Below are 72,089 nucleotides of genomic sequence, written 5' to 3' on the forward strand. Positions count from 1 at the left end.
CCTTGGTAAAAGTGCTTCTCACAATCATAGGCTTATTTAATATAATTTGATGCTTAATTTTTGTGAGAATAAGCCATTGGTGATGTTTGTTCATATATCCTTTTAACAACTCGTTATCTCGGAGAGGATATCGATCTAGGAGAGAAAACATGTCTTTAACGGTCTTATAAGGAGAATGGAAGCAATCAGGAATATTGTGTTCAAAACATATATGACAACCCATTTTAACAATATGATTCATGGTAAATAGGATCTATGCCTGTTTTGTTCATACCATAATCAGTCCACCAATCACGCATCCAATCACTTTGTTGGTTCCATTGCACGATTCCTGTGGTCCCAAACTTTATCTTGGTGTAGCGAGTTTCTTCTTTGTTGTCTTTATTTAATATGTCCCATCACAATCTTTTATAGATGCCGAAATCATAGATTGTGTCTGGAAAGATGAGGCTCGGGTCCTTTCCGGGCCATAGTGCTACATTATGTGTTGGAAAAGGCCAAGAAGTGTTCCTCATTTGATTTATTGAAAAATATATTTCATAGACCCCACTTCTGCTTCCCCCATGTGACCATATCATAGTCACATCATGAAAGTCATGTAGAAGAGCATCTTGTGCCTGGCTAGCAGCATTTATGCTATCGGAATAGACCATATCGTGGATCCATCTGCTCCCTTTTGGGTACACTCTTCTTTTAGGTACTAGATGTAATATATCAGTGTGTTCTTGGAGATTAGCATATAATACTTTTGTATTTCTTAATTGCCAAGTGGGCTTCCAACTTCCTTTGTATTATGACCAACTGAGATTATTTGGAATTTTTCTAAGCACTTCTTTTTGTTAGCCTTGATACCATTCTATTACTATTATCATTACATGTTTAGCTGGCTAAACAAATTCTATACTGAGAAAATCTGGCAGATAATTTTCTTTCCCTTTAATATGCTCCACTTCGAAATCAAACTTGGCGAACAAATCCTGCCACCGAGAAAACTTGGCTTCTCTCATGTTTTTAATGTCTTTGGTTAAGACCTTTTTCATAGCCAAGGCATCAGACCTTAGCAGGAATTTTTTATTTACAAGATTTACCTCAAATTTATTCATACAATTCCAGGCAGCTTTAACTTCCTTCTGTATAGTAGAATAATTTTGTTCTACTGGATTCCAAGTTCCTGAAGCAAACTGTACAATTTTTTCTGCACCTTCCTTTTTCTGTTTGAGAATGCCTCCCCAACCAATATTGCTTACATATGATTCTATGATGTTGAAAGCATTGTCATCAGCTACATAAAGGCTAGGCAGCGTCTTGACTTTACCTTTGATTCGTTGAACAAATTTGGTATGGGCCTCAGTCCATGGAGGTGGATTTTTCTTGAGCCTTTGATTTAACAAACTTCTATCCTTTTCATAATCTTGATAGAAGTTACTCACATAATTTAGACATCCTAGAAATCTCTGAAGCTGGGTTTTATTAATAATGATGTCACGGAACTTTTCAGAGAATTCTAGTGCATGTTTCTGCAAGGATATTTGGCCATAGAATATGGTATGGCCAAGAAACTTTACAGAGGTTTGGAATATCTCTATTTTCTTTTTTCTTAAAACCAAAACATTTATTTTTACCAATTGTACAAATGTTTGTACATGCTTCAAATGATCTCAAATATTTTTCAAGAAAATTAAGATGTCATCAATATAGACCAGCAACCAATCAAAGTAAGGTTTGAAGATGGAATCCATTACCTTCTAGAACTTAGAGGGAGCATGATTCGATCCAAAAGGCATTACATTCCATTCATAATATCCTGCAGGCATTCTCAAGGCTGTTTTGAACTTATCTTTTATAGAAATGGCGACCTGCCAAAAGCCTGACTTTAAATCAAATTATGAAAATATTTTTGCTCCAGCTATCCTCCCTATCAAATCAACTTTGTGGGGGATAGGATATGTATTATCTACAAGAACAAAATTCAAAGGTTTTTAATTGATTACAAGCCTTGGATGCCTCTAACTTGTTCTGATCTTTTATTTACATAGAATCTGTAACAGTTCCAAGGAGTATCAAATTCCCTGATGAGTCTACTATTCAAGAGTTGCTTTATATCTTTTTCACACAGGTCCCTGAACTCTTTTTTCATTGGGATTTCTCTGCTTTTGCATGGCTTCCCACCATACTCTGTTTTGTATTGTAATTCAACTGTGTGCCGTTTCCGATGCCAAAAGGCATTTGGTTCTTCTGAACATCATTCATCCTCTATTGTCTTATTGAGCTGAGCAATTTTCTTTTTATTTAGAGGACTTTTCAATTGTTATTAAATTTGTATTGAAGACTTCAGATCTTTTAGATCTGTTAACTTTGCTTCAGCTTTGTCTAAGTCCCTGATTGTCTGGACCATGGTTGAAATCCTTGGGCTTGTCATGTAAGGCATTTCAATCCTTTTTGACTTTCCATCTGAAGTTGGGACTGTAATGAAGTAGCCAACTTTATTATTCTTTAATCGTATTGAACCATGGGGTTCAACTATGGTTAAACATATGTAAATTAAAAAAAAAACATGTAGCCACCATTTTACCATAGAGATTATTAACTTATAAATAGGCTTTGTTACAATACTATGGTCCAACACCATGGCTTATTAATACCACATTTATAAAAAAACTAAAATAATGCTCATATGATAATTTTTTTAATTTATCAGTTTAATTAAAAGAGTAGAAATTGGTCTACATAGTCTATTGGTACTTGTGTTGCTTCTTGGTCTCAACTTTTACAAGCGTGTTGAACTCTAACAATTACTAGTGATATTCGACCACCTCCATTCTAGGATGGAATCAAGGTGGGGTCAGGTAACCGTAAACGCTATGTTTTTCTTCGTATTAATAGGAACTTCAATTGATATCCGCCATTCTAGTGGGGTTGTTTCCCTGATCATAGATCTAGACTTTAAGGAATGAACTAAAAATTCTCCAGTTATGGGGCATGAAGGGTCATTTTATATTGCATATGATGGGTGAAATGGGAACTTCCATGAGATATTGAGAGGGGAAGTTTCATCCAGCTGTGGAGAACTGACCAAACTGGTAACTGAAAGAATGTGGGGTTCTTCCTTGCCTTATTACGGGTTCCTCTGCCAATATTATTCCCCCCTCCCTTTTATCTTCTCACTTCCCCCTCATGGTACTTGTTCACATAAGTTATTGCCCTTTCCTTCAGAGTATAAATAAGCACTTTATCTTTCTTATTATGCAATGCATTTTGTATGCATGATGAATTCAAGAAATGGACACATAAATTGACTAATAATGAAATATTGATTCATTTCGATGAATATTTACGATTGATTCAATAGGTAAATATGCATATATCTCTATATACTTAGCAATCTGGTTTATTTGGATGTTCGTAACGCATAGTGGAAAGCTGACTAACTAGACCCAAGGCCCAGGTAGCTTTCTCCAACTATGGAATAAAGAGATCAGAGTGCACAATCTGATGTTGAAATGTGTTCATAGAGACATGATAAGTTGAATCTATGGATTTGATTTCCACTGTAGGGAATTTCCGATCTAATCCTCTAATTGATGTAGCTTTACTGTACAATTTTTCCTTACAAGGAAATCCTATGCCCTCTAATGAAACATTTACATAGTATCATCAAAGTTAGCCTTCATTTTATCTCTTTCTATTGAAATATCTTCGAATTTTCGTTGCAAATGTTGAACAAATTTCACAACTTCCTGTCACTGGTCTGACACTGCATGTTTCCACGACAGATAACTTCCATGAAAATAAAACCCTACATAGTATTGTTGACATCTCTAATGAAGAAAACTCTTGTGCTCGGTCAAATAAATACATATGTGAAGATTTTCAACTGGGAGCAAAGATTTGAGAATCGAAATGAGAGAATTCATGTCTCTATGTCGCTGTCTTTCAGTCATTTTGTGCTTCCTCTTGTTAGATAGGACCAAACCTCGAAACTAACCATCATTTGGATGAATAGAACTGTAGAATGTGGCCTTTAAAATTGGATTCAAAAAACCAGAATGACCAGCTCTGGTTGCAAAGTTGCAACCATCAACAAAACTACATATGGAAGGGTGATGGCTATCCATGATGCCAAGTTTCCTGTTGGCTTGCTACCAATGGCAAGTAAACGTCCGTTGTGAGCCTTATATTGCTAGAACTTTTTAACTTGCTGCTACCCCTCTTGATTCGATCGAAGGCTCATAGAAGTTGCTGCAGGTAGAGCTAGTGGAAACTCGACTCTAAACTATTCATGATCTCTGATCCCAACATACAATCCTAGATTCTCCCCAAAAAATTCTATTTTTTTAAATAGATTCAAATTAAACTGGAATTTGATGATGGCCCAGATGATTATGGTAGATGATGGCTTGCATGTGAAAATTCATAATTGATTAATACCGATCTTCAATCCTATGGTAGAGAACATTTGAATCATCTAACACCAAAATTAATGGTGCACCAAAGACAGAGGTGGCATGGAAGAGAGTTCTTTTCAAAGGGGAACGCCTTATAGGGTAAATATAAAAACATATAGGTCCTAAATTTTTTAAAATTTAAAATTTATATTTAATGTATTTTGCTATTTTTCTTTTTAACGCCTATTTACAATCAATAATATAAATAAATTTTAATAAAAACACGTAATAATAAAGAAAAATAATATGGAAGCATATACTCATATAAGTTATTTATTTATTTATTAAGTTTTGTTTAATATTTAATTTTTTCTTATAATATTTATTTATCACTATGTTTAATATGTGATTAACAAGTTAAACATTATTTTCATTTCTCAATTATATTTATAATATATATTTCTCAAGTCTAGAGGGGAAGCAATGTTCTGGGAAACATTAGTCCTCAAGGGAGCCTAACTGCAACCTCAAAATTCCCTAAGTTACTAAATATGAGAGAATATGATCTCAAATTCAAAATTTAAGGTTTTATGTAAAGTTTTTTAAGCTAGTTTATGTCTTACGGGAAATGAAACATGATTGAAATAGCTTACAAACAAAGTTAATTTTTTCATATTTTAATAGTTAAAAATGGACATAAACAACATCATAACACAACAAATTTGATGACGAAGTTCACCCTTCCTCGGCTAAGTCTCCAAGTCTAGCTTCCATTGGTGGCCCTTTAAATTACATGCTCAAATGTAGAATTACATCAATATAGAAATGCTTAAATTGCAAAAATAACACTGCCATTGTGTCTAGAACACCAAAAAAACCCTTGTGTAGGCTTCTTCTAGGCTCAAAAACACTGAAAAATGACCAAGTTAAGCCTCCTTCACCATTTTCCTCCTAGTTATCATGAAAATTCCTGGCCCTATCAAAATTGGAAACAAATCACTCTTTGGCGGACTAGTAAGGGGAAATTTTAGCCATCGCACGTCGTAGGTTCAACCCACGATTTCTGCTACATATAGTATGATTTGTAGAATCATTAACTGAATTTTTAAATCAATATTGGGTCAAACCCTTGTTTCACCTTCGCGATCTCGACCTCGTAGGCCATATGGCTTGGGGGTGAGTGCGAGCGGGGTGCCACATACCCATAACCCCTGACCTCTCGTCGGTGGTCACGCTTATGTAACATGACATGGGATGACATTGAACTACCACCCCTTTTCTTGGTCCTTCTCAATACTACCAATACGATTAATGTTAAATATAAATCTGTCACATAGTTATAACAAGAACCAACGTGGTGTATTGGTAGAGTAGTGAATTTGTAACATGGAGGTCATGGGGTTGAACCCCGTAGAGGCTCACCCAACGCATAAACAAAATTTGGGCCTCATTTGGAGTATCATGTGGCACCCTGTGATCTGGCCACGTGTCACTCCATGATTGGCCTGAAATAAATCATCTCCAATCAATAAAAACATGTCATTTTACTCTATATAACAGGGCCACGTGTCATCTCCTTATTGGCTCCAGATTTCACATTCATCCTGTTGACGTCAACATCATGCCAACGTTCATAATGCCACGTGAAATCCTTACACTTCCCAATCAACCCATTCAAGTTGACTTTTTTACTATTTGCCAGAATGTTTAGAACACATTAACTTCCTCATACAATGTCAGATTGAGGTGATTGAAGAATCATTGAAATGAGAACGAAAAAGCATACAACTTCATGCAGGTTTTGCGAAAATGTGGACACTTTTATTTTTGAGCATATTTTTGATCCCTTGGATCATTCCTCCCCACTGGAAGATTTTGGACCACCAACAATTTGTTTTTACTCAACAAGTGAGGGTATAAATCCCTCACTTTCCTGATCTCGATCCACCTTGATTTTCTTGGATTGGTACCTTTGAGCCCCACTCAAAGATACTCCACATTGTCTCTACGTGAAGTCCTTATCCTCTTGTCAAGAATTGATTCTTCCTGCAACTCGTTTAAATATTCAAGAGAAAAATATTATTTAGATGGAATCTGAACATTCTCTTCTTGATCACATTTATTGGAGACTCATACATTCTCAAGCTTTCCAAATTCACAATAGAATAAATTTGCATGTAAGGTGAAAAATCTAATCGGAAAGCATTGTTACCAATATTCTCCAAGATTTTGAGAGGACCATATATGATTGACTTGAGCTTTTTATCTTCACCTTATAGTATTTCCTTGGTGATGTACAACAAAACTTGATCTCCCGCAAGGAAATCTTGATTAATCTGTTGCTTATCATGTCTTCATTTGTATTTGGCTTTGCTTTTCTCTAGTAGTTCTTATACCCTTTGATGCACTAGTTGAATTTTTTCAATGAAATACTTGGTTTTGTCCACATCATTATGTCCATCAACTGCAATATCTTTACCAAGAATGAAATCCAAAGGAGACTTTGGCAAGTAACCCAAGCAAGCTTCAGATGGACATACTTGTGTAGATGAATGCTTGACATGATTGTAGGCATGTTGGATGTAATGAAAATTCTCATCCAAAATTTTAGGATGTTTACCACAATATCCTCAAAGGAGATGCACTAATTTTATGTTCACTACCTCTGCTTGGTTGTCAGTTTGTGGATGAAATGCAGTGCTCTTATTCAACTTTGTGTCCATGAGTTCCCATAAACTTGACCAAAAGTTCCCGACAAATCAAGAAGACCAATAAAAAATAATAGAAGTGGGTAACCCAAAGTGAACTGATTCATTTTGGAAGAACATATTTGTAGTCTATTCAGTTGTAACCTTTTTATTACATGGCATTAACTCAAACATTTTGCTGAAAATATCTATAACAAAATATAGATAATCATGACATATCCTAGACATTAGTAGTCCCCTAATAAAATCCATAAAAATACTTTCCCAAGGATGATAATGAATATGAAGTGGAGTGTATAGACCCAATTTCCTATTACTTGGCCTATTAGAAGCACACATGGAACATCCTTTCACATATCTTGAAACAATTTCATTCATGCGAGGCTAATAACAATACCTTTGAATTTGAGCAATTGTTTTGCCTACACTAAAGTGGCCAACAATAAGAGAAGTGCGGGCTTACCTTATGAAATTGACTCTTTCACCCTGTGGAACACATAACTTGCCAAGATTATACAACAACTTGTTATGAACATGACAATCCAACTCTTCAACATGATTTCCTTGACTCAATGTTGCATAAACATCTTAAAAATCTCCATATCGAGGATATTGTTCAATATAACTTTCATGTATGATTGACTTATGCTTAATAATAATAGATGCATTAAAAATAGGCCTTGATAACATATCTGCAACTTTTTTGTATATACATTTATTATACCTGATTACCAAATGAAATTGTTGTAGGAATCCCCTCCATCTGAAATGTCTAGCTTGTTGTAGCTTGGTTTGCAATTGTAAATATTGCAAAGGTTGATGGTTAGTTTGAATAATCATTTCTTTACCCATTTCCATTTCTTCACACTTTGTACCAAAGCATACAACTCTTTACCATAAGTTGAAAAGTTAATTACTCAATTGGTAAAGGTTTCAAAACGATAACATACTGGCTTACCATGTTGCATAAAAAATTACTCATGCACTGCCAAAGCTTATGAATGATTGATTTAGTGACCTTTGCAAGGGTAAACCAGTAGAAAGGTAAGCCTTCTAGGACCAATTTTATTAAATTCATTCTTCCCTCTATAGAGAGCCATCTATAACACCAATTATTAACTTTACTTTCATCCCTCTTTATCAACTAGCTCCAATCACCCTGTAATTGTTTGGCTTGAGGAAGAAGCCCAAGTAAGGGAAACCATGATCAGTTGGAGCTAGTTTGAAAGGGAACCACACTTCAATAAAATTAAATGTCTATTCAGAAATATTGTTATAGTAGAGGAAAAATTTATGCTCACTGATTAGCATACCCGAGGTATAAAAGAAAGTAAATAAGATGTCCCTATAGGTGCTCTATTATGATGTTGATCCAACTCCTTGAATGGGTATATCGTCAACAAAGAGAAGATGGGTCAGTTGTATAAGGTTTGATACTTTTACTCCTTTAACCTTGCCATCACACTGGGATGCAATTATCATTCTTCTCATGCCTTTTATAACCAATAAGAATAACAACAGAGGGAGGCGCTCCCTTACGCCTGTCGAGGGGCTGAAAAAGGCAGTTGGAGAACCATTAATAAGCATAAAAAAGTTTGCAGATGTGATACACACAATGACTATGAATGACCTAACACAAAATCCAAATCAAGGTGCCCACAAAAAAAACATAACTATAGTGTCCTTTACAATCCATGTCTAACACGATTCATTGCCTCATCCAAGGAATCAATGAATCAATTAGGGTTTCCATTATTTGTACCCATTCTATGATAAACAAATCCTTGCTCATTGTTTTTGTTATCATCAAGTGGCATTTTTTGATTAAACAACTTCTCTAGACCCATACATACACTCGTAGATTTTCTGTTAGGGTTTCCATTATTTATACCAATTCTATGATAAACAAAACCTTGCACATTGTTTCTCTTATCATCATGTGGTATCTTTTGATTAAACAACTTCTTCAGGCCCATACCCGGTAATGGATACACTCGTAGATTTTTTGTCATCAGTCATAGAGGAATTTGATATGATCCCAGATATAACTACTCTCTTGCCAAATTGCATAGTCAGAAACACGTGGCATAAATTGCTCCACCAGGCGGTTGTTTCGATCTTCTCGATTATCATGATGAAATGGGTGTATCGGCTTTGGCTTAAGCGTGTGGGGAGACAACCCTTGTGCAACTACCTTCTGATTGTTTCCATGGTTTCCATTTGCCATCTCTTCTATAGAATAATCATGACTCATCTCCTTTAGATTTAATACTAGTAATGTTGAATACTCTTTGCTTCATTTCACAACAAACAAACAAACAAACAAATAAATATATATATATATATATATATATATATATATATATATATATATATATATATATATATAAAATTATTTTTTTGGGAAAAAAAATATTGTATATGCGTTGGGGACACATGTGACGTGAACTAGTTTTGGTTCCTTCTATAAATAAGGCAATGTTTTTAAAACTTTGAAACCAAAATTAAGAAAAACCTAAAGAAATTACAAAATAATAAAAACGAGGCTATTGTGAGAATAGTGACATCTATTTCTTATAAAGTTATTTCTTTTAAATTGTTTTATTTATTATTTTTCCATCTATATATATTTCTTATTTAAAGTAAGAAGTGAAATTTTGTTTTTTTTGTTTTTTTTAATATAATGAAGTGAAATGTGTTTTATTTCTTTTATTTTTGATAATTGAGAATATGTGGATAGTCTTTTTTGGTAGAGTAGAGAACCGACGTGTTTTTAGTGAGATTTTTTGGAAAAATTCCCGGTCTAATTTCTCTCGCAGAAATTAATTGAAACGACAAGATTGATGGGTAATCCATGCAGAATCAAAGTTCTCTACGTGATTTTCATGAGGTTAAATCCATACATATAGTCAGAAAACCACTTTAAAATAACACAAATCAAGATTTCACCTCAAATTTTTCATTGGGGATTCACTCAATGATGACGTTAAATCCATACATACAGTAAAAAAAACCACATTAAATAACAAAAGTCAAGATTTCACCTCACATTGTTCATATTAAATAACACAAATCAAGATTTCACCTCACAATGTTCATATTAAATAACACAAATCAAGATTTCACCTCACATTGTTCATTGGGGATTCACTCAATGAACCTATGACGTATCACGTGCATTCGTGGCACATTAAACGATTCCCTTAATTTGAATACATATTGGAAAATACCTCTAAACATCAAATTATTTAACCCATACCAATACAATCCCATTACACTTTCTCATTTTAAATACCCGCTAGATATTGTAGGTATCCATTTCTTCATTAAAATTTTGTATACCCCTTTATATTTTTTCATTTTGTATAGCTCTTTATATTTTTGGGAATTCCAAAAAGTCGCACTATAGACAACTTCGTAGAGAACAATAAAGATGGTTGTATGGTTGTTGGATTACTTGATAATTGTGCTTAAAGGTTTTCTCTAACCCAATATGACAACTGTGTGTAATTTCAAAATAATCATTTTCACTTTGTTAGAAACAAAATAAAATTAAAAAAAGAAACAGAGGTCAAATCTCTAACTCTGAAATTTTAAAGTTAAGTTAAACAATAAAATTAAAGTGGTTTACAAACCCATTATGTTGCATGATTCACGGGATTTATTATGATGAAACCTATTTAAAGGCGCGAGGAAATCCATTATGAAAGGCAGAGTACCAATTTAGATCCATCTTAACCTTGAACTTGATCCCTCTCATTGCTGGATCCTTATTTCACTAAGAGGTTCTCTATTGTAATTAATGTTTCCTTGATAATTAAAAATAAATTTGGAGAGGTCATGTCACTCAAGAGATTTGATAGATTTAAGATTAAGATGGATAGTGGAAACTACAGAAAATATTCTAGTATTTAAAACCAAATAATGAATAATTGATATAGTTAGAAAATAGAATATGATTATTTCTCCGCATAAAGATAAAAATATTTTTACGATTATTTTTTTTTTTTAGTTAAATATAATAGAAAAATTTCATAAAATATATTTTATGACTTTAACTAATAGTGAATTGATTATCTTTATGAAAACAAATTCAAAAAAATAGTCTTTGGGTTATGGTAAGAATAATGAAAATAACAAAAAATGGATCCTTGATTATTTTCATGGAATTATGATGTAAAGTCGGTTTCTACATGGGTAATGTATAATATAATATTATACTTTTCGAAAAATTACTTTTTGACCAATTATTTTATAATAGAACAATGTAATAAATAAAACAAAGGTGGTTGTTAAGCAATAAGCCCCTGCCAACAAGATGTGTATGTCACCTTTGCATGAGAATCAATAGTGAGCAACAACAATAACAAAGGTGGATAGCACAGTGGTTTCCTCCTGGATGTATACTAGCCTTGTAGTAAACACAGTCTATGGATTTTGCACTTTTTCTTCTCTATGGGCAGGGACTTGTTGCTTAGATCAACCAAAAAGGTCAAAGCAAACTAAAACACACAAAAAATGGTGTATGCTTGTAGCATGTGGTTTGCACATTATTTAACATAGGAAAGGAATATTAGTGATCTCATTATGCTAGTAATTAACCAAGCAACCCAAAAGAAAATCCTATACAATCTTTATAGTGTTGTAACCATGTTTACAAAGCACGCAGTGTGCTCAAAACACAGTTTTGTGACAAAATAAGGTATTATGATACCAATCTATTTTGAAATGAATAAGAGTTCATTTCCCAACAAATATTCAACATAAGGATAATAGATTGATATAAATTTTGGACAAATAATATAAATAACAAATGTATATGAGATAGATTATGATTGGTATATAATAAATGTATATGAGATCAATTATGATTGATATAGTGAAATGTGATGGTGTACTTATACGCAATGACTAGTCAGATTCGTTGATAAGTCATAACATGGCTAGATTCATAGAGAAGGACAAGAGAATTTTTTTTCCAAATATGCATATGAAAAAACTACTAGAAATGCATATTCCTAAAAAATAAACTAGTTACACAAAGCTTGTAATATTGGAATATTGAAAGACATTACCTTGGTTATATCAATTTTGATTATTAATTTCCATCCAATCCATGAGGAAGAAAGGTTGTCTAGCTTCTTCTACATGCTTTTATCATCTCATTGACATGGAACAAAGGCTAACAATGAACTAGTAGTTCTTGCTCTATTGCTTAAGACTAAGGAACGTAAGAAAGTATATACTCCTCGAAAGGTATATCAACATAAATAACATGTTGTGTTATCTCCATCTTGGTGGGATGTTTTGGTGGATATTACTTCTAGTATCGTAGGATTGGCTTATGGCTTCTGTCTAATGGCTTACAAAGATGAGAGGCTTATGGATCATGGTGTCTTTTTGAATGATTCTGTTGAAAGTTGAAAGTTTTGGCTATAGGGGCCTTTCCTCAGTGCTTCTCTCATCAAGTAAAATGGAAATCCTTATAAGTATATAAATAGGTATACAAAGAACGTTCAATTTAAAGGAAACGAAAATTTCTTTGGCTCTATTGTAGGTAAAAAAAAATGAATGACTTGCTGTTGGCATAACACTGAGGCATTATTTTTCCTTAGTATTTTAAATGAAAATTTCCTTGACCATTATATGGAGAAAAAGATATAAAAAAACTTGATTTAATAAGTTCCATAAGTCAAGGAAAGCGACTATATACTAGATTTGTGTGCCTATTAGATGTTGTGATCACTGCTACTAGTAGAAGTGGTAGGTCAATGTCTTTTTGCAATGGAAAGCTAAGACAAATATCTATCTATCACAGTAAATTTGCAAGAGTTTTAGTGAAGGCTTTCTAGCTTTTAGGAGGAAGGAAAATCATGTTATTTTTCATTGTAGAATATCTACCCTGAATGGACAAAAGAATGAATGTGAAGGAGGAGCTATTTGAAGGTATAATTTGCTAATCATGTAGTGACTTGAAAACTTTCTAGCATGAAGTCAAAATCCAAGAGAAGGGAATCACACCTTTGTTTCAGATTGGGACACAAACATGTCATAGCCCAAGATTCAAACCAAGGTATTGAGGAAGAAAAAGACCATCCCCACCACAAACCCTGATTCTCTTACTCTAAACACTAACAATGGAATAAGATTTCTCTTACCTCGTGCACTAATAGTGGAGGAAGTGGAGTAATAAATGAAAGTGTTGGAAATGACGGAAAATCTATAGAGTTTGATCTGTTGAAAAATATTAGTAGTCTAAGGAATTCACATTTTTCAAAGGAATCTACCAAAAAAATTAAAATAGAAAAACCATCACAAGATGATAATTTCGAGCCAATGATACAAACGCTTGGTTTGTGCTAGAAGAGAAATGCATATACGTGAATCCTCGCAAATCCATTCTCCACCACCCAGCCTATTCGAAAGAGATAGGAAATCACAAAAATGACAATAGGTATGGCATCATATATTGTCTCAAATGTTGTTATCAGGTTACGAATATACAATAAACAAATGTATGGACATGAAGAACCTAGATAACAATAATGAATGAATGAGGAGAAATGTGGAACTATAGCTTTGACCAAAATGTATGGACACAAACAACCTAGATAGCAATAATGAATGAATGAGGAGCAATTTAGAACTATAGCTTTGACGAGAGTAGAGCAAGGAAGGAAATATTAAGCATCTCTTTTGTTTAATAGAGAAGAAGACATTAAGATGTTAGGAGAATGACTCAAGTGTTTCTCCAACTTATGGAAATCCTATGGATCTTGGAGACAATCGTATACCTATGACAAATAACGCATGATGCCATAGTGTTACGAGCATATAATATAGTCCAACAACTATCAAGGATACTAGTATAAGTAACATCATTGTATGAGTATCCATGCCATGCAATAGATGCTGGCCAATTTAGTTGTAGAGTCCTTCATTCAACAACCTCTCAGTATTATTATTTTTGTTTCAAAAGTATATGGGAATAGTGATCAAGAAATATTGTGAGAGTGGGACATCTCCATAATTAAAATAACTTTAGAGAATAGAAAACTTACAGTAAAACAACCCACTAAAAATAATAGTGAATGAAGAATAATAACAATTGACAAAGCATCTAAACAAGAGTTGGAAATGAAACTGAGATGCTAAGTTCTAGATAAAAAAATGTTTCTTCTTCCTCCCTATCCCACGAATCTTTGTGTGTAGAAGGAGGCTTGCCTTTTGGGTTCTTATGAGTTCACATACTTAAATGATGGTGTACAATGCCTTTCATGGATTGAAGAAGGAGATGAAGGCCATAGTTTTATGATTGAATGAGTTGTTAGAGTTGTGTCCTTCACTTAATGGATATTGACAATGAAGGATCATTTTTACCTTTTAAAATGTGGAGGATAAGTTCTTACTAGCCCTAAGAGCTTATGATTAGGATAAATATTGATAAGAACATGATAAATGTTTTCTTAAGTATGGGAGATGACCATATTTTATGTCACATGGATACCTCTGAATGTAAGAACAATTGTTTGAGAAGACATTTGGTGAAAAGTTTTTTCTCTCCATCTTACTTTCTAAAGCCCAGATGCCCAGTCAACTATCATATCCTGAAATTTGACTATGCATACACAATACTCCTAAACTAATTTTCTTTACTTTGATATACAAGCAACAAAAGGATTACTTTTTTAGGCCGATTGTAGTGTGCAGTCTGCAGTGGAGATGTTAAATCAAATACAAAGTGAATGACAAAAAAAATATACTATGTTGTTTTGAATGAATGTGTGGTCACAACACTTGAACTATTTTTGTTTACCACATTTGGTCTCATTGCACTTTTTGTGCTATGCCATCACACAATAAATCAATGTAGTTTATGTCTTATGCCATCACAAAACAAATCAACAAAGGGAAGTGCAAAATTTAGTTCAAGGAATAGAATTCCTATTAATTAAACTCAAGAATTACAATAGTGATAGGCTATGGGGCGCTTGATTGGACATTCACCACATCCACCAACAAATTAGTCAAATTCGAAAGGAATAGGGGTAAAATTGGACAAGGCATTGTCAATGCCCATTATTCTACCTATTCATTGAGCCCTACAGGGTCAATCCAATGACATGGGCTTGAAGCATATGGTTGTAGGTGATATTACCAAGAATGCCTTCTATTTTAATAACTTAGATTAACCAAAAATATCAGAGAAAACTAAAACGCACAATAAAATTTTATATGATTGTAGCATGTGGTTTGTACATTATTTAATAGAGGAAAGGAATATTGATGATCTCATCAAGCTAGTAATTACCCAAAGAACCCAAAAGGAAATCCTATACAATCTTCATAGTGCTATAACCATGTTTACAAAGCATAGAGTGTGTTCAAAACATAGTTTCCTGACAGAATATGGTATTATGATGCCAATCTATTTTGCAATTAGAGTTCATTTCTTGAAAAATACCATACAATATTCATGGTGTTGTAACCATGTTTACAAAGCACATAGTGTGTTCAAAACATAGTTTCCTCATAGAATAAGGTATTGTGATGCCAATCTATTTTGCAATGAATACGAGTTCATTTCCTAACAAATATTCAACATTAGGACAATAGATTGATATAGATTTTGGACAAATAATATAAATAATAAATGTATATGAGATAGATTATACGTAATAAATAATAAATGTATATGAGATGGTGTACTTATACATAGTGACTAGTCACAAATGTTGATAAGTCATGGCAGGACCAATTGCATGGAGAAGGGTAAGAGGAAAAAACTCCCAAATATGCATATGAAAAGACTACCAAAAATACATATTCCTAAAAAATAAAATAGTTATGCAAAGCCTCAAATTTTGGAATATTGAAAGCCAAACCTTGGTTATATCAGGTAAGGTTAGGTATGCTGGCCTCCCTCTCACAAGCTAGCAACCTCTCCGCACCATCATTCGGTTGCAGAGAATGAATCAAATCCAGTAATGTCACAAAGAAGCTCTCCAAATTATTTGAACATTTTCTACAAGATAATATGCAAGCTTGAGAGTTTTTCAAGAAGGATTTATTATTGTTGTATCAAGGATCGACAGATGTGTGAAGAATACTTACATCCCACAGGAGTTAGGTAAGTACATGCTGCACATATGAAACATTGTTCTTTAAATGAATAAGATAACTCTTTTCCTACCAATAAGTGAGGAATTTAGGTAAACCTTCTCTTTATACTCGTGGTAGATATCTCAACATTAACATCGACATTTATCTAATCAACAAAGATACCAGGTTCAAAGCCTAAGTAGTTGAGCAGTGTGATGAAATGAACTTTGAAACATTAATGCTTGCAAGATGTAGCATCAATATAACAATAAAGGTTGTATGATTGATGACTTAATTTTTTGACAAAGCAAAACAAAATATTAACAACTCCTTGAACCTAGCCTATGTTATACCATAAGAATTTTTATAGATCGTGAAAGTTCGTGGAAATAATGTTTTCCATAAAAAAAACCAACAAACTCTATTTGAAAAAGATATAAAATCAAGTTTGTCATGCACCTCTAGTTCCATGTAACCAAGAGGTAGGATCACTATGACTACTCATTATATTGAAATATAATTATGATTTTTATAAATTTAAACACTTAAAATAACATGATTTACAATACTACTGTAAGTGTATTATATAGAAGATTTAAAATTAATGGGCATTTAAACACGAAAATGATATTCATTACTTTTTATGTCTAGTGTGTGGTGATTGTCCCATGTGTTGGCCATTCATAAAAATGACAACTGCATCCTAGGCTTCTCGAAACAATGTGTTGGCCATTAATCAAAATGATAACTACATCCTAGGCTTTTCAAAACAACCAGATAGGCATTTTTTGATAACAAAACACCATAAGTTGGAAACAATGGGAATATGTGGGGATGCATTTTGATAGATCTTTCTTTTTTAAATTCTTATTAATTGGTGCATTCTTGAACAGTTATGGAGAGTAGGTTCTCTCATGGTTAGGGTTTTACAGATAATTATATGAAAAAATAGTGAAAATATGTATTGGATTCAGTCCCAAATATGACACAGAAGTTTACCAAGTTTTATCAGTACCTCATGATTCACTCCTTCCACATTGAAAGCTTGACCCAACATCCTCACTCATTTAACAACCAAAATCTATTGATCGAAAACTAGTAATACATGTAGCACCCTGCTTCACCATGAAATACAGAGATGAGTGTAGCACCATTTTGTTTACCAAGCTAAGTTACGTGTGTAATTAATCCATCATTTGTAATAGAAATAAATGCATCAAGGCATATATTAGACAATTATAAAACCATTTTCTCTTTCTTCATCACTTTGAAGCCTCTGGACTTAGCTTTCTTCGAGACGACTCGCATATGAAAAAGAGATTCATAACCCTTCTTTTGAAGCACATCATGCATTGAAAGCTTGGTGGACGCTGAATTGTGAGCAAATAAAATCTAGGTTTCATCCAATATGACCATTCCCTAGGGCTAGCAAGCTTGATGGGAGTTGAATTGTAAATAGTATCTTAAGAGTATCACTAGCGTGTAAGAGATTGAGGGAGCCATTGGAGGAATAAGGGATCACACAACAAGGCAGGGAGTTGGTAGCTCTTCTCTTCTTGCCAAATGAATCCAAGAAAGAATGTGAGTGACGTAGGTATGAGTAACACATGAAGTTATGGGATGTGAGCATCATTAAGAAGAGCATTGAGATAAGGTGACACCGAACGATCAAGGGGAATTCACCGAGTAAGTAAAATAACCCTCCCATTTGACTCCTTATATTTGTTATCTTCTGTATTTACAGCCTTTGATGAGGAAATGAATGTGTTTTGGAAGCTCACGAAACCCCTGCTATCAAAGGGAAATAATAACTTTGTTCGTGATGGGAAGAGAATCACAAAGAGACTAGAGCTATTTAGGAAAATAAATTAAAATTATTGTTGGCATACTTACCATATTGCAGGTGAGGGAATCTACAACACCGAGAGGCCTCCAAGGCTCCATTGCAACTCGCTTGAGGAATAAGTGCATCTACAACACCAAAAGCCCTCAAGGGGCCATTGCAACTTGCTTGAGGAATACGTGTGTACAACCATGAGGAATAGGTGTGCGACATTGCTATGCTATGCTCTTGACATCTCAAGAGCTAAGAACAAGATGTATGCGACACCTAATGAAGGTGCTCTTGACAACTCAAGAGCCAAAAGCAAGGAAAAGGAAGCGTATTATAAGTTATGGATTATTAGTATTAAATGGTCAAGGATTAATTGTAGGATTAATTCATTTGAGTATAAAATACTATCAATTTGCTCAAATTTATGCTAAGTATTGCTTCTATATGAAGCCAAATAAGATGTCGATTTTTTATATTGGACAAGAGAGCAAAACTGAAACAAAACTTTGGTTAATTTTTTTTATTTTTTTTACATTGGAGAAGAGAGAAAAACTGAAACAAAACTTTGGTTAAAACAATAGATTTTTTACATTGAACAAGAGAGCAAAAATGAAATAAAACTTTGGTTAAAACAAAGAAGTTTTCATTGGTATTTGTGTGCAACTAATAGTCAAACTAAAAATGATTACCCTAGCCGGATGGGCAGAGACTAATAAATTAAAAATGCTAATAAATTAAAAATTTCAAAATAACAAAATGTATCTAAAATAATAGTAGCTAGAAACTTTTGATTTTTTGTAAAGGCTATTTTTTATTTTAACTTCTTTTAAATTCTGTTTCGTAAAAGGCTGGTAACGCTTCCAATATGATTTCTACCCAAAATATTTCAAATATTCAAATTTTATTTTTTTTAAACGAAAAAACACTACTCCACGTCTCTCCCCAACACAGTACAATCTTTCTTTGTATTCTATATATATCTCATATCAATAACACGACATAGTGTGATTCAGTTGATCCCAAAGCTAGCGTGATGGAAGGGTATTCAACGGTACTTTTAGTGTCACTGTTTTTGAATTTTAAGGATTTATTGGTAAACTTTATCATGGAGGTGGGTCACTATTATTTGGAGTTGTCTACCAAGGTGGAAGAATTGTGGGGGTGAACAAAAAGTTGTGGGGACGAATAAAAAGTGGTCGAAATTCAGGCAAAAAAATTTAAGAAAAATTTGTAGAAGCAGTGTTTGAATAGTGTTTTTGAAGTTTATCAACTATAACTTGGATTTAAGAAAATCTTAGCAAGATTTTCTCTCAATATAATCTGAATTTCCATAACTTTTCAACCAATTCCTCCGATTAAATAAACTACCGCCTATTATTTTGGAGAGTTGATGGCAAATGGAAGCCATGGTTCCAATCGGATGTTGTGTCAGATAGACATCTTGGTTAAGGCTGAGATGTTGTGTCAGACATGATATATGTCGCAGCGATGGTATGTAGTCGAGTTGGAGGGACCAACCTTCCACGATGGGGTAACATGTGGAGATTGTGATGAATGTGGATTAATGATCATATATTGAGGAGACTTCCTATTCATGGAGGCGTGAGCCTTGATGTTTTATGCGATGAAAAAGAAGAGGTAGGCAACATGGAAATTTTGGAGACGTTGGAGCTAGCGACACTTTGCGACGATGTATGATGGTGTTTTTGAGCATGACAACCGTTTAAAGTGGCAGAGTATGTCAAGACCATGAGCTGAGGTGTAATTTTCTTTAGACATTGGTCATTTTTTGTGTTTTATTTCTTGTATCCTAACTTTCATTCCTTGAATTTTAGTCATGAATGTTGTCATTCTTCCTTTTAACTTGTAGCTATTGTTAAAGATTTTGGATAATTCAATTTTGTGTTTCATAAGCATTGTTGATAATCTTGTTTACATTGTGTTTCTCTTTCTTCTCTTCACTTTTCTAAATATTCAATGTCTTGATAGACAACCTTAAAAGTAATTTTTCTTGGTCTCCCTATGATAGAGTTAGGCTTAGAAATATGGGAAGAAGTACTCATAATTGTAACACATAAAATATTGCAGGGAGAAGAGAATAGGTAGAGGAGCTAATGCATATAAATAGATAAATATTAGGTAGAGGAGCTAATGCATATAAATAGATAAATATTTGATTTATAACCTATTTTAAAAAAAATTGTTATTACTATTTTTAAAATATTGCATATCAAACTCCATATTAAGAATGAAATACATTGCACATCCCTCTCACAATAAAAAGTAAAAATGTAAGAAAAAGCTTGATTTAAATTACTTTATTCTTCTCAATGTAAAAGTTATCTTATTTAGTATGAATATTGAAAAAAATTGTTTATGCCCAACAATAAGATATTTTTGTAAATATTACATCTTCACTAAACATAGAAGGAATTACACAAGTGATATAATCAATATTAATTTTGCATGCTGTGTAGACTCTATATTAAATAGCTAGGAAATTCTATATAGCCCTCCTAAAAAATAAATTAATTGCTTTTAACTTTCAATTATTCTATCTCTTAATAAATTTGATGTAAAATTAAAATATACATTAAATAACTTTATTTCCAATATTTTTTCATCACTATTATTTTTAATTTATTATGGTAAATATATTCCAATATTTTTTATCATTACTATTTTTAATTTTGTATTGTAAATATAATGCTATTATTAAAATATAAATTTTTTTATTGTAAATATAATGTTATTATTAAAATATATATTGAATAATTTTATTTCTAATAATTTTTCATCATTGTTATTTTTAATTTATTATGGTAAATATATTCCAATATTTTTTTATTATTACTATTTTTAATTTGTTAGTGTAAATATAATGTTATTATTATTAAATGTAACATTATTGAACGTTCCAATTTTATCACTGTGTCTCCATAGCTTCTTCAGTTTAATTAACATTGTTACTGCGCAACTATAGATTAACATCCATCGAGAAGGGTAGTTGCCATTGTGAGAACATATGGATCACTACATCTTCTTGCTATTGTAAATTATGAGATGATTCAAGGAGATGAATGTTGAATCTGCATTCAGAAGAAGTGTTTACGTTAATTATGAGAATCACTCGACCGCAACCCACCACACCCTAGATATTCACACTAGTGAAACCAACGAGGTTCCTAACAAATAGGCATCATTTTGTATATAAATTATTTAAATAAATTATCATGAGTTTATATTAAACTGTGAAAACAACATTTGAAAAACAATGCAATGTTTAAATTTTAAGGAATTACAAGGACCCGCAGATTCATTTATGGCCTGTTTGTGGACAGGATGGAATGCCAGAAAGCACAATGGCAATGGGAACTCATACAATTTGAGGCTTGATTCGACATGTTTGACAAATTTGAATAGTCGATGCATTACTACCATCCTCTAATAACCACACCCTAAGTGAGGATTAGGTTATCTCATCATCATCAACTGGCATTCTTTATCGATTAAACAACTTCGGGCCCATACCTGGAAATGGGTATGCTGCAGATTTTCTGTTGACACAGATGCAGGAATTTCATGTGATCCCAGATAATTACGCTGTTGCCCAATTGAATGTTCAGAATTCAACCTCAATTGGTCCACTGATCGGGGTTTGTTCGCATCTTTGTGATTACCATTATCGGGAGGGTTTACTGGGGTTGGATTAAGCATGAGCTTAGGGCCCATTCCTGGAAATTGTTGGAATAATAATTTCAACCTGCTGGAAGCTGACAGTTGAACAACGACCCAGCTTATTCAGAAAACAACCATTGGAGTTTCCCTACGATGTGATCTGGTCGCATATCACATTTTTCCCTTGTTTCATTTTTTGTTACCTTTTGTTTTCTGCGATCGCGATCTTGCGATGCGATCAAATTGCAGTTCACAGATCGCAAATCTTAAACTTTTGTGCGTTAAGCCCTTTGCTCCTTATCCGCCGATGCGATGGTGCGATGTTGTGACAAGCCATGCATTAAATTCCTATAAGATATTTTCAGCCGTGTAATTGATGATATTTACTACGGTTGGTAAATGTAGGTGAAATTTTTAATTTTATTGTTTTCTATTTTACGGAAGTATGGGCACAAGCAACACGTATTGTAAGATATTTTTGCGTTGTTCATTATATAAAAAAAAAATGCAAGAGCATGCATTGCAGTGTAGAATTAGAGAAAGAGTTGTTTTTTTTTCTCTTCTGCAACGCACAACAGTGCTGAACTTTTAGTTTTCTGAGATAATGAAATTGGTTTCTGGAACTGGAGCGTTCCTGATGTAATCCCTCAGAAGAGGAAGACAATTTTGTAACCATTTTTTTTTTGTATTTAATAAAGATCCTGTATTTGAAACAGAGCATTGTTCTCTGTGCTATTTCTTTTGTGTTTGAAATAAACAGAAATTTCCCAAAATGGTATCAGAGCCAGTCTAGGCACTCAGTGAGTCAAAAACAGAGTTTGTTTTTCACTGTAGGAGCTGTAAGAAGCTTATCAAGCAGAGAAAGTTTTTCTTTGCTTTTTATTATACACACAGTATCTCTTCCTTACAAATACAGGTTAAGATGGCAGATACTGGAACATGTTTAACAAATTCCCAACTGCCATAGTTTAATGGGAAAAATCATAGTTATTGGTCCATAACAATGAAAGCATTGTTTGCTTCTCAAGGACTATGGGAGCTGGTTGAAACTGGCTATGTTGAACCCGCAGATGCAACAACACTGGCTGCTTTTACAGTAGCAGAAAGAGACCAGTTGAAGGGCGACATAAAGAAGGATGCCAAAGCCCTCTTTCCCTCTTCCAATCAGTACATTAATGTGTTTTTCCAGAGATTGCAGCAACAACAAAATCTAAGGAGGCATGGGATATTCTCAAAACTGCCTATCAAGGCATGGAGAAGGTGAAGACTGCAAAGTTGCAGATGTTGAGGAGAGACTTTGAAAATCTCAGCATGAAGGAATCTGATACAATAGATTCATTCTTCACTCAGGTTATTGGCTTGATAACCCAGATAAGATCTCATGGTGAGATTCTTGAAGAAAGAATGATTGTAGAGAAAATCTTGAGATGTTTACCCTCAAGGTTTGAATCTATTTTGGTAGCAATAGAAGAAACAAAAGATCTCTCACAGTTCACAGTAGATGAGCTGAGTGCTTCACTTTTGTCTCATGAACACAAACTGAGTAGAGGAACATATTCATCATTTGAGCAAGCATTCAAGACTCAGATGTCTTTTGGCCAAAGAAGAGGTCAGAGCAAATAACAGAGGTCCTGGAAGAAGCCAAAACAAAGGCAGAAATTATCCTGCTAGCACAAGCGGAAGGAGATGCAATCAAAACCAAGCTGAAGGTTCAAGAAAACAACAAGCTCATGGACAAAGGTATGACAAATCCCAAGTCCAATGTCATTATTGTAAGAAATATGGGCACTATGCCAATGAATGTAGGAAAAAGCAAAGTGACATGAATAATAGGCAGAATGCTAATTTTGCAAATGAAGAAGATAAGAACCGAAAGATCGTGCTGTTAACATGTAACATAGCACAAGACAAACAAGAAGATTTTTGGTTCTTAGAATCAGGTTGTAGTAATCACATGACCGGAAATATTGCAATGTTTGCCAATCTGGATGAAAATGTGAAATCTGAGGTAACAACAGGGACTGATGATAAGATATCTATCAAGGGTAAGGGTAGAGTCAGTATTCGAGCAAAAAATGTAGAACAAATGATTGTGCCAGAGGTATACTATGTACCTGATCTGAAATGTAATATTTTGAGCATTGGACATCTCATAGACAAAGGTTACAACGTGTTCTTCAAAGATGATACGTGTACAATCAAAGACATAACTCCAAGTAAGAAGATCATTGCATAGGTGCAGATGACCAGCAATAGAATGTTTCCTCTCAAACTCAGGGCAGATTTGAAGGACGGAAGAACTATTGCGGCTGTAACACAAGAAGTCTTTCAGGAACAAGTGAAAGATGTGAATTGGTTGTGGCATTTGAGATTTGGACATCTCAATTTTGGAGGCTTGAATCTGTTGCACAGAAAGGGAATGGTAAAGGGATTGCCGTTGATTGAGAAACCGGACAGCCTTTGTGAAGGCTACATCTTGGGCAAGCAACACAAAGAAAGCTTTCCAGCAGGGAAGAGTATAAGGGCAAAAGCACCCTTGGAAATTGTTCACTCTGATGTGTGTGGACCGATGCAAATACCATCATTTTCCGTAAATAAATATGTTTTAACTTTCATGGATGATTACACCAGAAAGACATGGGTGTATATGCTAAAACAGAAGAGTGAAGTGTTTGAGAAATTCCGCCACTTCAAAACTCTTGTTGAGAAGCAGTGTGGGCATTATATCAAAGTGCTAAGAACAGATAGAGGAGGAGATTACATCTCCAAAGACTTTCTGCGTTTTTGCAGAGAGAATGGCATACAAAAGCAGATCACCACCAGGTATACACCTCCGCAAAACGGTGTTTCCGAAAGGAAGAATAGGACCATTCTTGACATGGTGAGAAGTATGCTAAAGGCAAAACACTTGCCACATGATTATTGGGCAGAAGCTATCACTTGCGCAGTTTACATCTTGAATAGATGCCCAACCAAAGCTATCATGAACAAAATACCAGAAGAAGCATGGAGTGGTCAAAAGAAAACTGTCACTCACATGAGAGTATTCGGTTGTGTGGCATATGCACATGTACCGGATCAGCTAAGAAAGAAGTTTGACAGTAAGGGGGAGAAGTGTGTCTTTATTGGCTATTGTGATGAGTCAAAAGCATACAAACTCTATAATCCATCCACCAAGAAATTGATAGTAAGCAGAGATGTGCAGTTCATTGAAGATGAAGCTTGGGATGGAAGCTTAGAGAAGACAGTGAATGTGAAGACAATTGTGTCTCACGAAGAAGAAGAGGAAGGGACAACAACAAATAATTCTTCATTGGTGGCTCCTCCTCCACCACAACAAGTACAACAAACCACACCACAAGCTGGAATTTGAACAGCCTTGAGAAGTCAAGGAAGTGCTTCTCCAAGCACATCACAGGGATCAGATATACCCTCAAGTTCGGATGGAACTCCTAGCACACCAAGAAGACCAAGATTTAGAGATCTGAATGAGATTTATGAACAAGGAGAGGTAAGTAACAATACCGGTTTGAATTCATTATTCGCTTTGTATTGTCATGTTGATGATCGAGTTCATTTTGAAGATGTTGTAAATGAAGATAAATGGATTAAAGCAATGGATGAAGAAATTTGTGCAATTGAGAAGAGTAAAACATGGGAGTTAGTGGATCTCCCTGAAGGCAAAGATGCCATTGGAGTTAAGTGGGTCTATAAGACCAAAAGCAATGCTGAAGGCAAGATTGACAAGCATAAAGCAAGACTTGTTGTGAAAGGCTACAAGCAGCAATAAGGCAAAGACTATGATGAAACCTTTGCACCAGTAGCACGGATGGAAACAGTCATAACAATGTTGTCTATTGCAGCACAACACAAATGGAATATTTATCAGATGGATGTTAAATCTGCATTCCTAAATGGAGTATTAAAAGAAGAGGTTTATGTTGATCAACCTCCAGACTATGAAGTTGAAGGCCAAGAGCATAAAGTTTGTAAACTGAAGAAGGCTCTTTATGGGCTGAAGCAAGATCCAAGAGCATGGTACAGCAGAATAGATCCTTATCTGATTGAGAATGGGTTTGATAAGTGTGATGGTGAACCCACACTCTACATAAAACAAAATGACGGTAAGATTATTATTGATGTTTTATATGTAGATGATCTGATTTTTACTAGCAATGATGCTTCTCTCATTGTTGTTTTTAAAGCAGTCATGAAATGTGAATTTGAAATGACTCACTTGGGCTTTTTAAGATATTTTCTTGGAATTTAAGTAGACCAAAGTGAAAATGGTGTTTTCATTTCTCAAGATAAATATGTAGAAGCAGTGTTGAAGAGATTTAACATGCAGAACAGCAAAGTAGTTGTGACTCCAACTGTAGTAGGGTTGAAATTGACCAAAGAAGACAACATCAAATATTTTGATCCAAAACTGTACAAGAGCATAGTTGGCAGCCTTATGTACTTGACTGCAACTAGGCTGGACATTATGCACGCTGTGAGTTTAATTTCCAGATTTATGGGAAGACCGAAAGAGACTCATTGGCAGGCAGCCAAGAGGATTCTAAGGTATGTGAATGGAACGAAGGGGTTTGGTATTTTATACTCCTCTTCTGAAAGTTTCATGTTGAAAGGTTACACTGACATTGATTGGGATGGAAGTGTTGATGATAGGAAAAGCACATCTCGATATGTGTTTCATATGGGATTGGGAGCCATCTCATGGGCTTCCAAGAAGCAACGAGTTGTGTCTTTGTCAACAGCAGAGGCAGAGTATGTGGCAGCAATAGAAGCAGCATGCCAAGCAGTGTGGCTGAGAAGAGTTCTCAGAGATTTGTGTTATGAACAAGAAAATGGCACAACCATTTACTGTGACAATAGCTCGACAATAGCATTGTCTAAAAACTCTGTTTTTCATAAAAGGACAAAGCACATAGACACCAAATTTCACTTCATACGTGAATTGGTTAACAATGGTGAGATTGTTTTGCAGCACTGTAGAACAGAGGATCAATTAGCTGACATCTTGACAAAACCATTGGGAAAGAAAAGTTTTGATCATTTCAGGAAATGCCTGGGTATGCAGAAAAACCCAGCAGTTGAAATTAAAGGGGAGTGTTGGAATAATAATTTCAACCTGCCGGAAGATGACAGTTGAACAACGACCCAACTTACTCAGAAAACAACCATTGGAGTTTCCCTGCGATGTGATCTGGTCACATATCGCATTTTTCCCTTGTTTCATTTTTTGTTACCTTTTGTTTTCTGCGATCACGATCTTGCAATGCGATCAAATCGCAGATCGCAGATCGCAAATCTTAAACTTTTGTGCATTAAGCCCTTTGCTCCTTATCCGCCGATGTGATGGTGCGATGTTGTGATAAGCCATGCATTAAATTCCGATAAGATATTTTCAGCCATGTAATTAATGATATTTACTACGGTTGGTAAATGTAGGTGAAATTTTTAATTTTATTGTTTTCTATTTTTACGGAAGTATGGGTACAAGCAACATGTATTGTAAGATATTTTTGCGTTGTTCATTATATAAAAAAAAATGCAAGAGGAGGAAGTGCAGTGTAGAATTAGAGAAAGAGTTTTTTTTTTTTCTCTTCTGCAACGCACAACAATGCTGAACTTTTAGTTTTCTGAGATAATGAAATTGGTTTTTAGAACTGGATGCAATCCCTCAAAAGAGGAAGAAAATTTTGTAACAATTTTTTTTTTGTATTTAATAAAGATCCTGTATTTGAAATAGAGCGTTGTTGTGTGTGCTATTTCTTTTGTGTTTGAAATAAACAGAAATTTCCCAACAGAAATGGGCGTGATGGGAGATTTTGAAGTGAAGAAGAGGCGGGAATTTGATATGAGCCCAGGTAACTATTCTTTTGCCAAATTGAATAACTCATGTCCACTGTTGGTCTGCTGTTGCCACCGTCGTGGTGATTGGCATATTCAAATGCTATCGGTTGCTCCACTCCGCCTCCGACCCTTAATGGATTATTCTGCAATGTACTTCTCCTGTAAATCCAACCTGTTCAACAAAATAAGAAAAAGAACTGCTGCAGCTTCTCCCTTTTAAATCAGATGACAAAAATGTATGACCAATAGGATTCTCATGATTTGGCAAGAGAGGAATAGGTTGGAATTTCATGTCGTAACAGGAGGAGGAGGAATAGGTTGGAATTGCTCTGTCGTTGCTACCGTCGTGATTGGCATATTCAAATGGTATCTGTTGCTCCACTCCTGCTGCAACAATTGGATTAATCTGCAATGTACCTTCTTCTGTAAATGTAACCTGTTCAATAAAATAAGAATAAGAATTGCAGCTTCCTCCTTTTAAATAAGATGACAGAACTGTATGACCAATAGAATTCGCGCGGTTTGTCAAGAGAGGAATAGGTTGGAATATACAGGAGGAGGCATAGAAAAATGGATGCTGCAGTGCTTCCTTAGGCATGGGCCTTCTCTTCTGATCCCATGACAACAAACTCTTTATGAGATCAAAGGCCGCGGCACTTCCTGTCGGTAGAAGACACGACAATTATTTAGTGGAATCAACATTCCCTAACTCTTCTGGAAAGCTGTAACCCTTTAAATCGGCAAGCAGTAACCCCTCACGCCAACTTCGGGTATCAGGAGAACGAATGACAGAGCAAATGCTATGCAGCTGATGTAGCGCGTTAGAGCCTGTAAATATTGGATAACCAGTGAACAGCTCCGCCATGATAACGCCCATTGCCCAAATGTCATTGGACAAACCATATTCAGTGGATCCAAGCAAAAGTTCGGGTGCTCGATATAGGCGTGTCCCAACATATGATTCCAGTGGCTTATTATTCCATATTCTAGTAGCCAGCCCGAAATCAACAATTTTAATAGACGTACCTCCCCTCACTAATAAATTCTGTGGTTTCAGGTCCCTGTGAAAATATCTTTCATAAGACATGCTTTGAAGCCCTTTCAAGATCTGGAAGCAAAAGCTTCGCACCTCGTCCTCGGAAAACGAACGGCCTCTCCCTCTTCTCTGGAGCTCTAACAGATCACAGTCCATGAGCTCAAGCACTGCGTACAATGTGATGCCCTCCAATATGATATCATGCAGGTAAAGTATGTTGGGATGAAACCTCAAATCTGCTAAACAATTCACCTCTGCGCAATCCTCATATATAGAGAAGTTTCCGTTGATTCTCTTGATGGCCCAAAATTCTCCCGTAACCTTATCCACTGCCTTCCAAACGGTTCCATGACTTCCTTTTCCCAACTCCTCAACAATAACATAACGATCCATGGAACTCACTCTGAAATTAGAAAACAGTAACAACAGTCACCTTCTGTTCTCTTCAATCTGAAATTAGAAAACAGTAACAGTGGCCTTGCCTTCTCTTCTCTCCTCGCCGCGCCTCGCCACGCCAAATATTAGACTGAGGTTCCAACTTTTCTCACAGTTTTCACCTTCGCCTTATCTGCTGCTACCGATTCTATTAAAGTTTAGATCAATTTGGGAAAGACATATGATAAGATAAAAAGAAGAAGGGATCATGTTTTAATACGCTTCCCTCTCCCTCTTGGGCGCGTCTTTCAAATGGTGGGCTTTTCTAAGGCTTTGGGACGACGTGTCAACTATTAAATCGTGAATATCATAGGATCGGTGTAGTTTTACCCAATACTTTGAGGTTTTTTTTGGTGGGTCCACTTAAAAGAAAGTTTAATATAATAAAGATGATAAAAATATTTTTAAAATAATTTATTTTTAAGAAAACTTAATAATCATAGATGGTGAGAAAGGTGGTTTTATACTCTTCCTCAGTTTATACTCGTGAAATAGTGGGCTTTTGTGTTCTTTTCTAAGACTCTTAGACAATAGATAAAGTATTAAATTAATATTTTGAGCTTAATCTCCCTATTTACTCACATCCATATTAGGAGCAGCTTGGTGCACCTAGTAGTTATAATGTGGAGAGTCCTTCATTCAACAACCTCTCAGTATTATTATTTTTGTTTCAAAAGTATATGGGAATAGTGATCAAGAAATATTGTGAGAGTGGGACATCTCCATAATTAAAATAACTTTAGAGAATAGAAAACTTACAGTAAAACAACCCACTAAAAATAATAGTGAATGAAGAATAATAAGAGTTGACAAAGCATCTAAACAAGAGTTGGAAATGAAACTGAGATGCTAAGTTCTAGATAAAAAATGTTTCTTCTTCCTCCCTATCCCACGACTCTTTGTGTGTAGAAGGAGGCTTGCCTTTTGGGTTCTTATGAGTTCACATACTTAAATGATGGTGTCCAATGCCTTTCATGGATTGAAGAAGGAGATGAAGGCCATAGTTTTATGTTTGAATGAGTTGTTAGAGTTGTGTCCTTCACTTAATGGATATTGACAATGAAGGATCATTTCTACCTTTTAAAATATGGAGGATAAGTTCTTACTAGCCCTAAGAGCTTATGATTAGGATAAATATTGAATAAGAACATGATAAATGTTTTCTTAAGTATGGGAGATGACCATATTTTATGTCACATGGATACCTATAAATGTAAGAACAAATGTTTGAGAAGATATTTGGTGAAAAGTTTATTCTCTCCATCTTACTTGCTGATGCCCAGATGCCCAGTCAACTCTCATATCCTGAAATTTGACTATGCATACACAATACTCCTAAACTAATTTTCTTTACTTTGATATACAAGCAACAAAAGGATTACTTTGTTAGGCCCATTGTAGTGTGCAGTCTGCAGTGGAGATGTTAAATCAAATACAAAGTGAATGACAAAAAAAATATACTATGTTGTTTTGAATGAATCTGTGGTCACAACACTTGATCTATTTTTCTTTACCACATTTGGTCTCATTGCACTTTTTGTGCTATGCCATCACACAATAAATTAATGTAGTTTATGTCTTATGCCATCACAAAACAAATCAACAAAGGGAAGTGTAAAATGTAGTTCAAGGAATAGAATTCCTATTAATTAAACTCAAGAATTACAATAGTGATAGGCTATGGGGCGCTTGATTGGACATTCACCACATCCACCAACAAATTAGTCAAATTGGAAAGGAATAGGGGTAAAATTGGACAAGGCATTGTCAATGCCCATTATTCTACCTATTCATTGAGCCCTACAGGGTCAATCCAATGACATGGGCTTGAAGCATATGGTTGTAGGTGAGATTACCAAGAATGCCTTCTATTTTAATAACTTAGATTAACCAAAAATATGAGAGAAAACTAAAACGCACAATAAAATTTTATATGATTGTAGCATGTGGTTTGTACATCTTTTAATAGAGGAAAGGAATATTGATGATCTCATCAAGCTAGTAATTACCCAAAGAACCCAAAAGGAAATCCTATACAATCTTCATAGTGCTATAACCATGTTTACAAAGCATAGAGTGTGTTCAAAACATAGTTTCCTCACAGAATAGGGTATTATGATGCCAATCTATTTTGCAATTAGAGTTCATTTCTTGAAAAATACTATACAATACTCATGGTGTTCTAACCATGTTTAGAAAGCACATAGTATGTTCAAAACATAGTTTCCTCATAGAATAAGGTATTGTGATGCCAATCTATTTTGCAATGAATACGAGTTCATTTCCTAACAAATATTCAACATAAGGACAATAGATTGATATAGATTTTGGAAAAATAATATAAATAATAAATGTATATGAGATAGATTATGATTGATATAATGAAATGTGATGGTGTACTTATACATAGTGACTAGTCACAAATGTTGATAATTCATGGCAGGACCAATTGCATGGAGAAGGGTAAGAGGAAAAAACTCCCAAATACGCATATGAAAAGACTACCACAAATACATATTCCTAAAAAATAAAATAGTTATGCAAAGCCTCAAATTTTGGAATATTGAAAGCCAAACCTTGGTTATATCAGGTAAGGTTAGGTATGCTGGCCTCCCGCTCACAAGCTAGCAACCTCTCCACACCATCATTTGGTTGCATAGAATGAATCAAATCCAGTAATGTCACAAAGAAGCTCTCCAAATTATTTGAACATTTTCTACAAGATAATACGCAAGCTTGAGACTTTTTCAAGAAGGATTTATTATTGTTGTATGAAGGATCGATAGATGTGTGAAGAATACTTACATCCCACAGGAGTTAGGTAAGTACATACTGCACATATGAAACATTGTTCTTTAAATGAATAAGATAACTCTTTTCCTACCAATAAGTGAGGCATTTAGGTAAACCTTCTCTTTATACTCGTGGTAGATATCTCAACATTAACATCGACATTTATCTAATCAACAAAGATACCAGGTTCAAAGCCTAAGTAGTTGAGCAGTGTGATGAAATGAACTTTGAAACATCAATGCTTGCAAGATGTAGCATCAATATAACAATAAAGGTTGTATGATTGATGACTTAATTTTTTGACAAAGAAAAACAAAATATTAACAACTCCTTGAACCTAGCCTATGTTATACCATAAGATTTTTTATAGATCGTGAAAGTTCGTGGAAATAACGTTTTCCATAAAAAAAACCAACAAACTCTATTTGAAAAAGATATAAAATCAAGTTTGTCATGCACCTCTAGTTCCATGTAACCAAGAGGTAGGATCACTACGACTACTCATTATATTGAAATATAATTATGATTTTTATAAATTTAAACACTTAAAATAACATGATTTACAATACTACTGTAAGTGTATTATATAGAAGATTTAAAATTAATGGGCATTTAGACACGAAAATGATATTCATTACTTTTTATGTCTAGTGTTGGCCATCCATAAAAATGACAACTACATCCTAGGCTTCTCGAAACAATGTGTTGGCCATTAATGAAAATGATAAATACATCCTAGGCTTTTCAAAACAACCAGATAGGCACTTGTTGATAACAAAACACCATAAGTTGGAAACAATGGCAATATGTGGGCATGCATTTTGATAGATCTTTCTTTTTTAAATTCTTATTAATTGGTGCATTCTTGAACAATTATGGAGAGTAGGTTCTCTTGTGGTTAGGGTTTTCCAAATAATTATATGAGAAAATAGTGAAAATATGTATTGGATTCAGTCCCAAATATGACACAGAAGTTTACCAAGTTTTATCAGTACCTCACGATTCACTCCTTCCACATTGAAAGCTTGACCCAATATCCTCACTCATTTAACAACCAAAATCTATTGATCCAAAACTAGTAATACATGTAGCACCCTGCTTCACCATCAGATACAGAGATGAGGGTAGCACCATTTTGTTTACCAAGCTAAGTTACGTGTGCAATTAATCCATCATTTGTAATAGAAATAGATGCATCAAGGCATATATTAGACAATTATAAAACCATTTTCTCTTTCTTCATCACTTTGAAGCCTCTGGACTTAGCTTGCTTCGAGACGACTCGCATATGAAAAAGAGATTCATAACCCTTCTTTTGAAGCACATCATGCATTGAAAGCTTGGTGGACGCTAAATTGTAAGCAAATAAAATCTAGGTTTCATCCAATATGACCATTCCCTAGGGCTAGCAAGCTTACTCGGAGTTGAATTGTAAATAGTATCTTAAGAGTATCACTAGCGTCTAAGAGATTGAGGGAGCCATTGGAGGAATAAGGGATCACACAACAAGGCAGGGAGTTGGTAGCTCTTCTCTTCTTGCCAAATGAATCCAAGAAAGAATGTGAGTGACGTAGGTATGAGTAACACATGAAGTTATGGGATGTGAGCATCATTAAGAAGAGCATTGAGATAAGGTGACACCGAACGATCAAGGGGAATTCACCGAGTAAGTAAAATAACCCTCCCATTTGACTCCTTATATTTGTTCTCTTCTGTATTTACAGCCTTTGATGAGGCAATGAATGTGTTTTCGAAGCTCACGAAACCCATGCTATCAAAGGGAAATAATAACTTTGTTCGTGATGGGAAGAGAATCAGAAAGAGACTAGAGCTATTTAGGAAAATAAATTAAAATTATTGTTGGTGTACTTACCATATTGCAAGTGAGGGAATCTGCAACACCCAGAGGCCTCCAAGGCTCCATTGCAACTCGCTTGAGGAATAAGTGCATCTGCAACACCAAAAGCCCTCAAGGGGCCATTGCAACTCGCTTGAGGAATACGTGTGTACAACCATGAGGAATAGGTGTGTGACATTGCTATGCTATGCTCTTGACATCTCAAGAGCTAAGAACAAGATGTATGCGGCACCTAATGAAGGTGCTCTTGACAACTCAAGAGCCAAAAACAAGGAAAAGGAAGCGTATTATAAGTTATGGATTATTAGAATTAAATGGTCAAGGATTAATTGTAGGATTAATTCATTTGAGTATAAAATATTATCAATTTTCTCAAATTGATGCTAAGTATTGCTTCTATATGAAGCCAAATAAGATGTAGATTTTTTATATTGGACAAGAGAGCAAAACTGAAACAAAACTTTGGTTAAATTTTTTTTATTTTTTTACATTGGAAAAGAGAGCAAAACTGAAACAAAACTTTGGTTAAAACAATAGATTTTTTACATTGAACAAGAGAGCAAAACTGAAATAAAACTTTGGTTAAAACAAAGAAGTTTTCATTGGTATTTGTGTGCAACTAATAGTCAAACTAAAAATGATTACCTTAGCCTCATGGGCAGAGACTAATAAATTAAAAATTTCAAAACGTATCTAAAATAATAATAGCTAGAAACTTTTGATTTCTTGTAAAACCCAATTTTTTATTTTAACTTTTTTAAATTCTGTTTTGAAAAAAGCTGGTAACCCTTCCAATATAATTTCTACCCAAAATATTTCAAATATTCAATTTTTTTTTTTTTAAACGAAAAAACACTACTCCACGCCTCTCCGCAACACAGTACAATCTTTCTTTGTATTCTATATATATCTCATATCAATAACACGACATAGTGTGATTCAATTCATCCAAAGCTGGCGTGATGGAAGGGTATTCAACGGTACTTTTAGTGTCACTGTTTTTGAATTTTAAGGATTTATTGGTCAACTTTATCGTCGAGGTGGGTCACTATTATTTGGAGTTGTCTATCAAGGTGGTCGAGGTGGGTCACTATTATTTGGAGTTGTCTATCAAGGTGGAAGAAGTGTGGGTACGAACAAAAAGTTCTGGGCATGAACAAAAAGTGGTCGAAATTCAGGCAAAAAAATTTAAGAAAAATTCGTAGAGGCAGTGTTTGAATAGTATTTGATTTAAGAAAATCTTAGCAAGATTTTCTCTCAATATAACTTGAATTTCCATAACTTTCCAACCAATTCCTCAGGTTAAATAAACTACCGCCTATTATTTTGGAGAGTTGATGGCAAATGGAAGCCATGGTTCCAATCGGAAGGCAGCGGCTTATCGCATCAAACAAAGGGCACCTCAGACAAGCTGCATCGTCAGTGCACCAGTTCGGGTCGAATTCCAAAATTTCGAGTCGGAAACACATGAATTAGGGTACAGATGGATCGTGTACCTTAAATTTTGTGGGCACATTAGTTATGGATAACAATTATACAGCCATGAAAGTATCTTTGTAAATGTGACACATGTGAAGATGAGTCAATGTTGTTATAAAAAATAATATTTAAGATGAGTCAATGTTGTTATAAAAATTAATATTTAAAAGTTATGGGTAACTATTTTATTTTTATGAATTTGAAATGAAAAGTACACATGTCATCTTTATTATGTCATGGCAATTTTTGTTGTTGTGGGATCCGAAGAGAAGACTTAGAGCTATGGAAACAGTATAGTATTCATTCAGTATAGTTACAACATTCTCGGGCATGCTGTCATGCCATATGTTACAATCAGTCTTCTGTTTGGCAGAAGGATGAAAGCGGGTCAGAATCTATTGAAAAACAATTTACATTGCAGAATCTTCCAGTTGTTTAATCGAAGAATTTGGTGATTGTTCAAATCAACCCTGGATGGGGATGGTTAAGAAAGTTGAGGTCTCAAATTCTATGAACTCCGGGATGGGGCATCCTCATTTCGACTGCGTTTTTGGGGATATTCTTAACGAATATGCAGAGCCTTGTAATTTCTTAAATAATAATTACTGTAATGTTTTTTAACTGCTATTATACTTTAATACTTGCTCCACGTGAATTGTTAAATTTTAAGTAATTTTTTTTTTTAAATGCTGATTCAGAAACTTGTGGTAATTAAAAGAAATATTTTAAATTTTTATATGCAAAATGATGCGAAAGCTTGGGTTCCAATCTGGATCCAGGGAAGTGTCTTTGGAATATACACGCTCTTTACTGTGATTAGATGTGTACAATGTTTGCGTTATTGGTGTGAATATGTAACGGTGGGGAACATGACATTGTCTAAAAATATATGAAGTATTTTGCCACTTTATCTTTACCATGGTGTAAAACATACTTTATCTTTACCATTGTCTAAATATATTAGACATCTTTACTACTATGTGAAACTTAGTTAAATATATCATTATCACTGTGTAAAATATATCATTTCATGGGAGAGGTTTTAATTTACCAAAACTCTAGAGAAAGAGTGATTTGGGAAAAAATAAAATTATTGATAAAAAATCTATATTTTCAATTTTTGCTTTTTGATATATTTAAAATTAGTATGAATATGGATTCTTTTTTAATATTATTATTTAAATTTATATATAAATTTTACATTTTTAAAATGGACAAACCCGAAAATGCCTTATATTTTTTGCTATTTTTTTCACATAATATGGTAGACATTGAATTGTGCAATTTTTTCATAACTATTGGGAGTCATTGAATCCTCCGTTAATAACTTCAATCTAATTCCCAAAGAAAAAAATCCTAATGACATGTCCTCTCATGGAGCCCATGAGAGTCAACCCCATATATGGGGTCTCAGGGAGCCAATGAGAGTCAACCTCATATGTGGATGGAACCAATTCGAGTCAACCTCATGTGGATGGAGCCAATGAGAATCAACCCCGTATGTGGGCTCTCATGGAACCAATGAGAGTGAACCCCATAACCTCATGTGGATGGAGCCAATGAGAATCAACCCTATATGTGGGCTCTCATAGAACAACGAGAGTGAACCCCATATGTGGGCTCGATGCAACTCTTTTCACATCTAATTAACATTTTTATCATATATGCTTTGCTCTATAGAGGTTCATACTACAGGCCATTCTATTCTTATCTATCTCAAATTTCTATAATATAATGAAACATCAAAAGTTTGGAGACTCAAAAATGGTGATTGATGGTATAAATAGGAGGACAGAGGTTGCTTCCTTAAACTTAGTTCCCATCATAAATAAAATATAAAAAAATGTAATTAGAAGGATGGAACATAAGAGGCTAATTGTATTTACGTAGAAATAAATAGCATCACTAGTTTGTCAAAGGAGGCATTAATAGTTTAGAGAGGTACATGGGGGATCATATAGTATAAAGATGATCATGGTAATTTAGTTTAATGATTTGAACTAATTATTTGTTTAAGAATTTTTGTTTTTTTTAACAAAACTATTTAAAATTTTACTAAACTTTCTCATATGTATTGGATAAACCCTGTGTCTCCACACAATCTATATTTTTGATAAAACACACACATATATTATATATAATAAAAAAATAATTCACATGTTTATATATAGAAATATTCTTATTTTTAATTTTATTAAAATATTGAGAATACTTGACATTCTCTCTCCACTTTTAGTATATCCAAAATTAATAGAATTTATAATGTTTAGTACAAATATTATTTATATTTATATAAATTTCACATTTCTATGTATTGTAATAATTTTATTAAAAGATTGATAATACTTGGTAATTTTCTTTGACATATTGTATTATTATTATTATTATTTTTAATGTGATATATATAATATTCATTATATAAATAAGTAAATAAATTAATAAAAAATATTGTAAATATTAAATTTTACATATTAATTAAATTCAAGTATAATTATTTTTATTTTATAAAAGTAAATAAATAAATAAATAGAGTGTATTATAATAACTCATTATTAACACACATTATATATATATATATATATATATATATATATATATATATTATATATTTATATATATATATATATATATATATATATATAGATATATATAGATAACATTAAAATATTCTGGTTTGAAGGTAAGAACTTGTACATCTTGAACCAAAATTTCTTTTGCAAATACCCAAAAACTCCAAGAAGGATGGACATAGTTGGTGTCTACATACAAAGTTTTTGAATTGACTTTCTTCATACAAAACTTATAAAACACCTAAAAGCACTATATATTTGCATCACATGACAAATACAACTAAGTGATAAGTGTCCCACTGCATTTCCTCCAAAACTAGATTGGCTTGATTTTTGTTTGCTTCGCTGAGGATGGGAGGGATAACCTACGATATCCCCAAGGGAAATATCTTCTTAAAATGTTAGTTCATATGTCATTGCGGTAGCGAATCCTTGGACGCACAATTGTGAGCCTCATCAATATTTTCCTCCATTGTTAGTATTAATGTCAATCCAATGCTCTATATAATCTGTTGAGCCAATTCTATTTGATTTGAAACCCTTGACTCTACCATTAGTGTCGCATTGAACCAAAAAAACTAATAGATCAATGTAATATGAAACCATTATGGAAATGTTTTTGTTTGGATAAAAATACTTTGAAGGCAAGGAAGCCACGCATGTATTTTGCTTCCTGGATGGAGTAACGTAGGATTCATAAATTCTAACTGATTTATTCACCTCTAAAACTCTCCTTGACTTTTCCTCTCACTGATGAGACATGATGAACACCATCCAAGTGGCCACACAGACTTGTCCTTCCATGTAAAGTTGTGGCCTCACAACACAAAGGGAGTTATATGGATTAATATAATTTCAAAATAATCCCTAAAAGGAAGAAACGATGAGACTCATCACATTATTGTACAATTAATTTCAATTAATAATTGAAGAAATATGGTTCTTATTATATTCCTCATGGAATTGATTTCTTAATCATGTCCCATTCATCAACCTTAAAAAAACATTGTTCTAATAATACTCCTTGATTGTCTAGCGAAGATTCCACTGCGTTGAGGTTTCTCTTGACATGGATGAGTTCAATCAAGTCGTCAAATTTAACCAATAGAATCTTGACTCGATGTAGAATATGGGCTAAGATCTGCTTAGAATTCCCTTTTAATTTACTCACATGCTGAATAAGAATCATTGAATCCACAAAAACAATTAGGTAATGAATTCCCTTGGAGAGATCCAAATCCAAACCTTGCCACAAAGCTAAATATTCGGCGTGATTATTTTAAGAAACCCCTAGGCCCCAAACATATTGAATATTCATTTCTTCGTCGGGGAAAAAGATAATATAACTCATAAATTTTTAGGAATGTATTTTGCAGTATTTATTTTAATGGGATGATGGACTATGTCATGGACCTAAGCATGGCTTATTTTACACCTCGAGATGGATTCTTGATCTGCTTGAGATTGTGATAGGATGTTGAGAAACAACCAACACTCAGCTGAGGAGGTTCATTCTCATGGGTTGAGCACTACAGTTGGATTAACTACCCAACTAGTTCGATGACATGAGGGCATGTAGTGCACCACATTTGTGTCAGATAGACGTCTTGGTTATCACTAAGATGTTGTGCCAGATAGACATCTTGGTTAAGACTGAGATGTTGTGTCAGACATGATATATGTCGCAGCGATGGCATGTAGTCGAGTTGGAGGGACCAACCTTCCACGATGGGGTAACATGTGGAGATTGTGATGAATGTGGATTAATGATCATATATTGAGGAGACTTCCTATTCATGGAGGCGTGAGCCTTGATGTTTTATGCGATGACAAAGAAGAGATAGGCTGTTGAAATCTAATCTGAAACGGATGGGTGAACTGGACAGTCATCAGGAAGATGAACTGATCCGTTGTATTTATGTATATAAATATGAGTTAGCTAATGAATAATATATCAGTTTTCTCTCCCGCTCATTCTGGAGTTACCCTGGCCTGACATGGTATCAGAGCACAGGTCCCAGGTTGTAAATATAGTTGTAACTCCTGCCTCTGTCGCTCCTCTGTCCTGAGCACTCCTCTGTCCCATATTCTGCCTCTGCCAATGCTAACGCTTGTCTCTGACCTGCATAAGGACTCACAACGCTACGCACTTATTATTGATGTTACTGCAAAGTGCGTTGGAAAAGGAGATGCCTTCGACAGTCTGAGAACTTTTGCAAGGAATTCCTCCAGAAGCATCGGCTGTTTGTTTGAGGTTTATTGCATCGTCATTTAGCTTGATCTTAACAGTTGATTACCTTGGTTACCGAGTTTTTCTTTTGCCATTCATCGGAGGGTTTGGGTATCTGTCGCTTCCAACTGGGAATCAGAGATCCATTCTCTGCCCCTCCTCCTACTGATAATGCATGAGTGTGCGTTGAACTGTGACATATGCTGATCATAATATCTGCTGATATAAACACTTAGAAATTGCCGCTCTAGTTGAATTGAATATGATTTTCTGAACCCGTAAGGAAGTTCCTACTTATTTAGAGTATTTGCCGTTCTAGTAGAATTGAACCTAGTTCCATGAGAACGCTGTATTCGCTCATTGAGAAGGTCATCTTAGAGTAGTAATGGAGTTACAACTGTACAATGCATGAAAATTCTCTGTTGGTTACAACTTTCAGATCTCATGTTGTTATGACTATAATATTGCGATTCCTGAATGGTTTTCATGCTTTTCCCTTCCGATGAATCCGAGTCCCGAGCTTTTCAAAAATTTGATTTTCCCGAGTCTCAGGTTGAGAACGCTTTTGTGTGTTTGTGCTTTGGGGATTGAACAGGATTCGAACCAGCGTCTCCGATTGAGCGTGCGTGACATGCGTTTTTTCTACTGCTGTGACTCGATCTCCTCCTTGGAAGGATCACAGATTCTCAAACCCTTTGCTAAGAAAAAGGGTGATCCGGTTGGATGTATAACAATAATTATATCCCGATTTATGTATTGTATGGTAGCTGGTTTGAGCAGTTTGATTCAGTATTGCGCAGTTTGTTTATGCATGAAGATAACCATATGACATTAACCTGATTCATCTAAACGTGGAGATGTATTCTTTCTCACTATGAGTCCCGGAAGTTTGAGAATGACAAGAGAGATGATTTTAATGGTAGTATAATGTTGTGTTGTCGATATGTATTTATGATGGCAGTTTTGAGTATTGTGTTGTAAGCAGTTTTCGAAGGTTTTATATAAGAAGTTTTCAAAAGCATTCAAATTCATATGAGTCAGAGCATTTTATATATCAAAGCATTTGTGGAGGTGATATAGTGATATTGCACAGTTTTTTTATTTTTGGTAATGTTGTATTGAAGCATAAAGTGATATAATTCTGATCCCTTCTGTCACACATTAGAGGGATTTGTAGAAAATATAGTGCATAAGGCTGTAAGGAAGTTTTTTTTATCAAGCAGAAGTATTTTTTTACACAATGCATTCAATCATCTCTATGGTCGGAATAGTTCTCACTCACAAGGAGAACTATTCTGAATGGTCTCGGATGGTAAAACACACCCTCATCTACAATGAGCTGTGGAAAGGAGTGTGTGTCGGAGAAGAAGACAAAGACCCTGTGCATCCTACATCAGATAAAGAACTTGTCATTTGGTAAAACAAGAACATCAAAGCCTATGCATTGATTGCAGCATCTGTAAATGAAGAAGTAAGTCGTCATAATTCATCCTATTCCACTGCCTTTGAAGCTTTACAAAAGCTGAAAGAACTCTATGATTCACATTCTGCACTTGAAGTTGTTCAACTCATGATTAAACTCTTCACTCTTGAACTGAAAAATAATGATCCCCTTGCTCTTGCATCTGAAATAAAGTCTATAATGCATGATATTAAATCCACTAAGGTTGAGCTGGATATCTCTCTTATTGCCTTTCTCAAATCACTCTATCCTACCTACTCTAATTATCTTGAGTCTTTACAAGCAAATGGAAATCTTAAAGACATAACCTTTGAGTCTCTTGTGAAAAAGTTTGCTGAAAGAGAGAAAGCCTTTGGAAAGAAAACAGTCCCTGAATCTTCTAAAGAGACTGTTTGCCTTGATCATAAAGAAAAGCATCCTGCTCAAGATTCTACAAGAGGAAGAGGTGGACGAAGAGGAAGAGGAAGATACTTTAGAGGTAGGGGGGGCAGACATTCTCAAGCAAAAAAAGCATATCTGCATTGCATTCGCTACAAACGAAATGGATCACACGATGCTTCTACATGCAAGCTACCATGGGAAAAGATTGAGCAGAAAAGAAATCAGCAGAAAGGTAAAACTGATGACACAGACAAAGGTAAAGCACCTGAATCCGCTCACTATATTGAGGCACAATGTAACATTGGAGTAAATGAAGACTTGTTTAATGCTTCACTTGCTTCTTCGAAAAATGACTGGTTGCTTGATTCAGGAGCAACCTGTCATATGACTCATAGGAAAGATTTTTTTGAAGATTTCACTGACAATGTTGATGGAGCAGTATACTTTGCAGATCAGTCAAAAATCAAGCCATCAGGGCTTGGCACAGTCAGGCTTAAACTGCCTGGTCTTCCAGACTTTCTTCTGGACCATGTTCTATATCTCCCACAGCTCAAGAGAAACTTGCTGTCCCTGGTCCATATCTGCCAGCAAGGTTACTCCATTCATATGTTTGATGGCAAGCTTGAGGTAAGAAAGGCATCTGACCACTCACTTGTCATGAGGGGTATAGAAGAAGAAAGACTTCTTAAACTGCAAGGAACTTCTGCTCATGCACAATATTTTTCATATATTTCTCATCATGAAGAAGGTACACTTCCATCAAGTTTATTATGGCATGCTAGATTTGGACATTTAAACTATGATAGTCTCCGCTTGTTGAAGAAAAATGGTGTTGCTGGTTTGCCTACAATTCCTAGAAAACATAAGCAATGTGATGCTTGCATTCTAGGAAAGCATAGCAAACAGTATTTTCATGATTCACATTCAAGAGCACATAGGAAGCTTGAACTCATTCATTCAGATTTATGTGGTCCAATGCCTATTTCTTTTGCAAATGGAAATAAATATATCATGACATTTATTGATGATTACACCAGAATGTGTTGGGTTTATTTATTGAAGAACAAATCTGATGCTTTTCAAACATTCAAGAATTTTCATAAATGGATTGAAAATGATGCACAATCTCATATTGGGTCTATTCGCACTGATAATGGAAAAGAATATACATCAAATGAATTTGAACACTATCTTCGCCAACATGTGATCAAACATCAAACAACTGTGCCTTATAATCCTCAACAGAATGGTGTAGCTGAAAGAATGAACAAAACAATTTTGAATATGGTACGATCCATGCTTTTCTTCAAAAATGTAAAGACAATGTTTTGGGCTGATTCTGTTCTATGTGCTGCATATATAAAGAATAGATGTCCATCTAGTGCTATAAGAAACAAGACTCCTTATGAATTGTGGTATGGACATGTTCCTTCGGTAAAACATCTCAGGATTTTTGGTTCCACCTGTTATGCTTTAATACCAAAGGTACATAGAAACAAAATTGGTGCTAGAAGTCGTAAGTGTATCTTCATGGGCTATTCAAACACATCTAAAGCATACCGCCTCTATGATGAAGTAAATAAAAAGTTTGTTTTATCTAGAGATGTCATTTTCTTGAATCATCCAAATCTGACACTGTTGTTGAGCGGCAACTTGATCGCGATAAATTCACAAAACCGAAATCATTTCAAGAGTTTGATAATCAGATTCCACATCTTGAAGGGGGGATTCCTATACTAGATCAACATGTGGAATCTTCTTCTGAAGAACAATCTCCCCTGCATGACACTCCAACAACGGATGATGCTTTAAGTGATGTAATTGATAGAATTGGGAGACTCAATCTTGATTCAGACCCAACTCAATCAATAGAGAAGCCTGGACCATCTCAGAAAGGTCCCCCAAAGTGGCTGACAAAGACACTTGAAAGTGTTTATCCTGATGAAATTGGAAAAACAGGAACCAGAAATACAAACCGACAAGATGGAGATGATGTAGATAACTCTAATTCACCTGTTGATATGGATGTTACTTATGATTGTGAATTGAACTTGTCTACAGATTTTGAACCAACTTCCTTCAAAGAAGCTGCTTCTCATGATGAATGGAAAGAAGCGATGCAGAATGAGTATGATGCCCTCATAAATAATGGCACTTGGAAGCTGGTTGATCCTCCATTTGGAACCAAACCAATTGGCTGCAAGTGGGTCTACAAGAACAAATACAAAGCTGATGGCTCACTTGACAAGCACAAAGCTATGCTTGTGGCAAAAGGTTTTGCATAGAAGGAAGGGGTCGATTATGAGGAAACTTTTGCCCCCACAGTAAAATGGGCCACCATCCGGACACTCTTTGCACTAGCTGCTCAGAACGGTTGGAAAGTCCATCAAATGGATGTAAAAACTGCATTCTTGAATGGAGATCTAAAAGATAATGTTTTTATGTCCCAGCCTGAAGGATTTGCTATGAAAGGACATGAACACAAAGTATGCAAACTTGTGAAGTCCTTGTATGGCCTCAAACAAGCACCACGAGCCTGGTATGAAAAACTAACTGAGCATCTTCTCAAACTCAAGTTCAATCATTTTGATCTTGATGATGCAACTTTATTTGTCAAGAAAGTTGGCAAAACAGTTGTATATCTTGTGGTATATGTAGATGATCTTTTAATGACAAGGAACAATGAAAGCTATATTGCATCCATAAAGAAAGAATTAGGAAAATTTTTTGAAATGACTGATTTGGGCTATGTTCATTACTATCTTGGCATTGAAGTAACCCAACATCCAAAGTCCATATTTCTTTCTCAAAAGAAATACATTGGAGATTTGTTAAATAGATTTGGAATGACAGAGTGCAATCCCCTTTGTACTCCAATGGAACAAAACTTGAAGCTCACATCTATTGAAGGAAAGGAATTTGAGGATGCAACAAAGTATAGACAGCTTGTAGGAAGTCTCATCTACCTCACTACTACCAGACCAGACATTTCATTTGCTGTTTGAATCCTCTCCAGGTTTATGCAAAAGCCTTGTGAGGGACATTGGTCCGCTGCAAAAAGCGTTTTAAGGTACTTGAAGGGAACTCAAGACCTTGGAATCAAGTATACACAGGTGGATGACTTCAACTTGATTGGATACTCTGATTCAGACTTCGATGGAGACAAAGAAACTGGGGTATCTACTTCAGGATATGCTATGAGTCTTGGATCAGGAGCTGTCTCCTGGAGATCACGCAAACAATCAGTATCAACAGATTCCACAACAGAAGCAGAATATGTGGCAGCAGCTGAAGCAACAAAAGAAATTGTGTGGCTCAGGAAAATTCTTGAAGATTTGCAGGTAAAACAAATACAATCAACCCCACTCATGATTGATAACACATCTGCAATAAAGTTGGCCAAGAACCCAAAGTTCCATGATCGTACTAAGCACATCAATACTAAATATCATCTGATCCGACATCATGTTGAGGCCAAAACAATCCATCTCCGTCATTGTTCCACAAACGAGCAAATTGCAGACATCTTCACCAAAGCGCTTGGAAGAGAAAAGCTTGAAAGATTCAGAATGATGCTTGGACTCACAAACATCCCTTGAGATTAAGGAGGGGAATGTTGACACCTAATCCGAAATGGATGGGTGAACTGGACAATCATCAGGAAGATGAACTGATCCGTTGTATTTATGTATATACATATGAGTTAGCTAATGAATAATATATCATTTTTCTCTCCCGCTCATTCTGGAGTTACCGTGGCCTGACATAGGCAACATGGAAATTTTGGAGATGTTGGAGCTAGCGACACTTTGCGACGATGTATGATGGTGTTTTTGAGGATGACAACCGTTTAAAGTGGGGGAGTATGTCAAGACCATGAGCTGAGGTGTAATTTTCTTGAGACATTGATTATTTTTTGTGTTTTATTTATTGTATCCTATCATTCATTCCTTGAATTTTAGTCATGAATGTTATCATTCTACCTTTTAAATGGTAGCTATTGTTAAACATTGTAGATAAGCATTGTAGATAATTCTTGCTTACGTTGTGCTTCTCTTTCTTCTCTTCAGTCTTCTAAATATTCAATGTATTGATAGAGGCCCTTAAAAGTAATTTTTCTTGGCCTCCCTATGCTAGAGTTAGGGAGATAAATATGGAAAGAAGTACTTATAATTGTAACAAATAGAATATAGCAAGGAGAAGAGAATAGGTAGAGGAGCTAATGCATATAAATAGATAAATTAGGTAGAGGAGCTAATGCATATAAATTGATAAATATTTGATTTATAACCTACTTTAAAAAAAATTGTTATTACTATTTTTTAAATATTGCATATCAAACTCCATATTAAGAATGAAATACATTGAACATTCCTCTCACAATAGAAAGTAAAAATGTAAGAAAAAGCTTGATTTAAATTACTTTATTCTTCTCAATGTAAAAGTTATGTTATTTAGTATGAATATTGAAAAAAATTGTTTATGCCCAACAATAAGATTTTTTTGTAAATATTACATCTTCACTAAACATAGAAAGAATTACACAAGGGATATAATCAATATTAATTTTGCATGCTCTGTAGACTCTATATTAAATAGCTAGAAAATTCTATATAGCCCTCCTAAAAAATAAATTAATTGCTTTTAACTTTCAATTATTCTATCTCTTAATAAATTTGATGTAAAATTAAAATATACATTGAATAATTTTATTTTCAATATTTTTTCATCATTATTATTTTTAATTTATTATGGTAAACATATGGATCACTACATCTTCTTGCTATTGTAAATTATGAGATGATTCAAGGAGATGAATGTTGAAACCAACGAGGTTCCTCACAAACAGACATCATTTTGTATATAAATTATTTAAATAAATTATCATCAGTTTATATTATACTGTGAAATCAACATTTGAAAAACAATGCAATGTTTACATTTTAAGGAATTACAAGGACCCGCAGATTCTTTTATGGCCTGTTTGCGGACAGGATGGAATGCCCGAAAGCACAATGGCAATGGGAACTCATACAATTTGAGGGTTGATTCGACATGTTTGACAGATTTGAACAGTCGATGCATTACTACCATCCTATAATCACCACACCCTAACTGAGGATTAGGTTATCTCATCATCATCAACTGGCATTCTTCGTCGATTAAACAGCTTCGGGCCCATACCTGGAAATGGGTATGCTGGCAGATTTTCTGTTGACACAGATGCAGGAATTTCATGTGACCCCAGATAATTACGCTGTTGCCCAATTGAATGTTCAGAATTCAACCTCAATTGGTCCACTGATCGGGGTTTGTTCGCATCTTTGTGATTACCATTATCGGGAGGGTTTACTATGAGCTTAGGGCCCATTCCCGGAAATGGGCGTGATGGCAGATTTTGAAGTGAAGAAGAGGCGGGAATTTGATATGAGCCCAGGTAACTATTCTTTTGCCAAATTGAATAACTCGAACTAAACATGTCCACTGTTGGTCTGCTGTTGGTCAAATGCTATCGGTTGCTCCACTCCGCCTCCGGCCCTTAATGGATTGTTCTGCAATGTACCTTCTCCTGTAAATCCAACCTGTTCAACAAAATAAGAAAAAGAACTGCTGCAGCTTCTCCCTTTTAAATCAGATGACAGAAATGTATGACCAATAGGATTCTCGTGATTTGGCAAGAGAGGAATAGGTTGGAATTTCATGTCGTAACAGGAGGAGGAGGAATAGGTTGGAATTGCTCTGTCGTTGCCACCGCCGTGATTGGCATATTCAAATTGTATCTGTTGCTCCACTCCTGTATGACCAATAGGATTCTCGCGGTTTGTCAAGAGAGGAATAGGTTGGAATATACAGGAGGAGGCATAGAAAAATGGATGCTGCAGTGCTTCCTTAGGTATGGGCCTTCTCTTCCGATCCCACGACAACAAACTGTTTATGAGATCAATGGCCACGGCACTTGCTGTCGGTAGAAGAGACGACAATTGTTTAGTGGAATCAACATTCCCAAACTCTTCTGGAAAGCTGTAACCCTTTAAGCCGGCAAGCAGTAACCCCTCACGCCAACTTCCGGTATCAGGAGAACCAATGACAGAGCAAATGCTATGCAGCTGATGTAGCGCGTTAGAGCCTGTAAATATTGGATAACCAGTGAACAGCTCCGCCATGATAACGCCCATTGCCCAAATGTCATTGGACAAACCATATTCAGTGGATCCAAGCAAAAGTTCGGGTGCTCTATATGGTCGTGTCCCAACATATGATTCCAGTGGCTTATTCTTCCATATTCTAGTAGCCAGCCCGAAATCAGCAATTTTAATAGACGTACCTCCCCTCACTAATAAATTCTGTGGTTTCAGGTCCCTGTGACAATATCTTTCATAAGACATGCCTTGAAGCCCTTTCAAAATCTGGAAGCAAAAGCTTCGCACCTCGTCCTCGGAGAACGAACGACCTCTCCCTCTCCTCTGGAGTTCTGACAGATCGCAGTCCATCAGCTCAAGCACCACGTACAACGTGGTGCCCTCCAATATGACATCATGCAGGTAAAGTATGTTGGGATGAAACCTCAAATCCGCTAAACAATTCACCTCTGCGCAATCCTCATATCTAGAGAAGTTTCCGTTGAGTCTCTTGATGGCCCAAAATTCGCCCGTAACCTTATCCACTGCCTTCCAAACGGTTCCGTGACTTCCTTTTCCCAACTCCTCAACAATAGCATAACGATCCATGGCACTCACTCTGAAATTAGAAAAGAGTAACAACAGTCGCCTTCTCTTCACTCTGAAATTAGAAAACAGTAACAACAGTCGCCTTCTCTTCTCTTCTCGCCACGCCAAGTATTAGACTGACCTTCCAACTTTGCTCATAGTTTTCACCTTCGCCTTATCTGCTGCTACCGATTCTATTAAAGTTTAGATCAATTTGGGAAAGGCATATGATAAGATAAAAAGAAGAAGGGATCATGTTTTAATACGCTTCCCTCTCCCTCTTGGGCGCGTCTTTCAAATGGTGGGCTTTTCTAAGGCTTTCGGACGACGCGTCAACCATTAAATCGTGAATATCATAGGATCGGTGCAGTTTTACTCAATACTTTGAGGTTTTTTCCGGGGTGTTCATCTTAAAAGAAAGTTTAATATAATAAAGATGATAAAAATATTTTTAAAATAATTTAATTTTAAGAAAACTTAATAATCATAGATGGTGAGAAATGTGGTTTTGTACTCTTCCTCCGTTTATACCGGTGAAATAGTGGGCTTTTGTGTTCTTTATTAAGACTCTTAGACAATAGATAAAGTATTAAATTAATATTCTGAGCTTAATCTCCCTATTTACTCACATCCATGTTAGGAGCAACTTGGTGTACCTAGTAGTTATAATGTGTTTGAGGACATCTTAGTGCACTTAGAGGTTATAATGGGTTAGAGTCATCTTAGTGCACCTTAATGATTATAGCTAATTAGGGGTAGCTTCATGCACCTATTGCATATGGTGTTTATAGTTCTCCATTCTACTAATAATAAAGTAAATAAAATGTAATTTTAAATTCAAAGCCATTTTGATATGTTCAACATTAACAATGACGTCTTACCATTTTCATTCATTTCAACAAATTTACTTTTATGACAATGTACTTGTACTTTTTAGTTTTTTTTTTTTTTTAATATTTTGATATTTTTCTTTTCAATTTTATATATAATTGATTTGTATTTTATATATCCACCAATAAATAGCAAGGTTCTAATTTAAGAAATTACTTAAAAAAAACATAAACATGGGATTTTTATGTATGTTTCATATCAAGAATGGAAGGAAAGCATAGTTCATATGTTCATATTTTATGTTTATACATCTACAACCTCATATGTAGGTGTAAAAAAAAATTGCAAAGTTTATTATATTTCTATCTATGAAATAATAAAAAATGATGGGAATTAGAATATTGCAATGTCAAATTAGAGGATAAATATAATAAAGAAGTTATAAATATTTTTATAATAATTTTAATTGAAAAAGAGAAAACTTATATTACTTATAGAAATTACTAAAAAAATTAATTAACTAAATATATTTTCTTCATTAGTTAATAAGTACATATATAGATAATGTAGTTTTAGTCCCTAGTGTAGTTCACTTCATCAAGCAATTAAAACATGCTATATTTTTTTATATTTTTATTTTTTTCTTTAAAACTATAAATTTTGTTAGAAATATGTTATCATTGATGGGTAAGGCAAAGAAGATGATGGTAGATTGTTAGAATATGTTGCCATTGTCAAAGGTGTTGTTGGCATAACAAGGACGTTGGACAAGTATTGACAAAGATGTTTCCATTAGGTCATTGATGTCACATATGTCAATGGTGATTTATCTAGATCAAAGGCAGTGAAATGGAAAAAAAAGAGAACATTGCAAGAAGAATTGAGATGAGCACATGTATGGAAAAGGAAATTAATTGTGGAGGTAGATAGAATTTGGAGCCATTTCTAGAATAACAGATCACCTCAACTAAAAAGAATTGTGAAGGTACAAATAATTTGGAACCATTTCTAGAATAACACATCAACTCAAGTGCGCGTGGAACTGACTTCAAAAGATATTTTTAGTGGTACATGGAATTTTGCTAAAAGCCTATTAGATTACAAGTTATCGCCCATTAAAGTTATTTACCCAAAATTCAAGGTGTAGAATTAAAGTTGAAACAATGGCTAGTTGGTTACAATTTACGAGTTAGGTATAGTTGGAAGAGTAGCTAAACATAGAGTTGGGAGGACATGACTTGATAGTACAATGGTGAAAACATTTTTATTAACCAATGGTAGAGACCCTTATAATAACTCATCCCAACTAGAGTTTCCCTCAATGGTTCAAGGTCACACAGAAAAGGAATGCGTGGGATGGCGTAATCCTGGGAGGAATTAGTAATAGTTGTGGGAGTTTGAATGACAAAGTATAGTTATGGGAGGTCCCCACTATAGAACTCACATAGGCTGCAGTTACTTGTATGGTATCAAAGTTGTGTACAAAAGGAACAATTGGGATCATGTACTCAGAAAATGTGCATAGTCCACAAAATGGAAGTAAAGGCTCTAATTTATAGAAGTTCTCCAGCAATGCTCCCCATAGTCATGTCATTGTGGAAGGCCTTCCTCGAAACTGCTAAGGTATGTGCAAAGTAGATGCATACGATATGATGTAAGGTGAGGCATATGTTGAAGAGTAGTAGCATAGGACCAATAGAAAGGCAAACAGAAATTCAGAAATATTGACATTGTAACAATCTTGAATCTAGTGGCTTTTACTATGAAAATTTTAACAAAGAAATTGTTGCAAAACAAAGGCCCAAGAATCCCTCTTGTATTCGTACTCATAATAGAATATATAGATAAAAGGAAGACGCGTGTGAATATTTTATTGGTTTTAGATGACATCAACATGATGTTAGACAGTGGGAGACATGGCATGCATTTTCGGCATTTTCAGGTGATCGAAGGAACCAAATATCAGTGATAGATGCCACCGCTTATATGGAACCATGTGGTAACATCTATGATGTAATCATGACATCACCCCAAAAGGTCGTCCTGGAAAGGAATTAGAAGGCATGCAAGTGAGGAGCTCCACGCTAACGAGGCTTCGAGCGTATTTCGTAGCTGTAAGACACAGATCACCCCGACTGTTCATTGATTGATTCATAGTGTGGAAGTGGTTCCCATAGGGACACATAATAATTTTTCCCAGACCTTGGAAGGTTTCAAGAAAGCATGAAAAAGTTTACTCTGAGCTGACAGAGCATCAGGCTGTGGCAACATGTACAAATGGAGTGCAAGGACCAATGAGAATGGCTTATGTAGAGGAAAGGAAGACCCACAAGGATATGTTATCCAAGATCATAGCACAAATAAATATAGAGCTAAGGAGAAAAAATAAAGTCCAAGACAAGTGCACAAAGAAATTGTAAAATAAAATATTCCCTCGGGAATTAAGGTTAAATTGACACATTGGAGTTATAATTGGTGATATTTTATATACAAAAAGCGCATTGGGCCTTTGCTAGAGGGATTAAGTATGAACGAGTTGGAAATGAAATTTAGCATAATTTTGGTGCTTAAGGCATATTCAACAGTGCATTCAAAATAATATTTGAAGGTTTTTATATGAATGAGTCGGTATCACTTAAAGTTGGCATTTATGCCACCTTTGGTGTGAAACCACCAAACCGAAAACACTAGTAAAACGGGAAATTAAGGTGTGAACGAGTTGGTAATGCAAATAGAATAATGGATAGAATTGGTGATATATTTCCCAAAATCGATAAATTTGGTGCCTAGCCAAATTTAGAAATATGCCTACCAAATTTCGTGACTTACCAAAATGAAGGAAAATAATATATTGACTTAGAATTTATTCAAGAAACAAGTAAGAGATTATTGATGACTTGAATAACACATTGAAATGACATAATTGAAGGAAAAAAGGGAAAAAAATAAATATTCATGCAAGCAAGGAGTTAAAGATAACTAAATACCAAGGAACTAAAAATCTCATTCCAAATTCCTTTATAATCACTTATGAATTTAGAAGGTGTGTTTAACTGTGTTGGTTCTACTGGTGTGAATAGTGTTAGTATGCATTAGGGGTGAATCAAATTTTAATTTCGATGTGAGAAACGGATTTGAGAAGGCAAAGAATGAATTACCAAACAATGTTTTAATTCATTCAACAAAGATGTTTTATAGTGAAATTAGTAATTACAAAGGAGTGATGTTGTTGGTGTGTTTGGTGATTTGTTCAATTCTCAGAAATTTCTGAATCTGTTTCTATGGTGGGTATGGTGAGTGATTGAAGAGATAAATTTATTTGTTTATGAAAGAAAGTGCCTTATTCATATGAGTTCTAAAATGGATGAAATATGGATCAACATGGCTCGCAAGTGGTAGCATGCATTGTAGGGGAAATAGTGCTCTTCAACAGTGGTTGATAAATGAGCAGGGCAATAGTCCCTTGTTTGTGTGGATGATAGACGAGGAGGGAAAATAGTCGATTTCAATAGTGACTAATAAAGGAGAAGTGGATGTTTCACCTTTTAGTGAAAGTTGATAAACAAGTAGGGATAGAAGTTCCCTTCTTTAGTAGCCAATTTACAGAGAAGTGAAAGCTTGTGGGGTAATGATGTAATAGCAATTTGAATCTTGTATTTCCCAAAGAAATAAAAGGAATATTTATGTCTTATATATGGCTTTCAAATGTGTATGAAAAATTTTATGATGTTATTTTTTACATAACTAAGTTATGATGATAATTACATGAGTGGTTTCTAAAGTGATTGAACAATATAAATTGTCAAGAGTTGTTTAGTGTGGTCATACCGCTGATTCACCTTCTCGCCTCAGTATTATTCTGGTATCCATTGTTTCTAACAATTGGTGTGAAATCCAAAGATCCTTCAAGATTGGCTAAACAAATGGAAGGAGGATCAAGGATCATGGAGAACTAGGACTAGATTACCTCTCATAGAGTTTGATTTTTGAATGGGTAACCTTATACAACTTAGAAGGTAAGAATGATAATGTTCTTTTAATCTCTTGATTTTAATGTATGGGCATTCGTGGAGAATGGATTAACAGATAATGAGGTTGATGAACATGTCATGGATGAAATCTTGAGAGGGTTGTCCAAGTCAAATATTTAGAAACTAATCCATTGTGAGACAACCAAAGAGATATGGAATGAGTCGTAGTCCACCTATGATAGAGACATACAAGCTACATGTGATGTCAAGGGTCTCTCTCTAAAGAATGGAGCAGCCAATGTTTCAAAGAGTTTTGAAGATCATGAATTAGAGGATAATACAACTATATCCATGGCACTATGAAATTAGAAAAAATTAACAATCACCTTCTCTTCTCTCTAATTATTAGACTGATGTTCCAACTTTTCTAAGAGTTTTCACCTTACCCTTATTGGCTACTATCGATTCGATTAATGTTTAGATCAATTTGGGAATGACATACGATAAAAAGTAGAACGAGTCATGTTTTAATATGCTTCCTTGGGGTTATGGTGGGCTTTTGTATTTTTTTTCTAAGGCTTTTGGATGACATGTAAATTATTAAATCGTGAATATCATATCATCCGGATGGTTTTACCCAACCCGAATAGCATAACATCGTGGTTCTACCCAATCCTTAGAGGATTATTTGGTGGGTCTACTTAAAAGTTTAATGTAGCAAACATGATAGAAATATTTCTAAAATATCTTTTTTTTGACGAAAACTTAGGTATGATATATGGTTAAAAAAGGTTGTATACCCCTCCTTCGGCTATACTGGTGAAATAGTGGTATTTTGTGTCCTCTTCTAAGACTCTCGAACAATATGTAAAGTATTAAATTATTAATAACATAGCAATAGTTGTAGCTTTTCCCCAACTATCAAAGGATTTTTGGAGGTACTTTTGGTGTGTCTATTTAAAAGTTAAATATAATAAAGATAGTACAATTGTTTGAAGAATAATTAAAAATTAATAATAATAGGTTATGAAAATTATAAATTATAATACATATTTAATATTTTCATTTCAATGTTTTGACACGGTTTTGAAAAGACTATAGAATGAATTAAATATAATTTTATAATTATAATTGTTATTAACTAAACATATATTAAACATTATTACACATTATTGTATAGAAAAAATAAAAATTTTTAATACCAATCTGTATCTTTATTAAAAAATTTAAAGCCAATTAATATCCTTGTTTTTTAAATCAATAACTATAATATATTATAAAACATATATATAACACCTTTGAGTAATGTGTTTCACTTATGAAAAATGGGTCATGAAAATATATTGTTTCATTTCTTTCACATAATCTTATTTTCTTTCCGTATTATCATTTTTGGCCAGTCTCTCTGACACTATCATTTTCCCCAATGGATAATAACTTACAAGGTCACAATTTGGAATAGGTGAGAGTATATCTATTGCTTGAAACTCTTTTTGTTTCATATTCTCCCTAAAAAGAATTTAATATATATATATATATATATATATATATATATATATATATATATATATATATATATATATATATATATATATATATATATATAATTAATTTAAAACTTAAATCATTGTTTTATTAATATTTTGTTAAATCATAAATCTTTTTAACTAAATATTTTAATCTATCTAATAAAATTACTAAAACATATAAAATGTGAAGAAACCATCTTTTAAATTCTCTAAAACAATTTCTTCAAAACATATTTTTAAGATATACCAAAAAAATGCCTTTTTACTCCACAATGTAGTTTTCTTTTCAAACTCATAAAAACTTTTTATATAAAATATTATGAGGTTAATATCCCTATTTACTCATATCCATATTAGGAGGACTTAGAGGTTCTAATGGGATAGATCCATCTCTGTGCACCTTAATGATTATAGTGAATTAGGGGTAGCTTCATGCACTATTGCATATCATGGTTATAGTTCCCCATTCTACTAATTACAAAGTGAATAAAAATCTAATAAACAAAATGTATTTTTAAATTAAAAGCCATTTTGAGATATTAAACATTAAAAATGACACCTTATTATTCTCATTCATTAAAAAAAAATACTTTTATGGCAATGTGTTTGTACTTTTAGATTTTTTAATAGTTTGATATGTATTTTTTATATTTTATATATGATTCATATGTATTCCACATGCTTAGCAATAAATAGCAGCTTTCTAATTTAAAAGAATATATAAAAATAAAAATAAACTTGGGATTTGTAAGTATGTTTCATATCAAGAATGGAAGGAAAGTGTAGTTCATATGTTGATATTTTATATTTATACTAGGTGGATGTACAAAGAAATGGAAAGCTTCATACTGAAAATGGAATGATGGTAATATGAGCCCACTAACTAATGTTTCCTATAGTTTCAATATCGTTCCCAATGTAGAGATACTTCTTTCTAGTTACAAAGTCAAAATTTAAAGGATGTAATAAATTAAAGTCATCCATTCGCCCATTAGAAAGTCAAGGGAGTGGGGTTATTTCAATGGAGCCATCCAAGGAGGCCTTCTTGGATATGGAGAAAGGGAACCCTTTTCCTATTTTATATTCATTTCATTATGTTTAAAAATAGTTTGAGAGGTTATCTCATTGGGTTCAAAACAAAATTCACATGTTATTCTAATATTTTTTTTGTGTGCTTATAACACTAAAATTATTTATATATTTAGCTTCATAGGAATAACTTCTAAATTTAGTAACTTTCGGCGAGTCTCTTATTCCATGTATCAAGAATCAAATATATTACAAAAGCACTTTTTTATTCCATGTATACAAGGAATTTAACATGTAAGTTGACTCCTTATCCAAACGACTCCATATAGAGGTTGGGAAATAGACACTAAGAAAAAGAATCTATTACAAAATCTGTCAAATATGTTGTTTGAATACTATGATATGATTAATATAATGGAATTGAGAGATGTTTATGGTATGTGTAAAACCATACTAGAAAAGGACTTACACTTGAAGAGTAAAAATGATTATTCTACGAGAGGATCGCTTGTTCCACGTAGACCATAGCGTAAAGCCATCTATGTTAGGGACCTTAGATTCTTCGTGCTCCCAAGTTTCAACAAACAAAATAATATTAACATCATTTGAGATCCAACTTAGCTTGGGGCCTTTGTTCCATGGGAAGCCCCGACAGTTCCAAGAAAGGATCCGGAGCATGTTTAATTCCTATTGATTACTATCTTTTTGGTTTTTGTCTCGAATAAAGGCTTTTCTATTTCTGATTATTGCCCATTTTCCTTCCTTTCTAGCTTCTTTTACCTTTTGAACCTCCTTTCTTAATTCTGCTTGATCTTCTGGAATGAGATCTTCATTTATGAATATTCCCGTTCCTTTTAGACTTGAGGTTTTACTAAGTATGTTGTGCTTATGATCAGTAGAGCTCACCTTTATGCGGATTAATCTTCCTTTATTCTCTGTTAATTTCCCCAACCTTGTTGCTTCTGTGAGACACACTGTTTCAATTTGTAATCTATTATGTAATTCTGTCTGGACTAAGGCTAAAGTATCCTCATCTTCTTCCTCTTTTAAACCGAAGATTATAAGGTTTAAGGTCCTTTTGTTACGTTCGTGGTCTAATTCTATTAATTTTTTCATTTCGTCTTTAATTGGTTTAATATTTAACTTATCTACCGCACTATTTAGGGTGAGGCGGCTATTAACTTTTTCTTCTAATTCTTTAATCATGTCTTTCATTTTAAGACCCTCTAAGGTATCAGCGTCTCCTTGCTGGGATGGTTGTTTAGTATCTTGGTTTTGTTTTTCTATAACATGCAATCTAGTCTCCATTGCCTCCATTTTATTCTCCAGTAGTTCTATTTTATTTTCTATTTGTTTTTGGATAGTGTTTTCAAGAGATGCAAATTTATTTTCCAGCACGGCTTCTAACTCTTTTTGTAACTTGGCTTCTCTTTCTTCTCTACGTTTCTCTAAAGACTCTATATGCTCATAGAGGCCTTGTAGAGTAACTGTGCTAGGTCTGCCCTTGGTAATCTTTGGTAACTGTGGTGAAATATTCATACTTGAAATTATAAGAGCAAATATGTATTAGAAAAGAAAGAGGTAAGGAATGTGTGCACCTGGTACTAGCAAACCTGACTGCAGATCGTCCGTGTCCACCGTAGCCCGCAGACCAAAGATATGTGAGTTCAGAACCAGAGCGAGGAGTGCGGAAGGTATATCGGAGATATATATAATGTTTGACTGTGAGCCTCAGAATCAGAGCCTCAAATCAATTTCATTCAAATATGAGAGAATGCCTCAGAATATACGCTCACACGGTTCAGATATGCTCACATAGTTCTAATATGCTAGTATAATGCCTCGGAACAGAGCCTTGCATTCAAATATGCTCACAGGGTTCAGATGTGCTCACAGAGTTCTAATATGCTAGTATAATGCCTCGGAACAGAGCCTTGCATTCAAATATGAAAGCACCGAAGAGATATATGCGAGGGATGCCTCAGAACCGAAGCCTCAAATCCCTTGCGTTCAAATATGAAAATATGCAAGGATTAGAATCTCCAAAACCGGAGCGAGGATTAGAATGATAGAATGCGAGTTCAAATGCGAGTTAAAAATGCTGGATGGATTTAATATAATGGATTTATAATCTGCCTCAGAGCCGAGTTCAAATGCTGGATATATAATCTGCGATAGATAATATATGCGAGGATAAATTGCGAGTTATCTCGAGTTCAAATGCTGGATATATATGCGAGTTCAAATGCTGGATATATATGCGAGTTCAAAGTACTGGATATATATGCGAGGATGAAAACCGGAGCAAAGATTAAAATACCGATAGAATGCCTAGAATGCGAGTTCAGAATGCCCAGAACCGACGATATATATGCGAGGATTAATTGCGAGTTGTCTCGAGTTCAAATGCGAGTTATCTCGAGTTCAAATGCTGGATATATATGCGAGTTCAAATGCTGGATATATATGCGAGTTCAAAGTGCTGGATATATATGCGAGGATGAAAATCAGAGCAAGGATTAAAATGCCGATAGAATGCCCAGAATAAGCATATAAGATTGAAAGAAGGCATGATAGCTTTGCTACTTATAATTGTATTTTGTTCACACTCCAAGAGGACATTTGAGTCATGGAGGAAAAGGAGCATATTTGTTTATTGATAGTTTGTGAAAGTATTAATAGTTTATAGTCTTGAACACAATTTTAGATTTTGAGTATCTATTTATTACATAGGATAGAATGCATATGCACATATATAAATATGAATTTATTTTTATGAATATAATTAATAATTTTTTAATGGTAAAAATAAAAATCTATATTGTAAACAACAATTTATATAAGTTTTTTATTAATTAGCAGTCTTTATTTAGGATTAGCTAATTTTTCTTGTAAAAGTTATCATAGCTCAATTATCAAACAATAATAAGGGAATCTGGAAATCCATCATTCGTTCGTGAATGTAGGTTAACATCCCCATTGAAACTTAATACTTTAATTTTTATTTTTAATATAGTAGAAATATATATTAAACTTAAAAAATAAATATATTTATATTAAATTGTAGAAAGACATTTTTTTATACAACCTATACCAATTTTACGCAGGGGTTTCAATGAAGCTTGCAACAACAACACAACTACGAGGCCTTGCTGAGTCTCTTCTCTATTTTTGCCACTTACTCTGACTTACACGAACCCATACACGAACCTACTAACACATTTCACACACTATCGACCTTATTCAACCGCTTCCTCACCTTTACACAGTCTGTGTCCCTTCTGTGCATTGGCGAACCATTCGCGAACCTCAATACAGAGTAACTTAAATAGATACTACCTACACAACTCATTTTAATGCATAAGTACTGGAATGTGGAATGGTGATAACACTCATTTATATTATTTAAAAAATGGATTACAGAAAGATTACAATCTGTTCAATCCTGAGATAGACTGTGTTCGCATTTACTAGACTTTAACTACTCAGCTAGGAGATAGCTTACTGGAGGCTACCTGGTGAGATCACAGACTTAGTCTTTGAACACTAATCTTAACACTCATAAAGATGGAATCTCTATAGATTTGGCCACTTTAGGTTCTCACCTATGCCGAACACACAAATGTGCAGGCTTCATAGATCACCTAAGACTTTGATATTTCTTCATGATGCAAGCAGATCAGACAGGAGTCTGCAGTTGCAGCGCATGAAAAATTCTCCACTCTAAGACACCAAAACTTCAAAACACTCAAACTCCAAATTCCCCGAATGAGCCTTACTCCCTTTCTTATATAGGTAAAGGAGGGGACAAGCATTCGACCAATGGGACAACAAACTTGGTACTGAAGAAATCTGTCAGATCATGAGTTGTGGCTCAAAGCACACCAGAAGTCGGAGAAGTGCTCCTAGTCATATCACTGAAGATTATTACAAATATACAGAGAATGAACTCTACAAAGTGGATGGTTTTTGAATAGGAAAAGACCACGAGAAAACCTAGTCACAAATTGTCCTTGTGACTCGACATCGTTTTTACACTGTGGAGACTTCTACGGACAAGTCTGCGGGAACCAAAAATAAATTAAAAAACTTTAATTTCTGGAAAATGAAATTTTTTATACACATTTTCATCCCAATCCTTGGTAAAAGTCCTTCTCACAATCATATGCTTATTTAATATAATTTGATGCTTAATTTTTGTGAGAATAAGCCATTGGTGATGTTTGTTCATATATCCTTTTAACAACTCTTGATCTCGGAGAGGATATCGATCTAGGAGAGAAAACATGTCTTTAACGGTCTTATAAGGAGAACGGAAACAATCAAGAATATTGTGTTCAAAGCATATATCACAACCCATTTTAACATATGATTCATGGTAAATAGGATCTATGCCTGTTTTGTTCATACCATAATTAGTCCACCACTCACGCATCCAATCACTTTGTTGGTTCCATTGCATGATTCCTGTGGTCCCAACCTTTATCTTGTTGTAGCGGGTTTCTTCTTTGTTGTCTTTATTTAATATGTCCCACCACAATCTTTTATAGATGCCGAAATCATAGATTGTGTCTGGAAAGATGAGGCTGGGGTCCTTTTTGGGCCATAGTGGTGCATTATGTGTTGGAAAAGGCCAAGAAGTGTTCCTCATTTGATTTATTGAAAAATATATTTCATAGACCCCACTTCTGCTTCCCCCATGTGACCATATCATAGTCACATAATGAAAGTCATGTAGAAGAGCATCTTGTGCCTGGCTAGAAGCGTTTATGCTGTTGGAATAGACCATATCGTGGATCCATCTGCTCCCTTTTGGGTACACTCTTCTTTTAGGTACTAGATGTAATATATCAGTGTGTGCTTGGAGATTAGCATCTAATACTTTTGTATTTCTTAACTGCCAAGTGGGCTTCCAACTTTCTTTGTATTCTGACCAACTGAGATTATTAGGAATTGTTCTAAGCACTTCTTTTTGTTGGCCTTGATACCATTCTCTTACTATTATCATTACATGTTTAGCTAGCTAAACAAATTCTATACTGAGAAAATTCAGCAGATAATTTTCTTTCCCTTTAATATGCTCCACTTCAAAATCAAAGTTGGCGAACAAAGCCTACCACCGAGAAAACTTGGCTTCTCTTAGCTTTTTAATGTCTTTGGTTAAGACTTTTTTCATAGCCAAGGCATCAATCCTTAGCAGGAATTTTTTATTTACAAGATTTACCTCAGATTTATTTATACAATTCTAGGTGGCTTTAACTTCCTTCTCTATAGTAGAATAATTTTGTTCCGCTGGATTCCAAGTTCCTGAAGCAAACTGTACAATTTGTTCTGCACCTTCCTTTTTCTGTTTGAGAATGCCTCCCCGACCAATATTGCTTGCATCTGATTCTATGATCTTGAAAGCATTTTCATCAGCTACATAAGGGATAGGCAGTGTCTTGACTTTAACTTTGATTTGTTGAACAACGTTAGTATGGGCCTCAGTCCATGGAGGTGGATTTGTCTTGAGCCTTTGATTTAACAAACTTCTATCCTTTGCGCAATCTTGATAGAAGTTACTCACATAATTTAAACATCCTAGAAATCTCTTAAGCTGGGTTTTATCAATAATGATGTCAGGGAACTTTTCAGAGAATTCTAATGCATGTTTCTGCAAGGATATTTGGCCATTGAATATGGTACGACCAAGAAACTTTACAGAGGTTTGGAATATATCTATTTTCTTTTTGCTTAAAAGCAAACCATTTATTTTCACCAATTGTACAAATGTCTGTACATGCTTCAAATGATCTCGAATATTTTTCAAAAAAATTAAGATGTCATCAATATAGACCAACAGCCAATCAATGTAAGGTTTGAAGATGGAATCCATTACCTTCTAGAACTTAGAGCGAGCATGATTCAATCCAAAAGGCATTACATTCCATTCGTAATGTCCTATAGGCATGCTGAAGGCTGTTTTGAACTTATCTTTTTCAGAAATGGCGACCTGCCAAATGCCTGACTTTAAATCAAATTATGAAAATATTTTTGCTCCCGCTATCCTCCCTATCAGATCACCTTTGTGGGGGATATGATATGTATTATCTACAAGAACATAGTTCAGAGGTTTTTAATTGATTACAAGCCTTGGGATGCCTCTAACTTGTTCTGATCTTTTATTTACATAGAATCCATAACATTTCCAAGGACTATCAGATTCCCTGATGAGTCTACTATTCAGGAGTTGCTTTATCTGTTTTTCACATAGCTCCCTAAACTCTTTTTTCATTGGGATTGCTCTGCTTTTGCATGGCTTCCCACCATACTCTGTTTTGTATGGTAATTCAACTGTGTGCCGTTTCTGATGCCAAAAGGCATTTGGTTCTTCTGAATATCATTCATCCTCTATTGTCTTATTGAGTTGAGCAATTTTCTTTTTATTTAGAGGACTTTTCAGTTGCTATTAAATTTGTATTGAAGACTTCAGATCTTTTAGATCTATTAACTTTGCTTCAGCTTTGTCTAAGTCCTTGATTGTCTGGAACATGGTTGAAATCCTTGGGCTTGTGATGTAAGGCATTTCAATCCTTTTTGACTTTCCATCTGAAGTTGGGACTGTAATGAAGTATCCAACTTTATTATTCTTTAATCGTATTGAACCATGGGGTTCAACTACGGTTAAACATATGTAAATTAAAAAAAAACATGTAGCCACCATTTTACCATAGAGATTATTAACTTATAAATAGGCTTTGTTACAATACTATGGTCCAACACCATGGCTTATTAATACCACATTTATAAAAAAACTAAAATAATGCTCATATGATAGTTTTTTTAATTTATCAGTTTAATTAAAAGAGTAGAAATTGGTCTACATAGTATATTGGTACTTGTGTTGCTTCTTGGTCTCAACTTTTACAAGCGTGTTGAACTCTAACAATTACTAGTGATATTCGACCACCTCCATTTTAGGATGGAATCAAGGTGGGGTCAGGTAACCGTAAACGCTATGTTTTTCTTCGTATTAATAGGAAATTCAATTGATATCCACCATTCTAGTGGGGTTGTTTCCCTGATCATAGATCTAGACTTTAAGGCATGAACTAAAAATTCTCCAGTTATGGGGCATGAAGGGTGATTTTATATTGCATATGATGGGTGAAATGGGAACTTCCATGAGATATTGAGAGGGGAAGTTTCATCCAGCTGTGGAGAACAGACCAAACTGGTAACTGCAAGAATGTGGGGTTCTTCCTTGCCTTATTATGGGTTCCTCTCCCAATATTATTTCCCCCTCCATTTTATCTTCTCACTTCCCCCTCATGGTACTTGTTCACATAAGTTATTGCCCTTTCCTTCAGAGTATAAATAAGCACTTTCTCTTTCTTATTATGCAATGCATTTTGTATGCATGATGAATTCAAGAAATGGACACATAAATTGACTAATAATTAAATATCAATTCATTTCGATGAATATTTATGATTGATTCAATAGGTAAATATGCATATATCTCTATATACTTAGCAATCTGGTTTATTTGGATGTTCGTAACGCATAGTGGAAAGCTGACTAACTAGACCCAAGGCCGAGGTAGCTTTCTCCAAGGAAGGAAATATTAAGCATCTCTTTTTTTTAATAGAGAAGAAGACATTAAGATGTTAGGAGAATGACTCAAGTGTTTCTCCAACTTATGGAAATCCTATGGATCTTGGAGATAATCGTATACCTATGACAAATAACGGATGATGCCATAGTGTTACGAGCATATAATATAGTCCAACAACTATCAAGGATAGTAGTATAAGTAACATCATTGTATCCATGCTATGCAATAGATGCTGGTCAATTTAGTTGCAGAGTCCTTCATTCAACAACCTCTCAGTATTATTATTTTTGTTTCAAAAGTATATGGGAATAGTGATCAAGAAATATTGTGAGAGTGGGAAATCTCCATAATTAAAATAACTTTAGAGAATAGAAAACTTACAGTAAAAGAACCCACTAAAAATAATAGTGAATGAAGAATAATAACAGTTGACAAAGCATCTAAATAAGAGTTGGAAATGAAACTGAGATGCTATGTTCTAGATAAAAAATGTTTCTTCTTTCTCCCTATCCCACGACTCTTTGTGTGTAGAATGAGGCTTGCCTTTTGGGTTCTTATGAGTTCACATACTTAAATGATGGTGTACAATGCCTTTCATGGATTGAAGAAGGAGATGAAGGCCATAGTTTTATGATTGAATGAGTTGTTAGAGTTGTGTCCTTCACTTAATGGATATTGACAATGAAGGATCATTTCTACCTTTTAAAATGTGGAGGATAAGTTCTTACTAGCCCTAAGAGCTTATGATTAGGATAAATATTGAATAAGAACATGATAAATGTTTTCTTAAGTATGGGAGATGACCATATTTTATGTCACATGGATACCTCTGAATGTAAGAACAATTGTTTGAGAAGACATTTGGTGAAAAGTTTGTTCTCTCCATCTTACTTGCTGATGCCCAGATGCCGAGTCAACTCTCATATTCTGAAATTTGACTATGCATACACAATACTCCTAAAATAATTTTCTTTACTTTGATATACAAGCAACAAAAGGATTACTTTGTTAGGCTGATTGTAGTGTGAAGTCTGCAGTGGAGATGTTAAATCAAATACAAAGTGAATGACAAAAAAAATATACTATGTTGTTTTGAATGAATGTGTGGTCACAACACTTGATCTATTTTTCTTTACCACATTTGGTCTCATTTCACTTTTTGTGCTATGCCATCACACAATAAATCAATGTAGTTTATGTCTTATGCCATCACAAAACACATCAACAAAGGGAAGTGTAAAATGTAGTTCAAGGAATAGAATTCCTATTAATTAAACTCAAGAATTACAATAGTGATAGGCTATGGGGCACTTGATTGGACATTCACCACATCCACCAACAAATTAGTCAAATTGGAAAGGAATAGGGGTAAAATTGGACAAGGCATTGTCAATGCCCATTATTCTACCTATTCATTGAGCCCAACAGAGTCAATCCAATGACATGGGCTTGAAGCATATGGTTGTAGGTGAGATTACCAAGAATGCCTTCTATTTTAATAACTTAGATTAACCAAAAATATCAGAGAAAACTAAAACGCACAATAAAATTTTATATGATTGTAGCATGTGGTTTGTACATTTTTTAATAGAGGAAAGGAATATTGATGATCTCATCAAGCTAGTAATTACCCAAAGAACCCAAAAGGAAATCCTTTACAATCTTCATAGTGCTATAACCATGTTTACAAAGCATAGAGTGTGTTCAAAACATAGTTTCTTGACAGAATAGGGTATTATGATGCCAATCTATTTTGCAATTAGAGTTCATTTCTTGAAAAATACCATACAATATTCATGGTGTTCTAACCATGTTTAGAAAGCACATAGTGTGTTCAAAACATAGTTTCCTCATAGAATAAGGTATTGTGATGCCAATCTATTTTGCAATGAATACGAGTTCATTTCCTAACAAATACTCAACATAAGGACAATAGATTGATATAGATTTTGGACAAATAATATAAATAATAAATGTATATGAGATAGATTATGATTGATATAATGCAATGTGATGGTGTACTTATACATAGTGACTAGTCACAAATGTTGATAAGTCATGGCAGGACCAATTGCATGGAGAAGGGTAAGAGGAAAAAACTCCCAAATACGCATATGAAAAGACTACCACAAATACATATTCCTAAAAAATAAAATAGTTATGCAAAGCCTCAAATTTTGGAATATTGAAAGCCAAACCTTGGTTATATCACGTAAGGTTAGGTATGCTGGCCTCCAGCTCACAAGCTAGCAACCTCTCCGCACCATCATTCAGTTGCAGAGAATGAATCAAATCCAGTAATGTCACAAAGAAGCTCTCCAAATTATTTCAACATTTTCTACAAGATAATATGCAATCTTGAGACTTTTTCAAGAAGGATTTATTATTGTTGTATGAAGAATCGACAGATGTGTGAAGAATACTTACATCCCACAGGAGTTAGGTAAGTACATGCTGCACATATGAAACATTGTTCTTTAAATGAATAAGATAACTCTTTTCCTACCAATAAGTGAGGCATTTAGGTAAACCTTCTCTTTATACTCGTGGTAGATATCTCAACATTAACATCGACATTTATCTAATCAACAAAGATACCAGTTTCAAAGCCTAAGTAGTTGAACAGCGTGATGAAATGAACTTTGAAACATCAATGCTTGCAAGATGTAGCATCAATATAACAATAAAGGTTGTATGATTGATGACTTAATTTTTTGACAAAGAAAAACAAAATATTAACAACTCCTTGAACCTAGCCTATGTTATACCATAAGAATTTTTATAGATCGTGAAAGTTCGTGGAAATAATGTTTTCCATAAAAAAACCAACAAACTCTATTTGAAAAAGATATAAAATCAAGTTTGTCATGCACCTCTAGTTCCATGTAACCAAGAGGTAGGATCACTACGACTACTCATTATATTGAAATATAATTATGATTTTTATAAATTTAAACACTTAAAATAACATGATTTACAATACTAATGTAAGTGTATTATATAGAAGATTTAAAATTAATGGGCATTTAAACACGAAAATGATATTCATTACTTTTTATGTCTAGCGTGTGGTGACTGTCCCATGTGTTGGCAATTCATAAAAATGACAACTACATCCTAGGATTCTCGAAACAATGTGTTGGCCATTAATGAAAATGATAACTACATCCTAGGCTTTTCAAAACAACCAGATAGGCACTTGTTGATAACAAAACACCATAAGTTGGAAACAATGGCAATATGTGGGCATGCATTTTGATAGATCTTTCTTTTTTAAATTATTATTAATTGGTGCATTCTTGAACAATTATGGAGAGTAGGTTCTCTCGTGGTTAGGGTTTTCCAGATAATTATATGAAAAAATAGTGAAAATATGTATTGGATTCAGTCCCAAATATGACACAGAAGTTTACCAAGTTTTATCAGTACCTCACGATTCACTCCTTCCACATTGAAAGCTTGACCCAACATCCTCACTCATTTAACAGCCAAAATCTATTGATCCAAAACTAGTAATACATGTAGCACCGTGCTTCACCATCAAATACAGAGATGAGGGTAGCACCATTTTGTTTACCAAGCTAAGTTACGTGTGCAATTAATCCATCATTTGTAATAGAAATAGATGCATCAAGGCATATATTAGACAATTATAAAACCATTTTCTCTTTCTTCATCACTTTGAAGCCTCTGGACTTAGCTTGCTTCGAGACGACTCACATATGAATAAGAGATTCATAACCCTTCTTTTGAAGCACATCATGCATTGAAAGCTTGGTGGACGGTGAATTTTGAGCAAATAAAATCTAGGTTTCATCCAATGTGACCATTCCCTAGGGCTAGCAAGCTTGATGGGAGTTGAATTGTAAATAGTATCTTAAGAGTATCACTAGCGTGTAAGAGATTTTGGGAGCCATTGGAGGAATAAGGGATCACACAACAAGGCAGGGAGTTGGTAGCTCTTCTCTTCTTGCCAAATGAATCCAAGAAAGAATGTGACTGACGTAGGTATGAATAACACATGAAGTTATGGGATGTGAGCATCATTAAGAAGAGCATTGATATGAGGTGACACCGAACGATCAAGGGGAATTCGCCGAGTAAGTAAAATAACCCTCCCATTTGACTCCTTATATTTGTTGTCTTCTGTATTTACAGCCTTTGATGAGGCAATGAATGTGTTTTGGAAGCTCACGAAACCCCTGCTATCAAAGGGAAATAATAACTTTGTTCGTGATGGGAAGAGAATCACAAAGAGACTAGAGCTATTTAGGAAAATAAATTAAAATTATTGTTGGCATACTTACCATATTGCAGGTGAGGGAATCTGCAACACCGAGAGGCCTCCAAGGCTCCATTGCAACTCGCTTGAGGAATAAGTGCATATGCAACACCAAAAGCCCTCAAGGGGCCATTGCAACTCGCTTGAGGAATACCTGTGTACAACCATGAGGAATAGGTGTGTGACATTGCTATGCTATGCTCTCGACATCTCAAGAGCTAAGAACAAGATGTATGCGACACCTAATGAAGGTGCTCTTGACAACTCAAGAGCCAAAAGCAAGGAAAAGGAAGCTTATTATAAGTTATGGATTATTAGAATTCAATGGTCAAGGATTAATTGTAGGATTAATTCATTTGAGTATAAAATATTATCAATTTTCTCAAATTTATGCTAAGTATTGCTTCTATATGAAGCCAAATAAGATCTCGATTTTTTATATTGGACAAGAGAGCAAAACTGAAACAAAACTTTGGTTAATTTTTTTTTATTTTTTTACATTGGAAAAGAAGTTTTCATTGGTATTTGTGTGCAACTAATAGTCAAACTAAAAATGATTACCTTAGCCGGATGGGCAGAGACTAATAAATTAAAAATTTCAAAATGTATCTAAAATAATAATAGATATAAACTTTTGATTTTTTTGTAAAAGCCATTTTTTATTTTAACTTTTTTAAATTCTGTTTTGAAAAAGGCCAGTAACGCTTCCAATATGATTTCTACCCAAAATATTTGGAATATTCAAATTTTGTTTTTTTAAACGAAAAAACACTACTCCACGTCTCTCCGCAACACAGTGCAATCTTTCTTTGTATTCTATATATATCTCATATCAATAACACGACATAGGGTGATTCAATTGATCCAAAAGCTGGCGTGATGGAAGGGTATTCAACGGTACTTTTAGTGTCACTGTTTTTGAAATTTAAGGATTTATTGGTCCACTTTATCGTCGAGGTGGGTCACTATTATGTGGAGTTGTCTACCAAGGTGGAAGAAGTGTGGGTACGAACAAAAAGTTGTGGGGATGAACAAAAAATGGTCGAAATTCAGGCAAAAAAATTTAAGAAAAATTTGTAGAGACAGTGTTTGAATAGTGTTTTTAAAATTTATCAACTATAATTTGGATTTAAGTAAACCTTAGCAGGATTTTCTCTCAATATAACCTGAATTTCCATAACTTTCCAACCAATTCCTCAGGTTAAATAAACTACCGCCTATTAAAGAGTTGATGGAAAATTGAAGCCATGGTTCCAATCGGAAGGCAGCGGCTTATCCCATCAAACAAAGGGCACCTCAGACAAGCTGCATCGTCAGTGCACCAGTTCGGGTCGAATTCCAAAATTTCGAGTCGGAAACACATGAATTAGGGTACAGATGGATCGTGTACCTTAAATTTTGTGGGTACCTTGATCTGGATTTTTGCGTTGGCGCATTCGACATTAGTTATGGATAACAATTATACAGCCATGAAAGTATCTTTGTAAATGTGCATGGTTTGAAGATGAGTCAATGTTGTTATAAAAAATAATATTTAAAAGTTATGGGTAACTATTTTATTTTTTTGAATTTGAAATGAAAAGTACACATGTCATCTTTATTATGTCATGGCAATTTTTGTTGTCGTGTCATCTTTTATCCCTGTTACAACATTCTCGGGCATGCTGTCATGCCATATGTTACAATCAGTCTTCTGTTTGGGAGAAGGATGAAAGTGGGTCAGAATCTATTGAAAAACAATTTACATTGCAGAATCTTCCACTTGTTTAATCGAAGAATTTGGTGATTGTTCAAATCAACCCTGGATGGGGATTGTTAAGAAAGTTGAGGTCTCAAATTCTATGAACTCCGGGATGGGGCATCCTCATTTCGACTGCGTTTTTGGGGATATTCTTAACGAATATGCAGAGCCTTGTAATTTCTTAAATAATATTTACTGTAATGTTTTTTAACTGCTATTATACTTTAATACTTGCTCCACGTGAATTGTTAAATTTTAAGTATTTTTTTTTTTAAATGCTGATTCAGAAATTTGTGGTAATTAAAAGAAATATTTTATATTTTTATATGCAAAACGATGCGAAAGCTTGGGTTCCAATCTGGATCCAGGGAAGTGTCTTTGGAATATACACGCTCTTTACTGTGATTAGATGTGTACAATATTTGCGTTATTGGTGTGAATATGTAACGGTGGGGAACATCACATTGTCTAAAAATATATGAAGTATTTTGCCACTTTATCTTTACCATGGTGTAAAACATACTTTATCTTTACCATTGTCTAAATATATTAGACATCTTTACCACTATGTGAAACCTAGTTAAATATGTCATTATCACTGTGTAAAATATATCATTTCATGGGAGAGGTTTTAATTTACCAAAACTCAAATAAAATTATTGATAAAAGATCTATATTTTCAATTTTTGCTTTTTGATATATTTAAAATTAGTATGAATATGGATTACTTTTTAATATTATTATTTAAGTTTATATATAAATTTTACATTTTTAAAATGGACAAACCCGAAAATGCCCTATATTTTTTGCTATTTTTTCACATAATATGGTAGACATTGAATTGTGCAATTTTTTTCATAACTATTGGGAGTCATTGAATCCTCCGTTAATAACTTCAATCTAATTCCCAAAGAAAAAAATCCTAATGACATGTCCTCTCATGGAGCCAATGAGAGACAACCCCATATATGGGGTCTCACCGAGCCAATGAGAGTCAACCTCATATGTGGATGGAACCAATTCGAGTCAACCTCATGTGGATGGAGCCAATGAAAATCAACCCAGTATGTGGGCTCTCATGGAACCAATGAGAGTGAACCCTATAACCTCATGTGGATGGAGCCAATGAGAATCAACCCTATATGTGGGCTCTCATAGAACCAACGAGAGTGAACCCCATATGTGGGCTCCATGCAACTCTTTTCACATCTAATTAACATTTTTATCATATATGCTTTGCTCTATAGAGGTTCATAGTTAGGTTTGCCATTCTATTCTTATCTATCTCAAATTTCTATAATATAATGAAACATCAAAAGTTTGGAGACTCAAAAATGGTGATTGATGGTATAAATAGGAGGACACAGGTTGCTTCCTCAAACTTAGTTCCCATCATAAATAAAATATAAAAAAATGTAATTAAGGATGGAACATAAGAGGCTAATTGTATTTACGGAGAAATAAATAGCATCACTAGTTTGTCAAAGGAGGCATTAATAGTTTAGAGAGGTACATGGGAGATCATATAGTATAAAGATGATCATGGTAATTTAGTTTAAGGATTTGAACTAATTATTTGTTTAAGCATTTTTGTTTTTTTTTAACAAAACTATTTAAAATTTTACTAAACTTTCTCATATGTATTGGATAAACCCTCTGTCTCCACACAATCTATATTTTTGATAAAACACACACATATATTATATATAATAAAAAAATAATTCACATTTTTATATATAGAAATATTCTTATTTTTAATTTTATTAAAATATTGAGAATACTTACATTCTCTCTCCAGTTTTAGTATATCCAAAATTAATAGAATTTATAATGTTTAGTACAAATATTATTTATATTTATATAAATTTCACATTTCTATGTATTGTAATAATTTTATTAAAAGATTGATAATACTTGGTAATTTTCTTTGATATATTGTATTATTATTATTATTTTTTAATGTGATATATATAATATTCATTATATAAATAAGTAAATAAATTAATAAAAAATATTGTAAATATTAAATTTTACATATTAATTAAATTCAAGTATAATTATTTTTATTTTTATTTTTATTTTATAAAAGTAAATAAATAAATAGAGTGTATTATAATAACTCATTATTAACACACATATTATATATATATATATATATATATATATATATATATATATATATATATATATATATATATAAAACATTAAAATATTCTCGTTTGAAGGTAAGAACTTGTACATCTTGAACCAAAATTTCTTTTGCAAATACCCAAAAACTCCAAGAAGGATGGACATAGTTGGTGTCTACATACAAAGTTTTTGAATTGACTTTCCTCATACAAAACTTATAAAACACCTAAAAGCACTATATATTTGCATCACATGACAAATACAACTAAGTGATAAGTGTCCCACTCCATTTCCTCCAAAACTAGATTGGATTGATTTTTGTTTGCTTCGCTGAGGATGGGAGGGATAACCTACGATATCCCCAAGGGAAATATCTTCTTAAAATGTTAGTTCACATGTCATTGCGGTAGCGAATCCTTGGATGCACAATTGTGAGCCTCATCAATATTTTCCTTCATTGTT

General features: G+C 34.2%; 2 protein-coding genes across 2 annotated transcripts; both read right to left on the reverse strand.

The window, feature by feature from the left end:
* Window positions 1-27,478: 27,478 nt before the first annotated feature.
* On the reverse strand, window positions 27,479-28,995 carry LOC149138820 (cyclin-dependent kinase F-4-like). The gene is made up of 3 exons (XM_089450504.1): window positions 28,326-28,995; window positions 27,909-28,226; window positions 27,479-27,738 (listed from the first exon to the last, which is right to left on the reverse strand). The coding sequence occupies exons 1-3, from the start codon at window positions 28,993-28,995 to the stop codon at window positions 27,479-27,481; spliced, it is 1,248 nt and encodes a 415-aa protein (XP_089306630.1).
* An 18,286-nt stretch (window positions 28,996-47,281) lies between these two features.
* Window positions 47,282-48,538, reverse strand: LOC149138821 (cyclin-dependent kinase F-4-like). The gene has a single exon (XM_089450505.1). The coding sequence runs from the start codon at window positions 48,536-48,538 to the stop codon at window positions 47,282-47,284; it is 1,257 nt and encodes a 418-aa protein (XP_089306631.1).
* Window positions 48,539-72,089: the final 23,551 nt, after the last annotated feature.

This window comes from Pinus tabuliformis, chromosome X, assembly GCF_031772625.1.
Source record: "Pinus tabuliformis cultivar Carrire ecotype Pingquan chromosome X, CPIR1, whole genome shotgun sequence".
In the NCBI taxonomy this organism is placed as follows: Eukaryota; Viridiplantae; Streptophyta; class Pinopsida; order Pinales; family Pinaceae; genus Pinus; species Pinus tabuliformis.

Coding starts and splice junctions, on each gene's coding strand:
- LOC149138820 (XM_089450504.1), bottom strand. CDS start 28,995: ATGGATCGTTATGTTATTGTTGAGGAGTTGGGAAAAGGAAGTCATGGA. Junction 28,227..28,325: donor TCCTGATACCCGAAGTTGGC/GTGAGGGGTTAC, acceptor TTCTACCGACAG/GAAGTGCCGCGGCCTTTGAT. Junction 27,739..27,908: donor TGAATATGCCAATCACGACG/GTAGCAACGACA, acceptor TTTGTTGAACAG/GTTGGATTTACAGGAGAAGT.
- LOC149138821 (XM_089450505.1), bottom strand. CDS start 48,538: ATGGATCGTTATGCTATTGTTGAGGAGTTGGGAAAAGGAAGTCACGGA.